The following is a 72089-nucleotide window of genomic DNA, read 5'->3' as shown; positions in this document are numbered from 1 at the left end:
TTAAGAGATATCTTAAAACTTTAAAACTATCTGTTCAATTGCAGTGGGAAAAACTTCTGCAGCTTTGCTATTTCCCCCCCTTGTCTGAGACAGAGTCTCCCCATTTTTACTAATCTTCATTTGAAATTCTGGAATTCTGCTTTCAAAAGCAAAAATGGAGTACATAAAAGAGCACCAGTTCCTCCTGTCTTGCAGGATCAGACTCTTGGCCTTCCCTTGATGATAATTACTTTATTTGTTTTGCCATAATTCTCCATTCATTCTTGCTGTTCACATTTTTCATTTTCTGGGCTATGATGCAGGACTGCTGTTTCAAGGTTCACTTACAGCAGCAGTCAGGAAATCGTGTTCTCTCCACAACACTCAGAGTTTCCAGCTCCCAAAGGTCATCTTTAGGAAAGTCTGTGTGAGGAAGTACAAGAAAAGGCTTGGAAATGATTATCTAAATCCGTGTAACTGGTTCCTGGAGGCCACACAGGAATAGCCATCCCTGCTGGGTGTGAGATGGAGAAGGGAAGAGATCTCCTAGCTCATGACTTTCCGTATTAAGCAAGAAAAGTGTTGTGTCAATTAGCAGAAGTACAAACTGAGCTGGTACTTTTCAAATTACTCATTTTCACCACTCCTAAGGCCCTGATTCAGCAAAGCAACACAGCTGAAATCTCTCCTTCCCAGCAAGTCTCCCCAGCCAGCTACAGCACAGCTCAAACCCATGCCTTCAATTGCTAGCACAATTAAAGAAAATACCCTGATCCCTTTGACTGCTTCTTAAAATATCTTCAAAGGGATTTTTTAATGGAGAATTTCTTGTGGGGAAACACTACATCCAAACAGCAAGGTGTTCTAAGAGTCTCATCTCAGAGGAGTGGCTGTGTTTGCTGCATTATGATCTCAGTAGAGCCTTTGTTGTAATGTTCTAGAAGCCAGGTCCAAACCCCTGATTTGTGTATTAAATCCTTGCTTATAACACAGTGACAGTGTATTTTTTTAGCAGTTTGCCAATGCAGTGATTTGTTACTTGATTGTACAGATAGCTAGTATGAATAGTTAATAAGATTTGAATGCTATATTAGGGGGAAAAAAATCATACAATTTGTAGAACATTGTGGTGGAAAATCTTCTTGTAGTAAGAAACTAACATGGCGTTTATAGTGCTGGATGAGCTAGTCATGTAAAAATGGTAATGGAAACAGAAATCTGCCATTTTTTTATGCTATTTCCTTCCCAGACATTTTGATGCCCCTGTTATCTTAGTCTGCAGTTATTTGTTCAGTAACTACATATTAGTAACCTGTTGAAAAGGTACCTTTATCTTTATGGACTGTTTGGCTTGGATCCAGCATGGAGTAAAAATAGAGCTTTATCTGTTCATACCATCTTATATCAATAGGCTAAAACATAATTTTTTTCTCATCCCCACGCATCTTTAACTATGAAGAATGATAATTAGTCAGAAGAGATCGTGAACAGCACAATGAATAGTTCTTGTGAGTAAACTGTGGAAAAAAAATGCAACCTTAATGAAGCAAAAAGTAAAATCAAAAATGTTGGAATCCTTGAACACCCTTTAAAGAGTTTGTTTTTACAGCTGCAAAGAGGGTGGAAGAATAGATTTATTGAGGGATGTTGGACAAGGGGTAAACAACATGAAAGAGTGTTCACACATTAACATGGTGTGGGTTTCCTCTGGGGGTTCAGGTGTGAAGGTGTGCATCCACACAGCCGTGGTGAATAACCCAGGGCAGTGGTGGCTGAGGTGTCCCCATGGGGAGGTCACAACCCAGAGCTGAGTGAGCTCAGCTGTGCCACTTGTGCTCTTCTCAGGAGCCCATAAAACCTGACCCCTCGCTGCTGCATGTTTGCATTGTTCCTGGCCAAGGGTGTGAGAAGGAGAGAGGTTGTTTACTCAATAGAGTTAAAATCTGTGATTGTTGTTACTGCTTTGTTCAGACAAAATTACAGAGAATTGTTTCCCAGGACTGTGTTAGAGCTGTGTTTGATCACACTGATTGCTGGTGCTTTAACAACCTTTGGTATTAACAATTACTCATAATTGCTGGCACTGTTTGAAAAACTTCTCTTGCCTCACACAATTTGTTGACAAAAGCTGTTCTAGATCTCTTGATCTGAAAAGCTCTCCTCTCTTTTTAAGTTTTTTAAGTAAAATTTCAGATGCATGTAAGCAAAAAGGGACAGTGATTTATTTGATTTTTTTAAACAAAGCTGAAATTCAAGTAAAGCACATTTTATGTACAAAATGAAATGTCTTGATAGAGATGGACCAAGGTTTCTTTCACTGTTTTTCAGATAAAGTGAGTTGACATTATAAAATTGCATCTTCACTTAGACAGAAAAACTGTATCCTGCCCAAGCTTGGCTATTATCTCAATATGATAAGGTTTTCTTGTCATTCTATTCTTTGAGAAACAAGTGTCAGCTCACTTTGACTCACCACTGAGTCACAATACAAGTTCATTTCAAAGACAGCCTGCCCAGAGCCCCAGACACGGAGGCTGTGAGTGAAGCACAGTGACCCCACCATGCTCAGTCAAGCTGTGATTTTACAACAGCAATGACATGCCCGTGTTAGCTGGCAACAGATAATTCCTGAGTATCTGAGCTGTGGCTCTAAGATGTAATTTAAGGTTTGGTTTTTTCTCATAAGCAAAAAATATTAAACAGGGGTGTTGGGTTCTGTGATTTTAAACAGTTTGCTAAAAAACCCCCAACACCTCACAAACACTTGAACTGGCATTTCTCCCTGATTCTGATTAAGAGCTCAAGTGAATCTCTTGAACAGGATTTTCCCAGGTCAAGTCTCAAGTGAATTCCCCATTTATACCTCCTCAGTCTGCCTGACCCGTTGCCATCACCACCTCCACATCAAACTGCCCCACACCCAGCGCAGCCACACTCCTGCTATTGATGGGCTCCGTGTCTTGGGTGCAGGGATACAAAGGGAGCACAACCCCACTGACCCATGACTGTGTTTTCCAGCTCTCCCTCCCTCACCAGCCACTGCCTGGTTTCACTTCTGAGAAATTGGATCAGATAAAAGTTCAATTGTTTTGCACTGAATTGCAGCGAAGCAGTGCTGTCAGTTTAATTAACTCCTAACTCAAAGCCTCTGATGAAGGTGCTTGGGAGCAGACAGTGGAAATAAAACAAATGATGGCAGAGTTGTTCCTATCAGGGCTGAGGTGTTCTTCACAAGGGAACAGAGTACAGAGAACATCTCTGCAGCTCACTGAGCCTGGAACCAGCTCTGTGATCCAGAGAGCACAGAGAACAGGGGCATAAACTGGAAAAGGTCACACATGTTGGGCTGGACCTGGAAGAAATCATTTTAGAGGGAAACTTTGTTCCATACAGAAGATCAGTTTAGGCTGGAACACAACATAAAGCTAATTTTTCAAAGTTTTTAGTGAATTTTGAGAGCAGAGACAGTGTTCTGGCTTCTTCAACCATGTCAGATATAATCTAAACCCACTGAATTCACAGTCACTTACTGACCAAAAACCCATGGGCTGTTTCAGCTCCTGCTTTAGCCTGGGAAGGTGGGGCTGAAGGTGTGAATTTAATTTCTCTGACAATCCCGTCTCTGTCTCAGGCTTTTCATGGCTGATGCAAATCTGAACTATGGGCAGCACGATGTGAGGGTGACTGAGCACTGGTGTGGGTTGTCCAAGGAGGTTTTGGACTCTCCATCCTTGGAAATATTTAAAAGTCTTCGGGACACAGTCTTGGCCACTCATTCTAGGTGACTGCTTGATGACCTCCACAGGTCCCTTCCAGCCTCAGCCATTCTAGAGGCTGGAGCAGCATCCTCTGCAGAACAGGCTCAGAAATCCCTGTTCACTCCTGTACCTGCTCTGTTTGGTCCCCATTCTCTGAAGTGGATGTGGTTTTCGGTGGAAAGTCTAGGAAATAAGTGACTATCATGCTGGCAGGTGGATGGTTTGGGGAAGTACAAATAAATGTTGCTCCAAAGGAACGAAGGAGTCTTATTCTGTTTTTACCTCTCCTCTTTTGCCCTGCAGAGAATCAGTGGGGTGTATCCAGCCCATGGGTCAGCCCTGGGGCTGTCAGAAGAGGGTGAACACTTAGGAATTTGTATTTGATTAATTTTGCATCTTTTCTTCCCTTTGGCCACCTAAAATTCTACTGAGCAGAAGACAGCTTCCCTGGAAGTGAATCATCGTAGCAAACCCTTCTGTGAACAGCTTATGGGCTGCAGTGTATGGTACAGATAATTTACAGCATTTGCTATTCAAGACTGTAATGGTTTCTATTGGGCCTTTCTGTCTTGGGCAATACTATGGTGCCCTTCCTGGAGGGACAGTAAATAAATCAGATGTTTATCATGATGAATCAAACTTATTATGACTTTTAAAAACTTTGTTTTCTGAAAGTATTTGCTGTCTTTGCTTGAAACATATTGTTCGTGCCAACACATTTCCTAAGAAGCCTGCAAAAAAAACCCAAAGACAAAACAGATACAAAGGAGGAAACATATGTTTTAAAATGGGAGATGCATTCTTCTGAAAACATTTGTATGTCTAAGTCTCCAAATATGAGCAATTTTGTATGTCTAAGTCTCCAAATATGAGCAATTTTTTCATTTTATTGAGACAGACTTGCAGCCCAACTAGATTTGACATGAGTAGTAAGAAAGACCCTCTGAAATCTGGCACTACAGGAGAAACAACATGTTTGTATCCAAAACATCCAGAGGGGAATTATGCAAAGAGATTAGTCATCACTGGAGCAAAATCTTAATTTCAAGAGATGATTTATGCTGGGCCACAGCACCAGCTTCTCTTCCTGTGCATGTTCCCTTGTGCAGCAGGAAAAGGCTTTTCCCCCCCTGCAACTGATGCTGGCTGAGGCTTGGCTCTGATCCAAACCATAACAAATATTTGTGCATTTGTGAATTGCAACAGCACAGACCTGACCTGAGGTTGGTCGTGAAGGACCAGCCCAGGCTGGTAACCAGCAGGACATGGAGCCCTGACTGGAGAGCTGGGCTGACCCACCAGCTGTGATTTCAGCTGGCCACATCATAGCAATATCTGCTTTGCTGGGTAGGAGTAAAATAAACACAGCCTGAATTCCTGCATGAACTGAGATGATTCAGGATTGCTCTGTCACAAACCTACTGTGAACTTTCAAGTATTGACTGACAGCACCCATTTCTGGAGCACAATAAAAGCTGTAATTATAAAACAGCTTGTGGTTGTAGAGAAAAGTCTAAAATCATGGTGCAGGGGTGTATGGATAGCTGAGAAATTGAGAAATAATAAGAAAAAATCAAATTAAAGGAACCACAGGCTATGTTAGTTTTAAAATATTCATGACTTTGAAAGAAATTTGGGAATGGACAGATTCTTAAAGCAGAGATTACTGAGTCTGCTAGTTTGCCTTTCTGGCAGTTGGTGTTGACAATAAGCTCACAAAGTGGTTCATAATTTTAGAAAAATAAGTAAAGCATAATTTAGTATGTTCTGTAACTTCTCTTGATTATTTCTGGGCTGGAAAACAAGCCACAAAGGAGTTAATGCAGTTACTACAGAGGCAACCCCACTGTCTGTGCTCTCTGCTTCTGGAACCATTCTCTTGTCCCTTGATGGGACAGAGTTGACTCGTGCTCTATCTGGAAAAGGAGTTTCCCATCTGTGTTGCTCAGTTTAACCCAGGGAATTCCCTTCTGCCTCATGGTGCTGGTGGATGGCAGGTCTGGGGCTTTGTGCTTTCTCTTCCCCCTGCTCTGCCTGACCCAGGGAGCAGCCCGGGATCTGCAGGCATGGATGGCATGGGAGCATCTCTGGCACTCAGAGATGTGAGAGCTTCCCTCAGGGAAGGGCAAAGGAAAACAAAGGGGTGTTTAATATCCTGTGCCATGTGAGGGATGGAAATGATAGCTCATTAAGGACAAGGAAAGGGAAAAAAATTTGCTTTCTAAGTCCCCCTCAGCAGGTTGGAAGGGCTTTCCTGTGGGCGCAGACATGGTGATCCCTTGGCACCATGGGCTCTGTGGAGCAAAGATCTTGTCCCTGCATGCTGGGGGGAACAACACACCAGAGAAAAATGGCTGCAGGAAGAGGAAGAAAGTGACATTAAAAAAAAAAAACAGAAGAAAGGAAAGGAAGCTGGAAGAGGGAGGAATGATGGCAGCACTGCCAGGAGCCAGCAACCCAAAGACATCCATCTTATCTGTGTGAGTAGGAGGGGATCTGATAACACACAAGGTGATTAAAAATGTCTTTGCACTCTGTCCTGTGTCCTCTAATAGGTAAGAGAAACCTGCAACTCCACAGCTGGTGTTTGGGGCTGTCAGCCCAAGGAGCTTTCACTTCCCATTCATTACAACTTAAGTGAGCTGCCAGGGAGCCAGGGAGCACAGAGCTCTGCCACTCATGCTGTGCACTCCTATTTCCTGCTCCATGAGCCACAGAGGAACAAAGCAATGCAAGAGGAGGACATGGGAACCAGGCTGGCTGGGCACCTCATCACAGCTGAGATCCACCCTCCTCCAAGGCAGCTGATGGAAGAGGTTGTGGCTGGGTTGCTCTGCATTGGTACCATTTGGATTTGGAGAATTCAGTTTTGGGCTCGTGTGCTTTGTTGAGTAAAAAAAACAACAAAAAAGCCTTGATTTTTCTGCTGTGCTGTACAAACACTGCTGATGAGAGGTGCAGGGCTGGCAGATGCCTGCAGAGTGAGGGAGAGCTTTCCCGCACGTACTCCAGATGGGACTGGCCACACGCCTTTCTTGCCTGCTTTGCTGCAATTGGCCATTTTGCCTGGTTTTGGAAAACAGCAGGAGATTCCCTTTCCCTGATTAATGAATAATTAGATCTATTTCAGTATTTACAAGAGCCTGCTGAACACTATAATCTCAAGAAAGCCAGGAGAGCCACCTCATGTGGGGTGATGCCAGCAGAGGGAAGCTGCACCACTGAGGGTGGGAGTGAAGAGCCTGACTCAGGCTGTACCAGAGACTTTCTCAGGCTGCTCCAGGGCAGTAAATTGGCCTCTTAAATGTTGTTCTGACTGCTCAAAGCTCAGGCCCAACCTAAGGTCCTCCATTTACAAAAGCATTTTGTTTCTGAACCTGCACTTTATTCAGCCACCATGTCCGGCCCATATGGGCAGTACAGCTCAGCACCTGGTACCTTCTAGAAATCATTTTCCACGCTGCACCTTCCTGCTCCAGGAAGATGCAGTTTCTCGAGAGAAGTGTGCATCTCTTGGATTAGTGCTGCTTTCTTTTGGCCCTGTGCTTGTGAGGTTTTACATTGCAGCACTGGGCCTTTGCTCCCTCCGGTGACACTGAGCCATGCCTGTGCTTACAGGCCTGTTGCTGCAGGGTGACCTGTGGGGTGGCTTTTGAGGAGGTTTTTATTGATTTGTCACTTAGGAGGGAAGTGAGAAGCCATCCCTCTTGCTGGCCGAGGCCTCTCTGTGTCTGTAGCCTCAGCACAGCATCTGCTGCAGTCACATTTTCTGCAGAGAGGTGAAAGTCAAATGTGTTTTTTGAGAGGAGTCTCGGGGTTTGCAGGCCAAATCTCATAGCTCTTTTCAGCAGGCAGTGAAAACAAAATGTGAGCTCGGTAGGTTTGGGATTTATTTTGTTACTTGCCCGTGTCTCTGGGCACAGCAGGACCTCGATCTGCACAGGGGGACCTGACACATCACCTTGAGATATCCAAGGGATCACAGGGCAGTGGAATTCAGTCCTTATGATGTATTTATGGCACCCTGCCAAAGGGGAAAGAGCTTGAGTTAAAGCAAGAGATGTTGTGACTGTATTATTTTTTTCTTGGGAAAAAACTATTTGAAGCAAATTTGTGAAACATTTTCACACAAGAAAGCTGGTCAAAACTTGGAAAAGAAAACAAAGTAATTTAGTTCTTTTTTTTTTTTTTTCCTCCAGTCCAAAATACCTCATTTTTAAATATGTCCGTGATATTTTTATCTTTTTTTTTTTCTGGATCAAACAAACCAAAACTGTTTCAGCTTGAGGCTAAGCAAGAAATCTTTGATTAGCCCCAAATGATGGTATTTTGTTGTTCAGTATTTTATTTTCCCAAGGCCAGCAACACAATCATTTGGCATCAATCAAAAAAAAAAAATGCTTTCAATTCTTTGTTCATTTGTGGTCTGATAGATCCTCCCTGCTTTCCTACCAGTTTGGTCTGTCACGCTGTGGGACCTCCACATTTTCAGGGTTTGTGCCTCCAAGGCTACAACTGCTCTAGAACTAGAGAAGCCAGCTTTTCCAAATGCCTGAGGCACCTCCTTCCTGCCCTGCCTGATTCCAACACCCACTTTGTTCTGACCATGGCTCCCCATGCCCCCTCAACCAGCATGAGGGTATCACACCCCAATCCAATAAGAATATTTCATTTCCCATGGCTGCAGGGTGCAATAATAAAAAAAAAAAAATCACTTCTGAGAAGGAATTTATTCCATTGTTATTTAGAATTATAGTAAAAAAATTAATGATGAAAACAAATACTAATAGCCAGGCAAGGCCAGTGCCAGGGGCTGGCAAAATCACTGCCACTGCCTGGAGCAACAAAAGAGCTGTGACCCAGCTGTTTTGTGTCCTGGTTAGCAGATGTCTCCTGTGCCTGTGGAAAAGCCCTGGAAAGCTCTCACTGCTGCTTCAGAGAGAAGGAGAAAAGGCTGGGGGGCACCAGTGGCTGCCAGAAGTAAGATCCCTCTCAGCCCTCTTGCCTTAGGGGGGTCACAAAATGTTGTGTGAAGCCTTTGAGCTGCTTCCCCTCATGCAGAGTTTTACACTCAGGAGTTTTATCCCCGGCTAACTCCCAAATCTGAGAACAATAAAACAGGGCACACCTCAGACTTACATCTCAGAGCGTTTTGCAAATATATTGGAGGTTTTTAATAATTCCCTTTAACACTGGAGATCTGGTAAAGGAAAGGTTATTTTTCTGACCCAAATGAATCTACCAGGCAAAGCTGACTGCAACATTAGTCTTCATTTATAGATCCATGAGAGCATCTAGGAGTCAATAGCAGTGTCCATATTCCCATCCTATAGATAAGAAATAGGATAGTCCATCAAAGTGTTTCTTTATTTGTACACCAAGCTAAAAGCATTACCTATTTTTGGGTGTTGTTTTCAGGATGGGAGGAAGGGGAAAGAGTTCATTTATAATAAATCCTGCAAATCCTGATGTGGTCAGTGCGGAAGGACCTGGTCAACACTCAAAGGCTGTAACACAAGTGTGTAACCTGGTGCAGGTGTTTGTTTTTTTCTTTGTCCCTCCAGGACACAACAAAATCCCAAGAGATGTCAGACGTGGGCAGGGCAAACAGCTGATCTCTATTTGCATTGTGGGTGTAGCTCTCAGTGGGTGGGTTTTTCAAAATGTGTCTAAAATTGCAAAGGAACACAAGTGCAGAAAGCTCCTGGGAGCTGTGCTAAACCACTTCCCTCAGCTGGATTGACTTAACAAGACCAAATACATGTGAACAGGATGAGGACTCACAGGTTTAAACTGCTGCTCAGGAAATTCAGGTTAAACATTAGGAAAAACTTTCTAACAGTGAGAACAGTTGCATATTAATAGAAATTGCCGTGGGAGGTTGTGTACCCAGTGCCACTGGAGGCTGTTAAGAGCAGGTTAGAAAAACATCTGTCAAGAATGATGTAGGCAGAGTTGGTCCTGGCTTGGGGAAGAATTATGAATTAAATGAAGCCCCAAGTTCCCTTTCAGCCCAATTTTCTCTGCTTCTGCAGTGTTGCATAGTAGTGATTGACAGATAAATTATAATATTACAATTTTTTTTTTCTTTTCTAAAGTATATATTTTGAGTTCTCTCTTTAGTGTAGCACAAATACAGGTTTCAGCCAGGAAAGGCCCATAAGCAAATAAATCTCAGAATTCTTAAACAGGCAAGCAAGAGCAGCACCCTTTTCCCCCCCTCTTTTCTTAAGGTAATGAATTTTCAAAGGGGAAAAAAAAGGAAAATAATGAGGCCCCAAAGAAGATGCATCACCTTGGGAATGATGATTTTTATATTAAGAAAATAAATCTGGAGTGTATCAAAAGTTCATAACTTTGGGGAGAAAAGAGATGGGAGGAAGAGAAGGAAAAGCACAGATATCATTAGAACAAAACCCTAGAAAATGAGAAAATCCTAAACAAATTAAATTATACATCTAACGAGCACAAACAGACATCTTCTTTCAGAAGAGATTTAACCCAATTCTTCAAAGAAACAAAACCCAGCAGTAATTAGTAAGTGCTTTTATCTCTTTTGGATTACAGTATCCAATAAAGCTGAATTCCTAGAGGTGATGTTCCTCCTCCCCAAAATGTGAATCATTAGGAGATGTTGTGCAAGGTTTTTCCTGCCTCAGCCCAATAGGATGCCACCAAAGTCGGACAGCTTGGGCTGTGCTTATTCTGCATATCAAAAAATCAGCTGTGGCCAGACCCCAAATGCAGAAATGAGAAAAAGAAAACTGGGAAACTGGGACTTTTCCTTTGATGTTCTATGAGTTATGAATCAGGCCTTAAAACCCTGCTGGTCTCCAGTGTTTTGACACAATACTAAAGTTTTGTAACTTCTTCAGCAGAGTGAAGCTGGAGGGTAACGAGGGAAGGAAATGTGGTAAGCAATAAAATTTATATTCTGTTTCTTTGCTTGGGTGCAAGAGCCCTGGCCACATAAAGTGAAACCAGGCCCTTGTTTATCAAGTGCACGTTGTGCTGTGGCCCAGACACGTAAATCCTCGTGGCTCCAGAGTGCAGACCTGTATTTCACATCACTTGAAAATGAAAGTCCAACACTCCCAGGCAGAGGAGGATGCAGATCCCTGCCATAACCCCAAGGCCTGGGAAAAGCTCTTATTTGCTCTTTGTGGAAATTTCATGCCAGGACTAACCCACAAGTGACTTCTGCTTGCCACTGAGCAGCTTTTTTTATGACATGAATAAATACACCATAAATCCCTGATGGAAAACTCATCATGTCTCACACAGAGACACGTTCAGGCAGCAAGTATTTCAATGTGTATTTGACTTTTCTTTCTGCCTTTGAAGTTGCCAGAGCACCCCCTAATCCTGTGAGATGGGATGCTGGTGGTCCAGGAGGGATTTGTCCCCAAGCATGGCCATGATTTTACCGTGCAGAGATGAGGGCAGTGAGGGTGGGAAAACCCAGCCAAGGCAAAGTTTGTGCTCTCTGCCAGCCTTTGGAAAAAAAAAAAAATAACAGAAAAATGAATCATCACAGAAATATAGGTCAGGGTGGAAAAACACAACTCAGGAAGGTTTTCAAACCACTTCAGAAAAAATGAAGATCAATTCCTGTGCTACTGCCTTTTGACTTTTTAGCCAGGAGACGCGCAACAGGTAACCCAAAATCTGCATGCTGAGCTGAGTGGATGTTAAGCAATCAGATAAAGAGTGGCAGGCATTGCCAAATTTTTTCTCCAGCCAATTCTTTCAGCCCAAACATTCTCATTACTTTTCTATGGATTTAGACATTTCCCAGTGGGTAGCTTCTCTTCCTTTAGTTCCCATGTTTCAGGAGACAAAGTTAATCTGTCTCAGCAGAGGTGCCCAGGCTCTGCGCTGTCAGCAGGGTTCATATCGGTGCCATTAATCATCTGGTAGTTGCTGTTCTTTCATTTCCTTTTTCTAGCTCGTGTTCTCAGCTGTCCTCCTGTGCTTTGAGGCACAGATCTCTCTGCCTGACCTGCACGGGCAGCAGTGAGAGGCAGCTCCAGGCTCAGCATGGGGAGGGAGACCTGCAGGTCCTGGGGGGTTTAGCTGTGCCTGGAGCTGCTCACAAACTCCTCACCAGGAAATCAGCTCCTGCTCCTCTGGAGCCTCTGCAGCACAGGACGTGGCCAGCAGTGGGATGACATTTTGGAACTGGGACATTGTCCCTTGCCCAAGCTGACAGATGTGTCCCTGTCACTGCTGTGCCCTGTCACAGCCTCCTGCCACCTCCAGCTGAGGAGATCACTGTTCCTGTAAAGCCCAGGAGTATCCTCACCTTTGTAGCTTTTTTTGTTTGCATGAATACATCCTATACAGCTTAAGGTTTGGGGTGTTTTAAATCGTATATACTAGAGTAAGAAGGCACATTTATTTCGCTTACCATGGTCTTGACAAAGTCCCTCTGTATTCTTTACGTACATCTTCCTGTTTATACTTCTATTTTTCCTTATTATTAGAATTAATTCTTGAGCTTAAATGAGATGAAATCATCTTGAACAAGCTTATTATTCTCATTAATATTGAGATAAGTCCTTGTCATTAGTAACAGGTAATTATTTGTAATATTTCCACTTGCTGTTCATACACCATTGTGTGCACAGTTCTTTCCAAACAGGCAAAAACTATTGCTGTTATTTTATTGTGATAAAATTCACAAACTCAGCAGCTGTGATCACTGCCCTCTGCTTAAAGATGAAATAGCATTGGTGTGAAACAATATCTTCCAAGCTAAAATGAAGCATCATGCCACTTGCCAAAGCAAAGGCTTGCATAAGGCTTGCATAAGTGATGAATCCAGGAGTCCTGGAAGTCCTCACTTGATCACTGAGAGTTTGAGAAGATAGAGGAGAGAGAAGGAATGCTTAGTGAAGCATAGGTTTGTCTCCACCAGAACTGCAGATGTGTCACAGCAGGGCTGCACCCACCACAGCCAGCACAGCTGAAGCCCTGGGTCCCCATCCCACCTTTGTTCTGCCAGCACTGCTCCTTTCTCTCCTTCTCTGGCTCTTCTCAGGAGCTTTGGCCCCATCAGGCAGCATCATAGGTGACAGCAACCTCAGAGAGGAGGGATGAGGATGTGCTGGCAACGACTTGAGCAGCAAAATGGGAAACACAACTAAAAACACCCCACAGCACACGTGAAATAATGCTCTTTGTGTGTTGTAGGTGCATCTCTACAGGGAGGCAGCTTCCAGCCAGAGGAGCCCATATACATAAAAGTTCTGGTTTTCACTGTCACTATTTGAGCCATTATTAGGGTTCATTCTGTGCTCTGGGCTGGGCATGGAGGCAGCCAGGACAACCACAGCACCTGGTCCTGCAATTACTGTGTCTGGTATGGAGAGATTGTCTCAAGTGCCTGGGATTTTGAAAATTATTTATTTATATTGCTACTTTATTTAAGCATTGTGGTATCACTCTGATACATTTATCGACCAAAGTAGCACTACTTTTGCAACAGAAAAAAAACCTAGGTCTCATTTAACTTTGTCTGAAAAGTAAAATGGGTAAATCAAGAATGTGTACAGAATAAAGGCCATGAAGGCAAAGGCAGAGGTGTTGAGGTTTAGTGGCAGGATGTGTCTGTCTGTTGTAGCTACTTTAACTATGCTTCAAAATTAAAAAGTAGAGAGCCTAAGAATAGATTTCTAAGAGCCTTTTCTTATTCCTAGGCCAACTTCAGAGAGGCAGGAATTTTGTGCAGACTACAGGCAGTGCCATGTTCCTGGAGGGTCCCAGAGCTCTCTTCTGAGTACAAAACTGATCTCAGAAGTTCAGACCAAGCTGGGTTAAGCCTCCCCAAGTCCAGCACTTCTCTGAACCCAGCTGGAGCCCTGATGAGTGGTCACTTCCTGGGCAATGAGATGCTGAGCAGAGGGAGCAGGTGCTGCCTCTCTTTGCCACACTTTTCTATCATCTGCAGAAGGGGTGACACTGCTGCAGAACAGATAATTCTCAGTGCCTGCTGCTCTCCCCTAATTACCAGGAATATTGCTTTAAGAAGCTACAACTTCCTGGAATGGTGTGAAAAACGAACTGTTTAGAGCATAAATGAGTAATAGGCAATTGCAGGCTGGAGCATCTGTAATCATTTTCAATTTTAAGTACATTTTTGAAGATTGTGGCTCATTATTACCTGGCAGATCATGATGGAGTCCTACATTTCTGGTAGCCTAGATTACAAATGAAAACAAGAATTTTGTCTACAGGGTGTATTGGTAGGCAATTTTTCCCCCAGAATGATCAGTGGCTGACACGTTCTCAGCCAAGATATTTCTGCCTCAGACTTTGGAAGGGAAGAAGCCACATCACCTCTCTGGAGTGGAGAGGAGAGATGAGCCCCACTCCAGCCACAGGCAGATGCCATCATCCTGCACTGCAGTTTCCTGGGAGGAATGTCAGGACATGAACAGTCCTGAGAACTGCACTCCAACTGGCCCAAAATATCTGCAACTGTGTTATGATGCCCATTCTTACTGGGCATCTGCAAATGCCCTACATGTATTACCAGCATGTTGATAGAAACTGTTTTCCTCCCCATTAAAATATTACCAAATGCATTTCCCTATTGTGTGCTCAAGATATTTCTTGTCAGCAAATGGAGTCATCTTCTCCCTGCTCTTGTGGAAGCCTGGAGGGGAAGGGCAGGCCCTGGCCTTGGCAGGGCACAGGGATGTGCATCCCACCCCCCATATCCCCTATGTCCAGGCATTACACACTGCAGTGACCTTTTGGGAAGCAAAGGGAGGGATAGCAGCCCAAGAGCTGGACAAATTAGATGCTTCTAAATAGGATTTATACTTCTGGAGCAGGGAAGGACAGTGTTAAAGGAGTCCCTGCACCATCAGGAACCTGGCCACATGTGTGATTGGCATCTGCACTGCTAATGAGACCATCTCTATTATCATGAGCTCATTACTATTTTTATTGCTATTGTATTTTTCATGCTTCACAAATCATGCAGGGAGCTGATTTTTACTTCTACTTTCTTTTTCTACCTTGGAAACTCTCAGGGCAACCCCAGTGGCTGCATAACACAGGAGAATGAATTAACCCCTGTGGGGAGACTGAGAGGGAGTGGCTGCTCCTTACTGGTCATAGCAGGAGAGGGAGAAGGAGAGAAAAGAGGGAATTGAGTCATGGTTGGAAACTAATTCAGTGAGGAGTTCCCATGCTGTGCTGAAACCCAGTGACAAGACATTTTTATGAATGTATCTGCTATTCAGGAATGTCTGCACAAAATTAGTCTGCTCCCAAGGGAACACTTGGCATATAGATTATGCTCTTTGTCAACATTTTCTTCCAAATATCGATTTGGATCAGATTTTGTTTCCCTGCTATTTTGCAGTATTTTGCTTTAATAATTTTTGGATATGCCAAAACAAAGACATTTTGGCTTTGTTGCAATGTTCAAGTTTCCAGTGTTGCTCAACTGGTCTGATTCATGTCCCTTGAGATGATCCTTTCCTTTTTCAAGTTCCAAACATATGTTCAGTAGGGCAGGCCCCAGAGACAGGTCTTGCTGGCTTCCAATGATTCTGTTGGCTTGCATTGCTTTGGCTTCAGCTCCTCACCATTATCAATTCCAGTTGGCTCCTCAGTAGCCACTGCCTCAGCTCTGACTCTCTGTGAAAGGCCAACACCCTGGAAATCATCCCCTGCTAAGTTTCAGGCTACTTGGCTTCAACAGTGCACCACGAGATGCAACTCAGGATTAAAAGGGGCAACTCTGCCCCTCTGGGAGCTTCCAGAAACCTCTGGAAGTGAAAATGAATCACTGCAAATCATCTGCTGGAGAATCACATTGCTCCACCATATGGCTGCCACTAATAGGGGTAAGCACACCAGTTCCTGATGGAGCAAAGACATCAGGATGCACAGATGTGCAGGGGGTTTAGCTCTCTGGACTCATGCTAAAGGCTGTACTTCCACTGATTCCACTAAGAGAGGACAAACCCTTGGATTTGTGTCACCTTGGATGTCACAGACTGCAGGAATAGGATGGTTTAACCTCACCAGACAGGGAGAGGTATCCAGGTGGGAATGGCCATTGCCAGACTGCATTCCTCATCTACTTATCATACCTTTGTCTTGCCCATCAGCAAGGAAGAAGACTGTGCTTGGATTTCTCTGTTCATGGTGACTCCAGATCCAATTTTTGTCTTACCTATACATTTCAGACAAATTCTCCAGTCATGGGTGAAGTCCAAGAATCGGTCAAGAAAATTAACTTCCACCAAATGACAATAAAAAGAAGTGAACATGTGAGTACATCTGCCTGTTTTTGGAGCTACCAAGATGCATTTTGAATTTCAGGTCTGTTATTTTGTTAGTTTGACGTTGTAGCTCTCTGACAAGCTCCTTCTGTCTCACTCATTTCCTCTGTGTCCTCTGGCTGCTGAGAATCATCACTCTTTCAAGCCCAGGGTTAGGGCTGGCCTGCTTTTAATACTCTGTAGACTTTGGTGGCATCTGGCAGTAGTACTGCCAGCTGTTGCAGAGAAGATAAAGAAGAAAGGAAGACATCAACATGAAAAAAAATAAAACCAGTCAACTGGGTGTGTTCAAAGACTGAGTTTCACAAATTTATGTTGAAGAAAAAACTTCTGTCCTTTCAGATGAAACATCTCCCACCTTGTCTGAATAGCTTGCCAAGAGCAGAGGAGAAAGAAATAATAAATATGTAGAAAGACAGAAAACATACTGCCACTCCTTCAGGAATTTAGTAATTACTTAAGCGAACCTAAAGTCTGTTTTTCTCAGCATCTTAGAAATGTGTCTGTGTTGTTCTTTTGTGACCTTTGTAATGCACTGCATTTTATGTTTAATAACAAGTGGACTGAAATAGGAAAAATTAACATGGATTTTGCTTCTGGCAAGATTATCTACAGAATCTGCCTTTAGCTGGATGTAGCAAGTGTCTTTTCTGCAGGTGTCTGTGGGTGCCTTGGGGTTTGAGACAAACTGCTCTGGGATTTGAGATCCTGCTGCACAAACCAGCAGGAGTCAACTGAGACTGGTCCCTTTCTTAGAACACGGTACAAAGGGAAAGGAAATAGAGGGAAGCAAACTGGGACCCTTTAAATTGGTCCCAAACAACCACATCCCAAGGAAATTCCTCCAAAACAAATTCAAATCATCATCCATCAGTCTCTCCATGGAGCTGCTAGGAGTTTCCTGCCATGACACACGTTCGTCCTTCAGCTCCTTGGCCACAGGAATTCTGCAGTCGTCAACAGATGTGGGTCTTAACTTCACATTTTAGTCCTTCATTACCCTTCCTCTACCTTCTCAATCCACAAGAGCCAGGAAAGCCTTGTGGAATGTGACTAACATTTAAAGCCTGGCTGGGTGTTTCACACGCTTCCTCCTCGCTGTGAGCAGGATTTCAGTCCAATTAAGAATAGACCCCCCTCCCACCAACTTGGTTCCACAACCTAATTCAAGTTTTAACCCTGCAGTGCTGATGCTGTGTATTTTCTGGCTGATTTGGGGGTTTTGTGGTAATGTATTATTTCAAAAAGTATAGATTTAATCTATAGATACAAACTGGGATTACTGAAAAAGGTCACACATGCACCCCCTCAACCCTGCTCATCCTCACAGCCTCTCATTTAATTTCAACATCAGTAAAGCCTGAATTTTAATATTATTTGTTATATTTAGGGCAGATGACCTACCCAGTCAGAATAAGAGATTAGAAATTCATCTTTTAAGGCATTATGCAAAAACATAGAAAAAATTTGACCTTGGCTTAAGTACTCTGAGACCACTTGTGTGTAATTTAAAAATCAGGACAAGAATCTGAGGAGAAGAAAATGAAATAATGCTGGCAAAGATCTTTGGGGTTTAATTTTTTTTTTTTTCCTTGCATGAGAGCTTCTGTTTGCAGAAACCTTGAGACAGTAGCTCGCTCCTTTGTGATTTCAGGTACTTGTACCAAACAAGATTACTCAGGAGCAAGCTGTTGTATGCTGCTAGAAACTTTTCAAATGAATAAGGACACAGACAGTAATTAAAAAGGAGGAAGACCACAAGGCTTAAAGTGACCAATTAGGGATCAATTCCTGTTGTGAAAATTTTTGTCCTTGTTTTATGGTGTGAGTGGAAAAATGAAAAGCATGGGTATAAAAATCAACATTTTCATGAAAAGAAAAAATGAAAGTTCATTGAAAAATCAATAATGTAGTCAGCATGGTATGAAATCCCACTGTTTTAAAATAATACCTAATTTAATTTCATCAATCTTCTAAAATAATTAAGAATGTGAAAATAATCAGTTTTCCTTTCATTGCAGACCTTTTTGTGTGCATTCTGAAAACATTTTTTATCTTGTTTGCTCCCACAGCTTCAGCTTTAAAGGTCATGTTTTATCAAGATATCATTTTGTGATGACTTTTTTATTATTCTCAATGGCACTAACAGCATGCAGTGGCTGATCTTTCTTCAGAAACAGTAAAGGAAGTAAGTGATTTATCCATATAACCTAAAAATAAAGGATATTCCTCTTGCATTTTAATTTAGCACTAATTAGCTGAGAGTTTTTGAATATGTATTTAGAACACAAGGAACAGCTCTGGCCTTCTGTGTTGATTTTGTTACTGAGTTTCAGGAAATTAAACAGCTCAACCTCAGAAAAAGAGGAAAGCTGCATGCAATAAATGCTGGAGCAACTGAAACTGTGATTTTAGAATTCAGTGGTACAGAGAATAACATTGACACATTTCTGAGGAATCAGAGCCCAGATTGCTCCTCGAGAGCTGCACACCTGGAAAGACAACACAGACAGCAAATATAAAAATACTGAAACATTCTGGATTAGGGGAAACAAATCACCCCTTGAGAAGAGGAAGGCAGCACTTCCTCATGCTCTCACAGCTGCCCACGTGCCGTGGATGGAACTGCTGCTGCAGGCAGAGCACAGTTTGCAGTATTTCAAAAGGACATCGGTGTCAGATCTTCTGTGTAAGCAGTGACAGATCTCAGGTTTCTCAGCAGCGCTTTCAGCTGTGAAACTCAACTTTTTCCTTCTTTAAACGGACCTGCAACAGCACTGTCCCTGCCTATATCCAGTTTTTCTCATCTGGTACCCAAAGAATTTGCTATGAGAAGGAGCAAGGCTGAAGAGAGAATCAAGAGGATGGTGTCCTGGGGCACACACACTGGATGTTTGCTGTCCTCTTGCTGAAAACGAGCAAAATTCAGGAGCAAATGCTGTAGAGCACTGGAAAAGTTACCAAAGCACTCGTATGGAAACTGTGTTGTCATCATGGATCCCCTGCCGGGCCCAGGTTTTGCAGCAGGGATGGCAGGACTGAATAGAGACTGTGGAATTCTTGAGTCAGTTCACAGTGCCAGCAAGGGCCCTGTGATTCACAGGGAAAAAAAATACAGCCTGTCTCTATTCAGTTCCCCATGCATAAACCACACAAAACTCCCTGGAGTGACCTCCCATGATTTTGTTTTGTTTTGGAAGATTTCCCCTTGCTTGAGCCTCTATTATGACTGTAGTAATAAATAGTTTCCAGAGCAGTTCATAGATCCAGGTTCTCTGTTCTTAAGATACTTTGACCATTTTACTTTTCTTCAAAGAGTTGTTTCGTCTTTGAGATGAAGCCATTTGCTTCATGTTTTGGAGTATTTCATATCCTGTGTTTCCTCCCCAGAAAAATCTCTTTTTGTAAATGAAACATAGGCCTGGATCAATACCTTTCTCCTTGCTGCAGGGTAGCATAAAAAGTGAAAGATGTTTTTATAATTGTTATGAGGACACAGGGGTTGTTTCATTAATGCAAGGGAAATGTGTTGTTATGTCATCTGATGATATGAGTTGAGCATGAGCTTTCTTTACTAGTGGCAAAATGTCAATATTCCTAAAGCATCTTACAGTCAGCAGTTTCAGAGGGCAGGTTATTTGCAAAATAGCCTCACCACTATAATCCAGTGACACATAAATCTGCTGCTCCCCAACTTCCAGCACTGTCCTTTCCAAATCCAAAGTTAAATGGATTCTATTCCAAGAGCTGAATCGTCACCTAAACTGCAGTGCTTGAAAGATTTGCTCTTGCTGAGGAAATTGGTCTCCTACATATTTCTATTGAATAATTTCCCAAGGACCTATCTTCAGTGCATGGTAATACCATATATTGCAGTGTTGTAGCTTCTGGATAGTCTAATAGACATGTAATCTTATTTTAGCAGAAACCCACATGCTCATAGACTTATACAGAGCAGTAACTGGCTGTACAAATAGTCCCTCTGAAATCAACAGGAATCCTTGTCCAGGTATTGTTTCATACATTAAAGTATATTCACAGCTCATTAGCTCACACCAGTGACTTCAGCAGAGTTACTTCTCAACTTCCATTACAGTAAATCTCAGGCCTTTTTCTGGTGGGCAAAGCATTTTTTACTTTGTGTAATAGGAAAATGCGAAAATTGCACTTGAACAGAGTAACTTTCCAATGCATTTCAACCCTCCTTTGGCCATGTTCATGAAATCCTGGTTGCTCAAAGGACCTTATTCACAGTTACTTAATTCTGCAGTTATTTTTACTTTCAGTGACCCCCTTGGTACACATGGCAATGTTCCTGCTCCTGCAAAGGGAGCTGTGGGCCATTTGCTGTGGATGATTTTGGATAGGAAGGAAAATGGTAAATCATGCCTATTACTTAATAGATCCATGCTAATTTCTTAGGCTGTGCTACCCAATCCACCTCCCTGAGCAAACTGGAAACCAGCAGCAGACATCATTTCCCGTGCTTGCTCCCTCTCCAGCTTCCTTTTGATCTCCCATAATTGCTTTTTCCCTTTCTAAAACTTCTGCAAATTTACGGGTAGAGGGTGCACGTTGCTGCTGAACGAGACTAAAGGAGATATCTCAAAAAGACACAACTGCAGCTTGTCACTGGTCTGGTTTGTGGTGAGGGTGAGAAGTGGGGCAGTGACAAGTGCACCTTGGCAGGTGCCGTGAGGATGTTCCCCTCACACTCAGCACGGGAGCTGGGAATTGGAGTGGCTTTCCCTCAGCATCACTGTTGTGCTGTGCCACACATCTGCCATGCCCAAGTGTTATCTCAGGTTCCCTTGTTGCCATCCCTGGACAATCCACTCCTATCACAAAGGCTTTTCAGCACAGATCTACAAACACTCTGCGGCAAGGCCAGCCCTGTGGCGAGCAAGCACACGTCCCCTGCTGCCTGCCAGGGCTAGCACTGCCTGGGCTGTGATGCCCCAGCATCACCTTGGCCTATCAAGGAGAGCACTTTTCCAGCCGTTTCACCTTGATAAGCGAGGCCAGGGACCTGTCTCACAGTCTCTTTGTAGATGCTCTGTGTGCACTCAGAGCCGGAGTACGCTCCGCTCTCACCCAGATAAAATAGCCCGTGATGAATGCCACAGTGAGAGCAGCGAAGAGAAGAGCTGTGAAGAGGCTTTGGAGGACCTGATCAAATAGCTCTGGAGAGCACTTGAAGCAGCCTGTCAGGAAAACGTGGCCATGCATGTGTTCCAGAGACAGTTCTGAGGGCTCACTGGCCTGTCTGCTGCTCCTTGGAGCAAACTGCTCTCCCCCACCACCAGGGCTCTGCAGGCAAAAGGTGCCAGAGCAGGTCAGGTGCCAAAATCAACCCCTGCTGCCTTTGTTCATGTTGCCAGCTACAGCTAAATAATGAACTGCATTCATTTAGTACAAGCCTGTCTCACCTCCTGTTGGTTTGATGTAATAGATGTACTACAGATAAAATAGGTGCAAATAGTACTTCATTGTGAGCCAGTGGCACGGAGAACTTTACACAATGAAAGCAGTTTTAGCTTTGTGCAGTTTTAGCTTTGTACAGTTTCAAACCCACCTGAGGAAACCGGGTATAAATCTCCCTTTGCTTGCATTGCTATGTGTATTTTACCCTTGTTATTAGGTAAGATCCAGGTTTGTTTTAACTTCCCCTCTTTAATTTATTGGGATTTAGATCCTTATCAAAGCCCCAGAGTGTATCTTATGGAAAGAACTATTAGACTGTTTCTCATTCAGGAAAAGCAGAACACAGTAGGATTTTTGGATTTTAGCAGTCCCAGAAAGTTGACAAAATTGTAACTTTCACCCCCTGTCCTAGTTTAGGTGTCCTGGGGTGACACCCCCCAACATTCAGAAATGTAAACAAATTATTTTCACCATCAACTGCATAGCAAACAATGCCACCATTTTCTGCCACCATTTGTGACACCGAGAAACACAAACATTTCAAGGAGGATATGAAGAAGAGAGAAAGCTTAGGACACAACCTGACTCAATAGTGGCATTGTGGTCTTGCTTAAAGTGTAAACAGAGAGCCTTTTTTGGCTGAGTGCTGGTTCATGGAGGCTTGGTGTTGAAGGTAAAAGTATTGTCTCATATTACCTGATTTCGATTCTAAGAATTAGGATTTTATGTTATTTTCAGATAAACAGAGCTACATCAAAGACACCTGACTATCATCATTCTTTTTCTTCTAAGGGAAACAACAAAGCTTTGTCTACCCCTTAGGGACAAAAAGAAGCTGTGTTATTGAATACCTCACCACATCAGTTTCCTGGTTTGTTTGATGGGATGACTATGATTTACAGGATTTCTTTATGAGACTCAATTAAATATAGAATTTATAATATTCATGCAGTTTCTGTGCCAAATATACATAGTGCTGATACAGCAGGGATCTCAAAATATCAACCACCTGCTTGGAAGGAACAGAATTATGAATACATCTCCTTAAACAATAATTCATCATACTCAGAAACCGAAAGTTAAGCTGCTCTAGAGCCAACACAGCTGCTTTATCAACTTATTTGGGGGATACTGCTGACTTACAGTACTGGGTATCATTCTTGTTTCTCATAGCTAAGATTAAATTCAAGCCTTTAGAACCCTAGGAAGCAACACTGACTGTGGCATGAAGGATCCAAATTTCCAGAGGGGAATCCAGAGCTGTGAATGCCATGCCCACACTTCTCATCCAGTGTGCCAGGAAGGGAACCATTCAGAGATAATATATTCACTGTGCACACCTCACTGAGGATTGTAAAATACCTGCTCTCCTCAAGGATTCTCACCCTTAACGCCCAGCCTCTCCAAAATCTGGTTATGGGGTAGGGATTTTCCCTGGATGAGGTCAGCTGAGGTACCAACTCAACAGAGCCAAAAGGACACTTTTTCCCTAGGGAAAGCTCTTCTACCCACATTAATGAAATTAATTTTAATCCTCATGACTTCATGAGAAGTCTTTGATCTCGCATACTTCAGCTTTATGATTTTTTTTCCCCCCCTAGACAGGCTGGAGCTACAGAAGTGAGACAGACTGAAGACTGAAGAAGTGAGACAGAGCTGAGCTTAGAGGACTTACATACAGTTTAGGGACATACATGTGTGTAGCCAAAATTGAATCACAGGACCTGAGTGGGGTTCTGGAGGATAAAAACCAGCACCACAGCATGATAGTGACTTTAAGTCCATTTTCACAGCATGAATGCAGAATCCTGCTGTGCCCATTCCAGACAGGTGTTAGTCTAATTGGTCTTTTCTAACTTAGATTTTACAGCTTCTCTTAGCAGCTAGGTTCACTGTTTAAATGTCCTTCATTAGGAAGCTTTTCCAAATCTCTGACTTAAAATTTTGCTCTATGTAGAGTCAGGAACCTTTTTTACTCCTTTGTCCTACTGACCAGGACAGTATTTTAGAAGCACCTTCTTAGCAGACTTTTTGAGAATTAGAAGACTATTAGTATGTCTTTTTATCTCAAAGATCTACAGATTCACCACTTTCAGTTTTATCCTTATGAAAAGGAACTTCTTGTAAACTTCTTTATAATGCCTCTTATTCTCCTGGAACCGGGGGTACTTTAGCCCTTTCTGTCCCTTTCTCACCAATTAAATGGATTTCAGGATGAGCACTTCTGAGAAGGGGCATCAAAACCTCTCTTAGTCAGTAACTGGGGTGTCATCCTGCCTAATGAATATTGCTAAAATGTTCAGACATACTGGGATAAAAGCCTCCTGAGGAACCTTAAGTAGTCAGAGTAAGAAGAAGTCAAATACTGCAAATAAAATCTGTTGAGAAATACCACTTTTACCTGTATTACCCATGCTTCAACACAGCTGCTTATAGCAAAAAGAAAAACAGCCCAAAATGCACAGTCCTGCTCATTTTACCTCCAGCAGGTTTGCATTTTTACTCTGTCTCCAGGTCTTCCTTTTGGGAGCACGTTCCTGACCAAGAGGTATTCCAGGCAAGTGATGGATTTGTAGCCCAGCTCTGAAAGACACAGACACCTTTGAGGGCATCATCACTACCTGGCCTTTGAAAATCACTCCAGACCAGATAGACCAGGCCTGTTTATATTAAAGAAAACCTGTGCCACTGTAAAGACTGCAACCACCCTCTTACTTGTCTCTAGGAAATAACCTTTAGGGTTTTAACAAATAAGGAAAAGAAATAGTCTTTTCAACCAGACTGTTACTGCCTGGAGGATCCAAACAGACTGAGGAACAAAATGCACAACAAACTCAGGATGGGATAAGAGCACAGCAAGAAAACTTCAGATTTATTTGAGATTACAAGGAGATTTGCCTATCTCATCCAAAACCATAATTAGCATTTTCATCTCATCTACTGTCTCATTTTACCTTTTGCTCCCAAATAGTGCTGGAGGCTTGGTTCTAGGAGAGCTCTCTGACATCCACAATGTGTGTCTTCCCCATTTGACTGAAGCTCCATTTCAGTGATGCAGAAAATTAATTAGGGCATTTTATTTCCTTCATAACTAGAGCTATATACTGTTTCTAAGGCTGCAAATCTGTTAGCTCTGTGAGCAAATAAACACAAAATTAGGTTCCTTCTCCATGATTTCTGAAGCTGATAGCAACAACAGCCATGAAGGAATCTCTATGCAGAGTCTGCTGTTTTAACCTTGCTGGAAAAAATTCTCTGTACCAATTAGAGAGATTACTTTGCTCCCAGTGATGCAGAGAACTGAATAATCAGGCAAGTATACTAACCAGATGTCACTTTATCAGACAAGAGGAAGAAGTATTCTGTGGTGAATGGAAGACAGTGTGTGGGATGCCCATTGGCTCATACAAAAATTTCCTTTTATTCCCATGATCACTTTTTCTGTAGTCTTCCCCAGCCATTGCTCATGAGCAGCATGAAAAGGTGAAAGGGCTCCTGTTTGTGTATCTGTGGCTCAGCTGGGCCAGTGGCCACATGCCCTGAGGAGGTGATGGCTGGGTACAGGTGGTCCCCACCTCACCTGCTCTGCTCGTGCACCACAGTGAAGCTTTAAAATGTCAGGAGGCAAAAACGTCGATTTGTGTCTTCACCTTCACTCCAAACCTCTACAGGGCTTGTCGTGGCAAAACTGAGAAACCACTGAAGACACAGAAAGAAATAAAGCCACAAAAGGAATTTGCAATAACAGCAACCAGGTATCACCCCAGTGCTCAGATGTTTTTATTCAACAAGCCTTTGGAAATATTAGTCATATTCAGGTTTGCAGAAGTCATATATTTCACTGGATTAAAACCTTTGTGACATTAGGACTCCACGAGTGAAAAATAGTTCTTTCCACCCATATCTAAAAATATATGTTTGAAGCTCAAGTTGATTTAATGTGAATTCATGCTCAACTGTGCATGTGATGTTTGGATATAAACAACATTTTCACATTGCACAGTATCACCCTACTGCTGTTGTATCTTTAATCAGACTTAGTTATGTATCTTTGAGGTATTTTCTTCCTGGGGTTGATTAGATAACTTAAAATGCCTGCACTAAAAGTCACTGTCTTTAAATTGGGCTAAAGACATCACAGTGATGTATAGTCCAGTTAAATGACTTTGACTGAGCTAACTTGCTATAAAATGGCATCTTTTATTCCAAAATAGGCCAAAAGGTTTTCCACCATGTACTGCTGGTGAGGTTAAAACAACCAGACCCCAGACCCATCACCTGCTCACCTGGGAATCCCCTCTGTGATCTCAGCAGGCAATTCAAGGTAGAGCACAAAGGGAAAAGTCATCCTACTCAGAAATCAAACATGAAGCCCCTTTCTGCTCAACTCCAAACATGTGCTGAATGCTCCCCAATCACTTTAGCTGTGAGTTTGTCCTTGGCTGCTTCAAGGCAAGGGAGCGAATCTCAGCGCATTTGAATCACAGCAGCTGCGATGACGAGTGATGAGCACTTATTCCAGCAGGAAGTCTTACCCAGAATCTTTCCTAACTGTAAGATCCCTCTTACTGCTAAACAGGATATTCCATGCCACATTATGCTAATGTAGTGGCACGTTTCCAGCAAGCACAGTTTGTCAAGCAGCACCACAGCAATGACCACGATCCCCTAACTCAGCCACCCAATGCATCCAATAATTGTTACTGCATTTTGAAATCCTCCATAGGTGCTCCTCCTTTGTGGCCACAGAACTAACAGAGCTGCTAAATTCCATGAGTAAGAACTGCATTCTTAGAAAGGTGAAATACCACTTGTCTGGGGACAGCTCAATCTATGGAGGGCTCATTGTGGTGTGAATATTGCCCTGCATCATAAAATGCTTTTAAATAACAAAAGGTTAGGGAGGTCAAGTAGACATTTTTTTCACTGCATCTTTATATTCTTTTTGTTAAAAATATAAAACACTCCCAAGCTCAAAACAAACTGTATAAAGCCAAATGCCATATTGAGGCAATGGAGGATTGAGCAAAGCAGTATTTTTAAAAACTAAGAAGGACAGGTTTTATGTAGGGGTGGAAGCCCCCTGTCCAGTAGGAAGGTTCTTGGACTCCAAATTACTCTGCATTTCCAGCACCCATTTCCATGCTCCCAGCCCCAGCTCTCAGCTCCCCTGCCCACTAACATCTCCTCTCCTTGATTTGTGCAAAGGCAGATTAAGCAGAGGGGTAAGAGTTGGGAGAAAACACTTCTGTGCAGCAAACACAGCCTGCGGCCACCGCTCCCCCAGCACCGGGTGACAATTATTTCTGTGTAATAGGCAGTCACCCCCTGACCCTCTGCTTCAGCATGCAACGCTTCCCCTGTCAAGTGCTAATCCCTTTGTTAGCTACTCAGCTGCACATTCATTTAGGAGGGCTAATGATTTACACTGTTCCTTCTCTGCAGGATTTCGATGGACATGTAATTAGAGGTGAATGGAGCCTTCAGAGGTACAGCAACCACGCAAGCCAGCGGCAAAGTCAAAGTGTTTGTCTAATTTTGCAATCGGCTGTTTCAGTGAATGAAACCATGTGGGTAAAGAAAAATAAAAAAAAAGAGAGAAGAAAAGAAAAAAAAAAGAAAAAATAATCAGCCTTTAAATTATAATAATAAAAAAAGTTGGTTGCATGGCACACACAAAGCTCTGAGATTTAAAAGAACGTATTTCAAAATATTTTTGGTCGGGGTGCCAGAGAGCATGTTGGAAGATAAATGCCAGCAAGGAATCTGTTCTTCTTGTACAGAGGGAAAAAAAAATCTAAAGGTGAAAAGCTGTGTTTTAAAGTGCTCAAGATGCTTAATCATTAGCAGAATAAGTGTGAGAGCTGGAAAGCTATAGAAAAATACATGAAGGTGAACCAAAGAACTTTTTGTGTGCCATGACACTGGTGTAAAAATTTGAGTGTTTTTTTATGTAAGTCATCCACATCTGCAAAACCTCAGGAAACATCCTGCAGCTCTTCCACCAGGTGAGTACGGCCCTTTGAAGTCCAAGGGATTTTTGCATATGTATTAATATCACTGGATGAAGTGGAAAAGGATAAGAGGGAGCCATAGTCTTGGTAGATTTTAGATGAAATAAAACCTCTCAGCTCTGATTTCTGGACAAACCACAGAGAGGGTCCCAATTTGCTGCAAGCCATCGCTCCCTCTCCATCACACAGGGGTTTGTGGATGATCCCAGCAAGAAGGGCTGGCTGCCTGCTGGCCATTTTGATCACTTTTGGCACTGTGACACATCATCCCCAGGTCTGGTGGTGCTGGCTGAGGGCACACAAAGCAATGGGCAGCACAGAAGTACAGATTCCAGCCACCAGGAGATACCTTCCCTCTGCCTCCCTGTCTGGTGCTCCCTGTTATTTTCTCACACCTCCTGAGCTTCAGATTGTTTTCTGCTTCTCATAACTTTTTGCAGGATTTGGGTTTTTTTTTATATTACTATTTTTTTATAAACTCTTGCTGTGTTTTTGGTCTCCTCATCATGGGTTCCCCTGCACACTGCATGGCCACCCTGTTATTGAGGCTGCTGCACCATCTCCCTGCCATTGGCCATTTGTCCATTTTGGAGCAGGGAATCTCCATTCTCCACATAGATTACAAGCAATGCATCCCTGGATGAAATAGTGTTTGCATTAAATAACACCCACTCCTATCCTCTCAGTTACACAATAGCCAAAGTGGTATTTTTATGAATTAAAGACACCTTCACCAGTGCTCTGAATTCAGAAGCATAATTTCATTAAAAATGAAAAAAACAGAGTAATAATTAATAATTCTTTTAATTCAGTCTGGGCTTATGAGCTAATATCTCGCACAGAGTTGTCTAATACAATTATAAACATAATTTCATGCTTAATGAAATATAAATGATGCAATTGAATGGTGCACTCCAAAGATATCTCCCTATCAATCAACTGTCTTCCCAACACTTCCATTTTTCCCGTGTGCTTTAGGTATTTTGTTTGAAATGTGGCTCTTGTTTTGACTTGATTTGCAGACAGCAGGCAGCAGGTATTTCATCCTGTCCCTAAGGATGTCAGCCTGATGGTGAGGTGTCATCACAATTTAAACTGGGTGTCTTTTTGCTGGTATGGGGCCGTTTTATCTCCTGAGATCTGGATTCAGAGCACTGCCTCTTGAGTGAGCACAGCACAGCCTGTCCTCACCCCTGCAGCAGCAAAGCCCCACAACAAGAAAACACATCCCTGAACGGCTCTGCTTTCACTGCAGCCTGCTTCCCACCACACCAGCAGAGACAGGATGATTTGCTGCTGACAACATCAAAAGATGGCTGTGGGCAGCTGATGAGGATGTTTGATTTTCTGAGTGATCTGGGATCTGCTAATAATCAAACACATGAACACATACTTCTTGCTATTTTTTTGAATTATCATCTTTATCGCTGATATAATTATTCACTTTTTGAATTACAGCAGTAATTTCTCTCCCACTTTGACCAGCTGGCTCATAACACCCACTGATGGCATCATGGAAAACCTGGTGTACAGCTGCATGACTTGCAGCCACAAACAGGTAAAACTTTTTAACACTTGCTCACTAATTTCTTGTGTTTGTACTCCAAGAGCCTCATGATGCCCATCCTCACTGTGTGCCTACACAGGGAGAGGGAGAAAGAAAATGAATCTCTTTGTATCAGAGGTGATCCTGACAGAAGGACAGGGGTGAGGGCAAAATCAACCAAATTCCAAACAGCAATTCTTGCTGTGGTTTGGGTCTGTGCAGTAAATATCTGTTTTATCTTGCTGGGGCTTAGATACAATTGAATCAAATTTTGTTGGAATAGTAGCCCAGACATGCTGAAAGCTTCACACGACTCAAAACCAAGCAGTTTTGCTTGGTTCAGGTTTAATTATGAATGGTTCACTCAGCCCTGGTAATGACTCACATTCACTAACTAGCCTGTATATGAGATGTGACAAAAGTGTAGTTCAGATACACAAAGCATAATTATTTAATGATGAAGTAAAGTTGATTAGGAAGCCTTTAAGCTATTACACTCTTAGCAGGGTATTTTGCAGTCACTGAATAAATGAACATAATTTAATTCTTAAAAGCTGCATAGCTCCTGCTGCTTTAGAAAATGATATGTAGCTAACACGATAGGTTTTTCCCATTATAGAATTCTATATGCTACAACAAACAGCATACAGAATGCAATGCAATGCCACTAAGAATATGGAAAACTATTCTTAGTGACTATCCAGGCTAAAAATGATAGAATTCACATATCCACTAACAATCATGAACCTGACAAATCAAGCTTGTAAGCCTGTGGTGTGATCTGAAAACCTAACAAGCTTCCAAGAAGAATCTCCATTTTAAAAATATATTCTTTCTTCCTGGATTCTTTTATTATTTTTTTTTTCATGATATGTGTAAGACTGAACAGCCTGAGAACAGCTGTGCCACTGAAGGGATATATTTATATATTATGTAGCTGTGTTCCAATTATGAAATTGATCCATGGATAAAAATCCCTCAAGGGTGGCTATTAATGAGATTGTCTGCTCTGAGTGCATCCAGTAATAAGATTAGGTATGCATTTATCCTGAGCAGAGATAAACCGAAGACAAGTTCGTGCCAAGATAAGACAGTTTTGAAAGGCAATTAAACATGGGACATAATGTGTGTGCATATGTCTGTGGGAGGCTGCAGGATGGAAAGTTGGTTTTCATCTGCAGAAGTGCTCCTGAGTGTAACAGGTAGGGAGAAATAGGCTTTTCTCAGGAGTGAGATTAAACGCCATCTCAAAAATCAAAATATTTGAATCTTGAATTTACAAATCAGTATTATAAAATGTGCACCCTGGCCTTTTTTGGTTTTTTCTCCACTTATGAGAGGCTTGTAAACACCCTTGACAATTACCAGCTGCTCAGTGAGACAAGAGTCAACCAGCACTCTCGGAGTTCGGGGAATACAACACTTAACAGCACCCAGGCACAGCCTTGCACGCTGCCTAATGCAGGCAAATCACAGGGATGCCCTGAGATAAATGATCCCAAGCATTTCCTACAGGATGATAGTACCTCTGCCACAGCTGTGGCACCATGGGACACAAAACCTTGCACCAGGAATCAGCCTGGGCCAGTTTGGGTAGCGCTGGAGCAGCAGCCAGAGCAGCTCAGGGCTCAGCATGTGCAGAAATGCACACAAAGCCAATGGCTGTCACCTCCTCACAGCCAGGACCTTCCTGTCCCCACTTCATGACCATTGGAACTGGTTGGTTCCAATCACATCCATCACACTCCTGCAGAATAGCTGAAATACCTCCTAAAATTTTCCCCTATTTTTACAACACTGGGAGAGGTTTTTCCTTCTCAAGCAGCCTCTGCTGCTGCTCAGGACGTGGTTTGGCTTCAGCACCTTCACTAACAGGGTGCAAGAAGCCAGAAGCCCCCTGGAAGCACAATCCTGCCTTGCAGGTGAACAACACAAGCTCAAATCCAATTTTGTGTTACTGGAATTCTTAAATAGGCCTTAAAATGCTGCCTGTGCTTTCTACCCTTCATAATTGTGACCCAGAGCCAAGCTCTCAGTGCAGGTGGAACTCCTGGGTACCGCTCTGGACATCACCAGGCACCAGGTCAAAATGTGAAGGAGGAGGAAAACTACAACTCAGTTTCTGGAGTAGTCTCTGGGGAAATAATGGACAAAAACTGGAGCACAAAGGGGAGGGATGAAGGCATGATTTGTGCTCCCTCCTTTTTTTGCCTTTTGTCAAGGTCACTCTGCCAGCATGAAGAGCAGCCTGGAGGCTTCTGCAAACCACATCCACTAAAGAAATCTTTAAACAGAAAGGTATAAGGAGATGGGCAAGTCCTTCCAATAATGAACATCAGCACCTCTCAGGACATTTTGGAAGAATTCTTAGTAATAATAATAATAATAATAATAATATGTAATAACAGAGCATCTTAAAATCCCATACTCAGAAATATTGGCATCTCAATGATTTGTGAATGCAAAGGAAATTCCCATCCTCATACTTTAAAACACAAAAGCCTCCTGTTTAACTGTCAAATACCCATTTTTCACAAACTAAATTACTTAAGAATTTGGATGTTTGACACTTCAGCTAGGTGTATTTGAAAGGAATAAACAGATTTCCGCTATCTATTCACAGACCTCAAAGTAATGATTACAAGGTTTTAAAATATCCACTAAATGGGTATTCTATTAAGTGGTGACTACACAGAGTACATGCAGAAAATGTGTGTGACTGCTCTTGAATACAGCTGTGTACTGTAATGAGCCTTCACTTAAAAAGTGCAAAAAAAGTGTGTAGGTATTATTATATTTAGCAATTTTCCCCTTGTAGTAGTTCATTCACAGGTAATTATTTGCTTAACTTATTTAAATTGGCACAGAATCAAGTTCTTATCTGCCACAGAAAGCTGCTGGATTCCCACCTCTCTCAGGTAAAACACCAGGATCCTTTCACACCTCATCTCATTTGACAGAACTACAAGGTCAAGCAAAGCCACCCTATCATTTTTTTACTCAAAAATAATTCATAGAGGTGCCTTTTGGTTAAAAAACATATTAAAAAGCACCAGAGAAAATCAGTAATTTAGTAAGAAATATTGGATTGAGTAGCTGCTGTCTGTTCCCTGCCAGGACAGCTGATTCTTCCAAAGCCTGTCCTTTGTGTCACATATGGTCACACAGTGCTGAGCACTGACATTCATTCTCCTAACAGATACTTTGAATCATCCACTTTGTTTTGCCTCTTAGGTTCCCTCCTTCAGAATTCTAAAAAATCAACTCTCTTCCAAATTAGCATCAAAGATTTACTGGTTTGGTTCAAGATCTCTGAGCTCTTTTTGAAAACTCTGCTAATTTTGCTTTTCTCTGTCCTTCCTTCACTGCCCCCTCCTGTAATCAGGATCTCAAAGTGTGCTTTCTGATGAGGATTAAGCCATGACCCATGCATGATTGCAGGAAATAAGCCTTTAAAGTATGCCTAAGTGCTCTGCTTGTTTGAAGCTACTGATCCTTAAAATAGATGTCTGTAAAAATGGGTAATTCCAAATGTTTCTGCAGATATTGTTCCAGCATGTGTAACGAGGAGACACATCAAGCCAAGTTATATCAGTTATGCTCCATTATATCATGAACTGAGACAAAGGAATCAAAATATACAGTAATACTTCAAATGAAAATCCTACTCTTGTACAGATTCTTTCCCTAGTTATCACTTGCAAAGCATCAAAATATTCCACTTGATTTTGGGGGTTTATTTTAGCTGTTCATCAAAAATCTTTTCAGAGTAAAAAGTATTTCATGTACTGTGAGAAAGGATGAAGGATAATATTCTGTGTTAATATTCTCAATATCTTTCATGATTTGAAACTCTAGAGAGTCTGATGTTCATTCTTGTATGGACCACCTCTTCCTTCTACCCACCTTATTTTCTTGCTCACCATCCTTTTTTGTTCTTTCCTTATCTTTTCCAGAGAAGAGTGGGGTTTGTGAGCTGGTTCACCACAGACTGATGCAGTGGTAAGTAAGAAATGCCATTATTTTCTTCTCCAGCAGTTCCCACATTATTCCCATCACTGTTTCTCTGATTGGTCACCTCTCAACTTTGAATGGCTTTTACAAGAACTGTACACAAGGACTCAGAGATTTTTCTGTAGTTTTTATAACAAAGCTGTGTGGACTAATAAATCAGCTGGAGTCAGCACAGGCAGCTGGGACAGAGCTGTTTTTTCTCTCCAATGGCTCAGTGCACAGAGCACTTCTGGGAAGCTCCAGAAATCTGGGAGAATAGAGCAAGACCAGGACTTCACCAGGAAATTCCATTTGCTGTTTTTTGTGATCTTTCTGCTCAGAAAAGCAGAAATTGTGTGAAAAGAAGAAAGAATAGACCTTCCTTTCCTTCCTTTCCTTTCTCTCTCTTTCTCTCCTTCTCCCTTTCTTTCTCTCATTCTTTCTTTCTCTCCTTCTCTCTCTTTCTTTCTTTCTCTCCTTCTCTCTCTTTCTTTCTTTCCTTTTGATCCTTTGGGAATCTTAGGTATAAAGTGCCATCATTGGAAGCTCAGTGTAACAAGCTGCCTTAGAAATCCCAGCGTATTGTCTGGCATATTTAAATCTCTGACACTCACTATGTTTAGTGGCAAAGCTCTTTAAGTATTGTGTATATTGATAGAAGTAGAATACTGTTGCTCCCCTTCTCATCAGTCTCTCAAGGTACTTAGTACATAATTTTGGCCTATTAAATGTTACTTTAATCTTAACCAAGTCAAGATAAGGTCAGATATTTCACCTTCACTGCAGTTCTCAGCCCTCTTATGCCTGTGTGCACAGAAACCTGTGAGAAAAACACTTCCATCATTTCCACAGCAGTGATCAAAGAAATTCACAAATGCAATGGACTTCAAAGAAAAGGGCAATGGCCCAGACCTAGCTCTGAGGCAGTGTGCACAAAATTGGTGAGATCTGAACTAAATTGCTTAAAAACAGCATCCAGTTTGCAGCACTGGCTATGTAAGAGAGCCCAGGCTCGAGGTCTGTGGGTATGGGCTGCTCACTGGGCTGGCAGAGACCTCTCTGGACAGGGAAGCTTCAGCAGGAGGGAACTTTAAACACTCTGTGAGCTGCAAAGCTTTGACTTCTCATGCATGGGAATTGGGAGTCAATGGGAGAAACAAACAAAAAAAAAAAATACAGTCCAAAGAAGAGAAAGAGAGAGAAAGAGATGCCATTCAGTGCATCACTATCCCACGGTGATGGGTGGAAAACCAAGGAACTATAACCCCTGGGGCTTATTCTGAGCCTGTAAAATCCCCTCCTCACCTTCACCAAGAACATTTATATTCCTGCCAGTGCTACAGGGGGAGGCAATATGGATATTAACTGCTCTATGGGAAACTGGGAAGGCAGTCCATGCTTTCCCACCCTTCCTCAGCCTCTGCCAAGTTCAGAACTAGCAGCCACACCATGGATGGGAGAGGAATGGGGCTCTGCTGCTGCCTGGCTTGTGTTTGACATTGTCTACCAAGGAGGGATGGTCATAGCCTCAGAAAGCTGCAGTTAGATTCTGCTGTGGGCCAAGGCCAGCCCCTCCAGCAGCAGTTCAAATGCTCTAAGCTCTTTATTTACCAGGGTGTGCTTTTTAAATCCACCTTACTAATGTGCATCACTGCTGCCAAAGGCAATTTTCTGTAGGAGCTTGGGGAAGAGGGGAGAAAACGATGCATTTCCCTACCCCCGCTCCTGCCCCGAGCCAGGAGTGGAAAGCTGGGAGGTGAAAACTCAAGGGTTTCATTTAACAGAGTTAAAGCCTCCATTTCTGCACACTGTGCTGCCTGCACAATCATAGAGAAATATATCTTGATTAAATTTTTGATGAGCTTTCGGCTGCTCTAAATAATTAACCAGGACCTCTCTCATTTGAACACGGGTGCAACTTTTCATGTTTCAAACACTTCCCGCCTTAGTCACGAGGGAATCACTTGAGTTATTCAGGTCACATGATATATTTATTTATTTTCAACATCACTAGTCAAAACAAATTTTGAACCTTTATGCAGGAAGGGGAGAAAGCAGCTTCCTTTTGATCTCACTCCAGGTAAATCCCCAGGAGAAGGATGTGTCTTGTTTCCAGTAGCTGGATAATAGAGATTGATAGGTTAATCAGTTCCAATACCATTTACAGAGCAACAGTGTGCACTCAAATCCTGAGTTTTGACATTCCCCAAGTCCAGGATGTTCCAAAGATGTTGGAATGCAGGATATCACAGCAGTTTTTGAAAGACACATGCATTAATAAGGATACTTCTGTATCCCCTCATGGCAAGCAGAGGAGACTGATCCTACTTTTGACAGGCTGCTTGTATGACATGCTAACTACTGAAGTCAGTCCTGCTCCACCACCATGTAACAGCATGGAAAATGAGGGCTTAAAACACCCCTTCTGTCCCTTCATTAAGTGTCACAAGGAGCTCGAATGTTGTTTTATACAGAAACCAGCCTATCTTGTGAGTATATAAAGTGGCATTAAGTGTATTAAATATTGGATTCAGTCCCCTAATGAGGGACTTTGATCTCCTATCATAAGACTCAGATGTGAAAATTGGACTCTAAAAGCAGATTAGTAAAAAAGCTCCTTCCTAACCATTCCATTCTAGTGGTGCTCAGTAAGTCACAGACTGAGCCTTGAATTCATGTAAAAAACCTGCAATATGAAATTAGCTGTGTCCACTCTGCAAGTGCAGTGGTCTGCAAAAGGGGGAGGAAGGGGCATGGAGGTCAGCCAGTGAAAATTTGGTTTCAACTCATTTTCCAGCATACCTGCCTGTGAGCTTCAATATCCCCTTCCCAAAAATGGGATCCTCTTCACCCTGTCTCAGAGACATCACAGGAAAACAAACATATCTAAAATTGCAGAGGGCTTCAAAATACCATAGACAAGGAAGCAGTCTGCACTGTCAGCTGAATTTCTAACAATTATCTACCCAGGGCTTTCAAACCTGTCAATAAATTCAGGATTAATGATCTCAGCATGTGCCATTTTGTAGCTCATTACTTTAGGCACAAAGCTGGCAAGCTTGTTTAGTCCTACATGACTTTCTTTCCTTCCTATGGATGGTCACTGCAAAAATCCAAGCCAGTTATTTCCCAGGAGCAGGTTGCTGTTGTTTAGCTGTTACTGTAACCCAGTTCCTATATATTCTGCTTTCACTAATTTGTCCCCTTTTGCAGGGAAAACTGTCATAACTGCTCATTTTAAAATGCAGACTGCCTGAAAAAGGGTCTCCTGAGAAGTGACAGGTTTGGAGAAGTACTTTGTGTGCAGGAGAGCATCTTAAATTGAAAGCTCTCATGTTTCTGCAATGAGACCAGCAGAGCTGCATGCTATTAAAATGTGAGTCTTGCAGGATTTTCCTCAAGAAATGTCCTTTGGTGCTGGTCATGTCTTCAAACAGTTTCTGCAAATCGTAAGCATAGGTCAAAATTCACTTATTTTTCATTTGATGGTATTGTTGTCAGTGCTTTTATTTGCCCAAAAGCATCAACCAAAATGAAGAAGATCAAAAGCAACAGAGCTGAGTATAAAGTGCTGTGGTTCCAGTGTCTCAACAGTTTCTTTGCTCCAGCTGGGCATCCAGACATTAAAAGTTAACTCAGAATCATCATCTTACAACAGAGGCAGTGTAAGATTTTCTTCTTTTACAAGAGCATTGCACAAACAAATCATGTTTGTGAGCCATTCCTGTGGCACATGAGGCAGGGAGGAGTGCTAATTGCAAAATTAGATAAAGAGATGCTTTTCTTCTCCAGCAGTTGCTGCTGATCCCGGCTGTGTCCAGCTCAGTCAGGTGGCCACACATCCAGCACTGAGGACAGGAATTTGGCCTCAGGCCTACACACTTGCTTTTCATCTTTGGGTGACCCCAGCTGGTCACAAAGAGCATCTGAGACTCCTCCAAGGTTCCCACCTTCCTCATCAAGATGCACTAAATATATTTGGAAACCTGGCCTTTAACCTGCCTGTGCTGCAGTTCTTGCTGCTCTTTGTCTCTTCTCTGCCTGGTGCAGTGTGAGTGCAATCCCTCCACAGCAGCTGCTGTCCCCCCAGCTCAGTGCTCATGGCAGGACCTCCACTGTCATTTAGGAGCCTCTTTACTCTCAATAACAAAGCCCCCATTATCTCAGCATCTGCCTGGCAGTGCTGGTTTAGTGGTTGGACTCCATAATCTTAAAGGTTTTTCCCAAACTAAATGATTCCCTGATCTTATTCTGTCTTTTTTTCAGCTTAATTTTTATATATCTACATATGTTAGGTCAGCTACTATTTCTGTGGGCTAATGCATTGTCATATGTTCTATTTTAGTAGCACCTGAGTGTGATTTATTAAAATGACAGACCACACTATGGTCTTCAATGCAGGGCTAATTTGTTCCTACTTTTTAATGCAGTTTCTCACATAATTTTCAGCATTCAGGAGAATAAGTATTTATTTTAATCACCGTGCACTGCATATGTAATTTTTTTCCTAGGTGAAATTTCTTTTTAATAGAAGCTGGGTCATGAGAGAGCAATTAAATAAGTTATGTGCATGTTACAGAATAATTTAAAATCAGCTTTAGGTCAATCTTTTTTAATTATCTATTTTATCAACTGTTTTTGACTAGCAATTTAAATAATTGTGTTTGCCTAATACCTGGAAGTGTAATTGCTTTTAGATGGCCTTTATTCTGATCTCAGCATCAGCTCATACTGCGCATGTTTGCATCTGTCTGCATGGTGACAGATTTGTAGTGGCAGCTTGTATAACTTATTTATAAAATGACAAATTATTTTAGGATTTCTTGAAGTTCACAGACTGGAAATATAGAGAGACACCTGCTTGCTGCAGAAAGCTGAAGAGGATCTGCTAAGTTGAAGAGAAACTGCATGAACTGGTGAAGAAACCTTTGCAAATGTGACAAAACCCCACTGGCCACTCTCATGCTGCTCCAGGTTGCAGGCAGGGCTTCATTGACATCATTTTTTAGCAACAAAGTCCCTGCTGCTGAAGTCAGATTTGACCAGGAAGATTCCCAAAGCCTCTCCTGGAGTTCCTAAAGAGAAAGAGCCTTCTCCTGGGGCTGGTTCAGAGCAGGAGCCAAGGGGAAGCGCTTTGAGTAGCATCTAGCAAAGCCCAATGCACAAGTGTCCTTCTGTGTCCTGCAAGGACAAAAACCTTGCTGTCCTTCACTTTGGGCTCTCTCAAGCAAAGACTGCAGCAAGTGGCCCAGGGCTGTTTCCATCCCAGCCTAAACTCACCTGGGTTGTCACTGTAAATGCAGTGGGATGTCCCTGAAGCCACCTCACAACACAAAAGGATGAGTTCACCAACAGGAGGCTTCGCTGGTGTGGAGTCTGACATGTCCAGGTAGAAAGAATAATGAGAGCCTCTGGCAGAAGTTAGCCCCAGGTAGAAATTCCCAGCAGAAGGAGGAGAATAAACAGGTGAATTGCCTCTCAGGAGCCCTAAGTGGGCAGAGCAGTACTGCAGACACAGATTGAACTGCACAGTCAGGCACTGAGCACACAGAGCCCACTGAGCGGCCCCGCAGCACCAGCAGCCATCAGGGGCTGTGTACTGGGAGAACAGACAGTGGAAATAACCCACTACACCTCAGCTGACAGGAGTTCTGCATTTAAAAATAAGTTACCACATGCACCTGAATGAAGCCTACCCAGGCACAGCCTTCTAACAGATAAACCACTATGCACCTTCCTGGGATGGCCATTCCCACAGCCACTTACATACGTAATAAAGATACTTATCAGCATCACTCAGAAAAGAAAATATTTGTTTAAATTTAGCATCCTGAAATCCCACTCACAGAAACATCCATTTATCAGCTACTTAATGGCCTCTTGCTTGACGGGCAATTTCTTTTCTAATCTGATGAATGGTTTCATATTGTCCAGGTCAGGTTTTGGTTTCATTAAGCAGCCCTGTGTACGTCAGGATTTCTGGCCCATAATATTCTGAACTGTATTCAGCCAGCAGTGAACATCAATGTTTAAGCTCGGTGCCAGCTCTGCTTTCTGTTCAGCCTGCTGGGTACAGCCTGCAGGGTACATGGCAAATGACCACTTTGGTATCAGGCCAAGTCTGGCCTGGACAGGAATGTTTAAAGCTTCAATGCTCATAATAAAGCAACATAGCAGCTTATCAATTACTATGAAATTAGTTTCAGAATTGCTGCTGGATGCAAATGTACACATCAGTAACATTTATTTTCCTACCAAGAAAGACTTCATTTTGTTTTTGAGAGTGACTAAGGTATTGGCATAGTGCTCTGTGTTTTTCAAATTGTCTGTATTTGAAAAATGAACTATCCCTCAAGGTAAATTAAATGAACCTTTTTCTTTGTTCTTTCAATCCTTCTGCTGGAAGCCTAGTGCTGTTCAGCTGGAACTGTGTGTAAGCCAGAGATAGACAGGTTGCTCCTTTGAGCATTGACTTCCCAAAAAGCATATAGACAAAATAATAGTAGCAGGAATAAAACTGAACAATTCAGTCTACCTTCATTGTCAGAAGAAGTGCAGGAACTTGCTGTGGACATGAGGGGATAGGGCTTGGTCAGACCACGTGAGGATGCACAGGAGGTCACACAATTTCAGAAACAAAAAGAGAGAAGGAGATAAGTGAACTGGCAGAAAGGATAGTGGCAGGAAGACACAGAGCCTAGAGGCCATTCCCACACCTGCTATAACCCCTCAGAAAACTTCTGTCTCCATTTTAGACCCTTTTTTCCTGCTTGCAGCATCAATTTCACTGAACATACCAGTGTTTCTGAGTAGTTTGTTTTTCTTAGAATTTGCAAATACTGTGGAGTGTTTCTCCATCAACTCCATACCTTCCTGCTGGCTTTATTTGTCTCAATAATGAGTGTCCAGCACAGAGTGTGTGCAGTTTCCCCCCAGCCCAGACCCAGAAGTGTTGGAGTGGACTCACCCTCGCATCCTTGTGCTCAGCCCTGGAACAGAAAGGCTGCTGCCATCACTTCTCTGCAGACACTCACCTTGTCCTCTGCTCCCAAAGGTTCTGCTTCTTTGGTCACATTTTCTACCTGCAAACACATTTTCTGCTTGCTCCCTTTAGCATCCTCTTTTTCTGAGTGTGAGCACATGCCTGTGCACACTTCTGTGCTTTTTGCATGTATTTTTCCATGTGACTGAACGTTTGTATTTCGCTCGCGATTGTTCCCTTCCTGCTGTGCTGAAAAGCTGTAAACATTCCAATTTCTTCTGGCACACAGAAGCAGCTATGATTACATCCGTGCAAGTTCAGTGATAACAGCTGACACTTCCATTTCTGATCACAACTTCTGTGGGCAGCCTGCCTCTCACTCTCTGGTTGGTAAGGAAAAATAAGGGTTCTTCACAAAAGATAAAACTGTGTCAGCTTGTGCTCACCTAGGGAGATGCTGAGCTCTGAGGCAGGTGAGCTTAATGCTAGGATTGAAGTCACACAGTGTTAAGCTGAAAGTTGCAAACACATTTTTAGGTATATTAGGATCAGGTAGTTACGAGACTCTTAAATTCCAAAAGTTCTGCTTATGTAGTAAAATGATATAGTTAAACTGAAAATAGATTGAAGTGGCATAAAAAAAGTATATATTTATGTGAAAAAATACATTTCCTGTAATTACCCTTTGTCTTCACATAGCTGCTCACAGCACTTAGTCCTGAAATGGTGCAAATCTAAGGAGCACCAAAGACTTACGATTTCTTCAGCTGGATGAATATTACAGTTACCTCTGTTTTCTTATCAAAAGCAGCACTGTGATTAGAGAGAGGTAATCTGTGTTTTACATATGAATGCATTGCAGTATGCATTAATCTAACCCCAGCTTCTTTAAAAAAAAAAAAAGCAGTTGAAAGAAACCAGAAACCCATATCAGAACTCAGAAACTGATAAAGAAAATTTAACACCTGAATTGGACTGGGAGGGTGTACTGTGACACTGAAACTGCAAAAGGAATGGATGGATAGATTAAAGGAGATAACACAGATGATGGAGATTTCAAAGCCAACAGTTCCTCTGACATTGAAAAGGATTTCCCCTCACACAGGCAGTTGCACTGCCAGGACTGCAAAAGGGAAGCTGTTCCCTGCCTACTCTTCATTTCAACAGTGCTTAATTTAGCTTAACTTCAGCCACTGGGCCTGAAACTGTCTCAGGCACTTGAGAGGGAATGTAAGATCAAGCATAGATTTTCATATCTATTTACTTTAGAGTTTATTGCATAATATCATTAAAATCCATGACTGAAATCAGGCTTTACTGGCTGAGAACACTCACAATTTGTCAAGTGCCCAGCGTGACATCAAAAGGCAGGGGAGTGACATCTCCATCAGCAGGGAACTCACACCTTGGCTGCAGGGTCTGAGGTCAGCATGAAACAGAGATTATGACAGAGACATCCCAGACAGCCTGCTCAGGCCTGGGCTAACAGGAGGGCTGGGGTGGCAGTAGCTCTGTCTCACCCCAGCTCCTTTCCTCTGCAAGTGCACACAGAGGCAACAGAACCTCTGTCCCTGCAGGCAGAGATGTGGATCCAGGAGCCAGCAAGGAATGGACCAGAACCAGCAGGTTACTGAGCCAGCACAGTGCCATGAGCTGCTTTTGACACAGAGCTCCCCTGTGGCTTTTAAAAGCTCTTGCCCCACCAGTTTCCAGTGGAGCCCCAGTTTCCAGAGCTGTCTGCTGGGGCTGGTCTCTGGGTTTTGCTCCAGCAGACACACTGCAGCCTGTCCTTCCTGCAGGACCTCGGGTCATGCCAAAAGCTGCACTGTGCCACTGTGGCATGCCCCAAAACTCCTGGAGGAGTAACAGCCCAGCCAGCACTACCATTATTTTTAGCAAACAATATTTTTTTGGCAAACTGAGTTGGTTTGAATAGAATGGAGCTCAGTAATCAGTCCTGTTCTACCACTGTGCTGCTCAGAATCATGTACTCCATCTCCACAGAATTACAACAAATAGCTATCACCCCTTCTTGGGAATTCAATATCCAAGCACAAATAACTCGTTTGAGATGAAATTTTTATCTTTTTTTTAGCTGTATCAGAATGCACTGGCACTCTTTAATCGTTTGCTGATTGAATTTAGTGCTTGGCTTTTAAAATAAGGGCATGCTCAAGTTCTTAAATTCCAGGAGCACAAACAGCAAGCCAAGTGCTTGCAAAGCAGCTTTGCTGACTGCACCTGCTGGGGTTTGCTGCGATGCATCACTCCTGGGGAGCGTGTGCAGGAACAAAAACACCCAAGTACTGGGGAAAATTCTGTCTGCATCATCACAGCTTTTCAGATTTTTGTAATTTTATTTTTATGAGTATGAAAACACGTTTATAGTATGTTTGCAAACACGTGTGGGTAATTTTCACATGCTGCCTTTGAAGAGGCATGAAGGAGGCTAACATGGAAGGGCTGAACAACACCTGGTGGTTTCATACAAGGTGCTGAAGGTGATGTTTCTTGCATAACAAATTGCCTGTAAGAAACTGAATGAGGCCCTGAGATGGTTTTGAGGCTTTAAATGAAACAAGGTTAAAACCATGCAGTATTAGCTTTGTCCCATTAAGAGTGTTTTCCATCTCTGCATCCACTTATAATTATTTTCTTTTTCACAAAAACAGCTTTGAACAACAGCCATGCTCTAGGAGTGTAGACAGTATAAATAATATTTTTTTAATTCTCTATATAAATAAAAAAATAGGCAAGATTAGTTTTTACTTCCATCTAAAACTTACCTGGCTGTCCTTCAATTATTTTACAGGACATGAAGAATGAAAAAATTGCCACCTTTCTGAACTTGGAGGAATGCAGAATGGGTGCACAACTTTGTGAAGCACAGAAGGATCTGGGCTCAGGTGATCTTCCCATCTCTGCCATAGAGCTGCAAAATAATGAACAGTTCAAGGGGCTCAGAATCTGTGGTGAGATTAAAGGCCAGGAGCACAGCATACAGCTTGTAAAAGAGAAAGAACACACAAAGCTGCTTCCTATCACCTGTTGGATCTGGTAGTTTTACAGCCCTGTTTTCTGCACCATTTTGGCTCACAAGAACAATTTAACAATTTATTCTGCATCTGATATCCAAACCTGGAGATCCTATAAGCAGCTTCTCTGATTGTTTCAGAAGGAGCAGATTTCCATCACTGGAGGGCTGGATACCCTGGGCATCCATCATTACATCATTCCAAGAGGCTGGAACTTAAAAATTGAGACGCCAGGAATTTTCAGTCTTGAACAACACCCAACAGACTCCTCTGTTTGAAACTTTAATCCCACCATTAGGCACAAAAGTCTATTCAAATAATGTGGATTTGGACATTAAACCTTTTGCCAGTTTAAATTATCCTTATAAATCACATGAAGAGTTACTCTCTGAGAGTACACCAGCCTTAATGTAGCACCTCATCCTCTGCAGGCACCTCTTGCACAGGTTTGTTCCATGCTACTCAATTAGCAATCTGTGAAATATCTTTCCCTGACAATATATAAAACACCAATATAAAGAATACAAACTATCTCACTTGTCTGTGTTCTCAGTGTCTGGAGTTGTGCTGATTTATTCTGGAGGCAATGCTCCTTGTGGAGTGAGAGCATGGGTACAGGGTGTGGCATGGCTGGATGACCCCAGGCTGCAGAAGCATGGGGGTGTTCAAGTATATTTTGGGGTTTTTTCCCCACTAAGGTATTCTCTTTTCTAGGCCAGACTAGTGGGTGACAGCTTTATGCAGACACGAGTTAATTGCCAATTTGGATACTTACAGTCACAGATATGTTTTTTTCTATGTTGTTTAGTCCAAATAAAGCAAATCTAAAGGAAGAAGGGAAGGCAGGAATATCCAGTTGTGATGGGAAGCAGAGTTTGCTGCCCTGTTACTGCCCCAGGCACGGCTGGAACAGATTCACTCGTGCCACACTCCCCGGTCACCACCTTCCCATCCTGCCAGCCCTTGCTGTCAGACATTCCAGCAAATGGCCAGGAGTGACCCCCAGGGCCGAGTGACCCTGGGCACTGCTCAGGGTGACTTTGGCCACTGCCACCAGGACTCAGAGCTGCCCCAGAGCTCACAGCTTGGCAGGGAGTGCTGGCTCCAGCTTCTGCCACCCACAGCCCGACACTGCTGCCAGCTGCCAGGCACCAGGCGCTCTCTGCTGCAGAAGCTAATCTCTTTATAGCAGCATTTGTACATAAATTAATGAAAGATCAGAATATAAAGATGTTCATTTTTGATTAGTTGCCCATTTACAGGAAATTCAGTTAAAACTGTTTAGTTTTATCATCTCTAGACAAAATAAGCATGACAGGATATTTTAGCCTCTGGATTATGTAGATAACACACAGAAATGTCATTTACATTTTCATTCTTTTCACAGAGCAACAAACCCATGCTTGCAAGCAAATTAAAATTCAGAACTTAATTGGATTTTTATATTCTCTTTAAACAGGTAATATTGTTTTTCTTCTTTTTATTATTGTATCTGAACACTGGATTTCATTTTGAGAGTGTGCCACTGAAGGTGAGAGGCCCTCTGTGCTAAATGGTTCATTTAACACCATTAAAATCTACGTTTCTCCAACACGTTTGAGGATTTAGGTTGTTGAATGCCAGCATTTCAGTATTGTTAAACAACAGAAAGAAAGGCTATGCAAAATTACTTTCTTGGGTGTATTCATATATATATGTATGTGTGTATCTACAGCCACACAAACACATACATTATTTACCTGCTTACATGTGCACAAGTTCACTAACACACATGTTTATATTTATATGTATATCTATGCATGCAAATGCAGACAGAATGTTCCAATAATTTATCTCTGCACACTCACAGTTTACCATAACTTGACAAGCGATTTGAGAAAAAAAAAACAACAAAATACTTATTTTTTTTTAGTATTTCTCAAAACTTACTATGAAGTAAAAACAAGGGATATAGTTCATTATTTCCATTTTTCCCCCCTTCTTTCTGCTTATCATAAGCTTTACCAAGGTGGCACTTTCTCATCCTGTGTATATGACCATCTCTGATGGTGACATTAAAGCCCAGGTCTGCCATACCCCACTGAGGGGAAAGTCATATTGAAGAGTAAGAAATATATGTGAAAAAACTTCATATTTTCATTGAAGAAGATACTGAGAATGTGGCAGGAAAGATCATTTTTAATGGTGAGCAGAGGGAAAAGTCACCTTGATGAGGTCACCTCCAGGCTTTGTGGCCACTGCTTGCTCTCAGTGCTGGAGAGGAGCGACACAGCGCCAGCAAAGCTGTGCTTTAGATCTCATCACTCAGCTCTGTGGCACTGGAATGGAAGGCTTCACTCCAGACAAGTCATTTGCTCTCAGGAAATATCTGAAACAATGAAAATGTTAAAAGATGAGAACATTTCTTGGCCAGCAGTTCTGGCTGCTCCCCTGAGAGCTCTTGGCATGGTGGGAATGAGGGAGGCCATTCCTGTTGTGCCCCAGGCAACGTTGTCCTGCTTTACCCCAGGGTGACAAAAGACTTCTTGCAAGCATACATCTTCCCACTCATGTAATGAACACTTCATGACCCTGGAGATCCCGCTGAAGTGGAAGCATGATTCAAAAATCCTCAGTGCTAAAAAAACAGGCTCACACTAATCCCAGCCCTTCCTTTGCTCCAGTTACTTCTGGTCAGCGAGTCAAACATCACACCCACACCTGAAACCCTCAGCACTGCAGATCTGTGGTGGGGTGAGGCAGGAGCAGAAAGGCATTGCTAACTGAGGGCCTAATTATAAAACTGCCAGTACCTCTGGGAAATAACTGACCGCAAATGTCAGCTCATCAGCAGGGTCAGAGCGTTCTTGCTGAAGTATGAAATTCTCGGCATTAAAACTCTGCACTTCACATTGTATCATTTTCAAGTGCATGACTTAAAACTGATCATGCCAGACTTCTTCCCATATCTTTTGTGTTTTCCCTTCTGAAACTGGTGATGGCAGTTTTAACACCTGCCACGAGCACATAGGTGTGTAAATTAAAAATGTGCTTTGCCTCCTCTGCCTTGACTTTCCTCACAGATTATTTCTGCACTTGCATCCACCTGAGGCAGAACCTCCACACATTCAGTGAAACAAATGTATGCATAAATATGCAACAAATCCCTTGCATCATTTGAAGATTTGCCCCTCATTTTCTAAGTTGTGTTTTTTACAGGTTGCAACGTGAGTAAGGACTTGGAACTTCTTTTCAAAAAATAAATCTTTTCCACACAAACAGACACCTAAGTAATAAAGAAGTAATCAAGCAATAAAAGCCCCAGTTTGGTGCTACTTCTTCAGGATTTTTCCTGGTTAGTTCTCTGCATTCCTTGGGAATTCAGAATCAAACATATGGGTCTGTCAGAAAGCCATTTTTTCCTTATTTCTGCTCAGAGTAAAAAAATTATTAAATGAACATATAACAAGAAAATCTCCTCCCACCAGGATATCAAGTTCAGCTTTGTAGTCATCAAAGCTTTGTCTAATTCAAATTACTTTGGCATAACTGTCAAAATTTGCTCTTCCCTGCTGATTCATCTCAGATGTGTCACATTTTTCCCTCCTGATTAGCCAGAGATGGGCCTGGCCAGCCTCACTCACACGTGGCTCCAGCACAGACCTGTGCAAGGTGGGGCAGAGCCATGAACTGCTCTCCCATCCTTCTTGCCAGCCTCACACTCTGCTGAAACATCCAGAGAACGTGGACATGAAAGAGGCCCACAGAAAGTCACAGAGAAAGTAATATTTCATTTTGAAAGAGTTTTCTAAGCATTTTTCCCCCCTCTCCCTCTCCCCCTTTTTTTTTTTTTCTTTTAATTAAGAACATTTCTGGTTTAGTAATAAGTCAAAGTTCTCTCTAAAGCACAACCTCTTATGAAGCTAAAAACTAAAACACAGTTGGCAAGAGAATTTTTCATTTGTATCTCCAATGTGCCAGTTGGAAATCCCCAGTGATAATGCTGATCCATGTCATGATCAAAAACCCCAAAACCAGTGAGGGGTTTTGGGATTCAAAGGTCTGTTGAAATTAAATAGAAACTACAGATGTACTTCTCTTGCATTTGTAGTTTCCCTCATGCCTTTTTTTTAAAAAAAATAAAGACTTTCTGAGTATACCCAGTATGTGTGTCTCTGGCTGTGGTGTAAGCAGCTAAAACCAGCTCATCTTCTTCTGTGCAAGTGACTGGAGTGACCTGCACAATGCTCAGCACCACGAAACTACAAAATTCTATTAAAAAAAGGGATACTCATCAGCTTTTGACCAGGCACTTTAGCTAATTGTGTTAATAAGACTAAGTGAAATTCAAGTGCTCTCCAAAAGGAAGAGACATTTATCAGTAACCCTCTGTAGGGCTGGAGGATGGAATTATTTCTGTTTTCCAGGTGACAGGGAGGGCTGCTAAGAGATTTACCCAAAGTCACACCAAAGTCTGTGGCTCTGACCAGCCCCTCCTTGCCTTGCAGGGTTGGGGCAGCTCCTAACCCCAGTGCACAGGTAAATGTGGGGTCTGTAAGGAGCCAGTGGATGTCAATCCTGCAGGGAGCTCTTACTGATCACTAAAATCCAACTCCCAGAAAATTCATGGAGGTGCAGAGCTGTGCAGAAAGCAGCTCGTCAGCAGCACCAGCAGAGAGGAGAATTCACTGTGAGACTGCAGAGTTAAACACTTCCAAATGTCAAGGCAGGATGACAACCCACAGGAAGAGTTGTCTTTGCAGAGTTAGGACATTTCATGGAGAACACATCCCACGCAGTTATCCTGGTGGTGTGGCTGCTCCTCCCTGGCACAGCCAAGGCAGGGCCTGGGCTCTGACAGATTTTACACCAGAGGACCTGGGGTGATCCCCATGGGGATGCAGGTGTGGGTTCTGGACTCTCACACAGCATCTCTTAACCCCTGGGTGCACCTGCTCTGGAATAAACTTCTGCAAGACTCACATACATGCATTGAAAAGAATCACGTGTTCTGAAGTCATCAGCAATTCTTGGGAGAAAAAAAACCCACATCTTTTCCTGATTTTAGAAAACTTTGTGTTGTGGAAATGGTTTTCCTCTTGAACATCTAATATTGACACTTATGGGAAAAGCAGCAGGAAAAGGATGTCAAGAAATATTTCAAATCATGGGTCATAATCACTGGGAAACAGGAAGCTGGTGCTGTCCTCTTCACTAAAAGGAAAACAGAGGGAGAAAGTTCCTTACTTTCCTTCACTAGCTACAGACTAATTCTATTTTATTAAATTATACTTTAAAACAGACGTCAATGGAGTGATCATAAATCTAACTCCATGAAGACAGACAGTTGAGTAAGGCTGCTTTAAAATCACTGAGATTTCTTGTATGCCCGTGTATTAAAGGACTTCATTCAGCTGTGTGATTTTATAGTTTTAAGGTTTTTGCAGCAAGGAGTTTATGGCCTTCATATTAGCCCTAGACAAGCCCAGCAGAGGTCAACACAGCTATATATTCTGGAGTTCCCCAAATATACATATTTTGCATATTTCTGCTTCCCTCCCACCCCATGTCCCGCAAACCAGAACATTCTACACGATACTCGTAACAATCTCAACACCTCTGGCTCTAAACCCCTCAGAAATACTCTGCAGGAGACACCAATGTTCCTTGCACTCACAGAAATGTGGCCAGGGACACTAATGAGCCATTAAAATGTGCCACCTGCCCATTGCTGGTGCAGGGAGCTGTCAGAGGCGCGGCGTGCTGTGACTCTGCTCTTGCTTGCAGAGATCCGTGTGACGCCTCGAGATTGAACCCACTTTAAAACCTTCTGCCTGGTGAATGGATTAATTTGTAGCAAGATCTAAAAGCCATGGATTTTCCATACCTTATCTCCAGTCTAAAATATAAGCTCAATATCTCTAATGCTTCAGAGACAGGGAAGGAAGGAGGGACGTGCCCTGTCCGGGGTTTGTGTGCGCTCCTCCTGCCGATCTCATTTGTTGTTTCACCACCTCACCACCCCATGCAGCATCTGGCAGCTCACTGCAGGGACATCATCCTAATCACAGTTATCCTGTCCATCTTGATTTGGACCATACATTGTCCCCTTGTGCCCCCTCAAACATAGGTCAGCTGCTGCTGCTCAGGTCAGATCGAATTTTGAAGGAGCACAGAAGGTCACCAGCAGCTTACAGCAAATCTCCTGCTGATTCTGTGCCAAAAAATCTCCTGCTCCTCCCCAGAAGAAGCCCAGCTCTCTGGTATGTTTGCCAGCTTCTACCTCTTTTCTTAAACTGGATCTCAATAAAGTAGGCACATATCCAACTGCTTAGGAACCGAGTGCATTTTCTGTTGGACCAACTCTAAAGGCTTGGTCAGGAAGCAGTGAATGAGCCCAAAATTAAGCTATGAAACACACTGTAGCCACATATTACAACACAGGAATTGACAGGTAACAATAAATACACTCAAAAGTCTTATAACAATAAATATAGCCTAAAGGGGAAGAAAGAATTTCTTTTATTTTTTTCCTTTTTTTCTGGTCTCTGGACTTCTGAGACATAGCCTTGCTTTGAAAATGTTGGTTTAGAATTCATTAAGAAACAAGAGCCAACAGCATGAAAATTTCTCCTCTTTCTTCTTGAAAACCCAATCACAAGTACCACATGATTTTAAGGCACAAGAGATTTTGATTTTTCCAGTAATTCTGCTATCTGGTTGTGTTGCTTTAATTAGCTATCAGCAGCACTTAATTTATTTCTAGTGTATTGTTGCCAGATTTTTACATATCTCTCCCAACCTGTGAAAAAAATCTCAGAAATAGACCTACAAAAATTAATCTTCCTGTTCCCTGTGCAGGGATATTAAAATGGTAATTGCATTCTTTATACCTCTAAAACCTGGTTCTACTTCTAGATACTTATCTGAAAGCCCAATGAAATTGTGTGATAGCAATTGTTGATGCTACTTACACATCACTGGAAGTTATTGAGATCTGATAGTAATCATGATATTGTAAAATCTTCACACAGTGAGGCCATAGTTCATCAGTGCCTTTCATTTTTATACTGCAGGGTGATTGCCTGGACAAATAAACTCCACTTATTAATTCTTAGCACCATATTACCTTGATTTATTATAGCACAAGAATGTAATATCAAATGTACTCTACTCAGCTAGTAACACAGTAATTTCTTAAAACCCCATACCTTAAACACAAACTGCTTCCCCACAGGCATGTGGGTCATGTGGTCAGATCCCACTTTACTCCTGAATTTGTGGGGATTCACTTCCCACAGAAATCCCTTCTGCTCAAAAGTCCCCAGACTGCCAGGACTGCAGTTGGTTGGACACCCCTTGGGAAGATCAGAGCCACTTGGAAACTCTGATTTCAGCCTTTTCTCAGAGGTTTCTCAGAGGAACTCTCTGATGTGGGGTCTGGCAAAACCAGTGCTTGGGTGTGTCAGCCCCACACACCAAATGCTCCTCCAGCAGGAAGGGTGGTGGGGTTTTGCTCTTTGATACCAAGTTATCTGAAGATTTTTCCACAGGCCTGTGCCAAGAAAAGCTAAGCAACAATTACCAACAGTTTAGCTGGAGGCACCTTCCTTCCTTGTGACCCAGAGGGGCTCTCCAGGAAATGGAGATCTTTGGGAAATTCAGTATTTTTATTCCAGGGAAAGGGGTATCAAAAAAGAAAGAAGTGAATAGGTTATGCTCTTAAAAACTCCTCTAATATTTGTATTTATTTCAGTATTGTTTGGCAACTTCTCACAATAAGCAGTTCCAAATGGCCTAAAGTAATTCCAAAAGAAACCCTATTAAGAGACCCTGATGAAGGAAACTATTAAAATTGTATATACAGTTTGCTCTGATGAATCTCCCTACTTCACTTTTGCAGCAAATAATATAGTTCCACGTTGTTCTTTCCTTTCACCAGAAGTGTGAATTATAGTCCTATAAATTCACCCTTACTGTCAATTAAATTGAATAAACATTGTGTGAGTGAATTAGGAAGAGATACAAAGCAATTTAATACCAGGGTTAGTTATGGAGAAGACTTTTTAATGAACATAAATTGATATAATTAAAATAAATTTGCTTTTGTGTTCCTGAAGTAGATGCCCTGCAAAACAAACACTGGGCCAAAGCTACCATCTTCACTCAGATTAAATGGGAGCTTCTTGCTCTCTGGGATTTCAGAGATTTCTAAGGCAGGAAGATGCAGCTTATTTTGTTAAAAGAATGCAACAGAGGAGATAATATTTCAGCTTTTTTAAAAATTTAGTTTTTCTCCCTAGCATCACCTTCTTTTTACAGAAGGAAATGTGTAAATAAAAAAGCCTTTCAGCATTATTCTTTATAGTCTGGCAGTAACCAGTCGGTCACTTCTCCATATTCTCATTTTTGCAAGTTGTGATGCAGTCATATGTCAAGACCACATTTAAAATCAATGTGCAAGATGAGAAAAGCATTTTTATTGCTGCAAAATCTCTCTCTTCCTCTTTCTCTGTGTCCTTGGAATTACAGCAATAGGCTCACCATCATTTTTTGACTGTGTAAGGATAGGAGAGATGAATCACGTGGAGCAAGCTCCTACCTGACAGCACACCATGCTTTTCCTCACCTTCTTCTGGGCTTGCCTACATTCCCAAGCTGAAGCCCCATTGTCTTTGTCAGACATATTCTCCAAATCAGCTTCCATTTCAGGAGTTCTCCCTCACATGGCAAAATTATTTTGGCTGGAAATAGAGAGAGGATTTTTTGTGTGCACAACAGCATCATTGACAATTAGTGCCTTTGGCATCCCCTCTACAGAGAGAGGAATTTCAGCCTGTGGATAAATAGAGAGCTTAGGTTTCCAGGGCTGTCAGCCCTTAACAAACAATAAACGCATGCACCAGTGTAGAAGGGAATATAAATCAGAACAGCAACTTGAAGGTTCTTTCTTAATAACACAATGCATGTTTATCTCCGAGAAAAGAAGGCCCAGCAGCTAGCAAACACCACAAAATTCCCACACAACATGGCATTGTCTATGGCTCTCAGAAAGGTAAAACATGCTTGAATAGATGTTAGTGTTCTTAACACCAGAGGCCTGCATGCTTAGAGAAAGGCAATCACAGCACACTATTTCTCCCGAGGCGCTACAAACTATTGTTCCTTATAATTGCAAGCATAAGATTTAAAAACCTTTTCATTGCCTTGATGAGTTGGTTTGCAAACTGGCAGCATACCAGCCACTGGCTTAGGCTGCATGACACCATATGGACAGTCCTTAAATCCCAAAGCACACGTCTCTCCACCCTCAGAGGATGATGCCTTTGGTAAAGGCAGATCGCTGGGAAGCCTGATTCCATGATTTACAGAATGCTTTTAGGGTGAGGCAGTTCTGCTCCTTTCAGGGAATAAATTTTTCCCTCCTCTCCCCCCTCCCTTTCTCTCCTCTGATTTTTCAAGGTTATTATCTCAATGCTTTTTCCTTGGTACCAATTCCTCTGAACCTGAGTTCACAATGACTCACAGCAGGGAGGCACAGAGAGAGCTACCACCTGAAGCTTTCTCCCTGGAAGAGCTTCACAATGCTGCCTATTATGTAGCAACTTGAAATGCTGGCTTAATGGCATACATCTCTTAAACATCCCTTTCTCTCATTTGTTCACCCCAGGCATGGAGATGGATCTCCACTCTCCCTGTCCCACCCTGCCCACTGGAGAGGGGTGTGAAGGTGTGGAGGGCTGCCAGTCTCTGGACTGCAGCTGTGACTCCCAGCACTGGTGTTTGCAGGGTTGAACTGCTGGGCTGCACACCTCAGGTCAGCCCAGTGTTCACCCACCAGTGAAAGCCCTTAGAAAAAACCATCTTAGTCAGGTGTTACATTTGGGGATGTTTTCCTCAGTTATACCATCCCACAGCCCCCAAATACAGAGGTGCAATGCAGTGGAGAAGACACTACAGAGACTTTGGCTGTGTTGCAGTGTGGATTAAAAGCTTCCCTTCTGAAGCTTGGTAGAGGGGTAGAAACGAGCCCTCCTTAGCAGAAGATCCCTCCTTGCATTCCCACATGGGAGAGCACAGACACTAAGCATAAACAACCATAAAATACTGGAAGGAAATCCACCCCCCTCAGTCTCATCAGTGACAAGACCACTGCAGACCACCATCCTGCCTCCATGCAGGCTGTAGCCCTGCGAGCTTGAGCACAGAGCAGGCTGACAAGAAGATACAGAGACATTACACGGGACTGGCAAGTCCTCAAACTAACCCACCAGTCATTTAAATCTATCTATTGTTCCTTCTAAATTTCTCTCTTCCAAAACACACGGCAGGTGAAATCCAATACCATGCACTGACTCACAAATAGCTATTCATTTCAAGAAATCTTTCACCTGAACCGTTTGTTAGAAGCTTCTAAGGAAAACACTGGGTAATAGAAAGTGTAGGTGAAATGACAAGTTGAACCGATTGCACACAATAAACAAAGCACCTGGGGCTGCAGCGTGCCACAGCTTTGTTTGGATGAACAGGATAATGATGTAAGCCTAGCAGTGGTCCAAGATTACAGGCTACCACTCAGTTCTCCTATTAAATTCACCATGTGATGCTGAGCCTTCACTCTCAGCTTCTTTTTCCCTTGACATGTTTGCACCTGTGTTATTTGCAAGAGAAGGACCTCAAAAGAAGGTCTGTCTTCCTCCACAGATTCTCTGTCTCTGTTCTGGCCCTAGCACCATAATCCCTTGATGGCATATCTGGTAGTTCTTTTAACATATATACAGCTGTTACAAATGGCAGTTGTAAGAATAGAAATCATTTTGCCCTGTACAATCTCGTGGCCAGTATAACACACTTCGTTGCAGATCAGACATTAGTCACATTAAGTCCAAGATCACAATGGTGACATTCAGCCCCTGTGATGACTAGACACAAGGTACTGGTTGACTGCTTAGAGCAAAAATTGTTGTTTACATGGTACTGTAGAGATGGCAGCGCTGCACTATTAAAAACATATTAAATTAATTGAATTCAAGCAACCAGCCACAAGAACAGAAATGAGAACAGTATGGAGCTGCCTTTACAGTTAGCATTATAAGACAAATCCTCCTCATGAAGTGCAGCACACACACAGATGGGGCAGGTCCTTCTCTGGATTTCTCTCTACCCTTTATGGGAGGAGACAAGTGGAAGTGTAGAAAATGGGGATCTTTCCTACACTCACCCACTTCAGCAACCTAAGAATAGCCCAGCTTAGTTTCACCACTTTCCAGCCTGGATTGCTCCCCTCAGGGATAAATGCCTGCAGAATGTGTCAGCTGGTAGCATCTTTCCAGACTGACAGGGGAAAGGTGAGCTGCTCCAGCAACACCACACATCCAGGAGCTCTGAGACACGTGAGGCCTTGGGGCACATGAATGAAGCCCACAAAGGGTGCAGCAGTTTGGCAAAACTCCAAGTCAAACCACCATATTTAAAAACCTATGCAAAAAAAAAAACCAAAAAACAAGCAAACAATTGCCCAGTGGAGAAAGGCAAGGTCTTATTGTGGAACTTTCTCCTTCGTGCCACAGATTATCTTTTCCTTCAGTATGATGTGATCACATGACAGTATGAAGTGAAGCTCTTTGCTAAACTGCAGAAATTTCAAGCCTGGCTGCATGGCAGAGTAGAGGAACACGTGCCCTGGCACAGCACTACCAGCAGCCTGTTGGCAACAGGCAGCTGGGTTAGGCATAAACCAAATTAACAGAGGGTGGAGAATGAATATACTGCCTTCCCCCAGGGCACCTTTAAAAGGCTTCAGAGCACAAGGGATGAGCACAGCCAGCAGCTGCTGAACTGTGCCCTGTCCTGGGCCAGGTGCAGGGATATCCCCCAGTCCCAGCCCTCAGATCTCTTGGCACTGCTCTGGTACCCTGTCCTGCTGCTGTGCAGAAGGAGAAAGGTTCATTAGGAATTCCTGCCTTCCCTCTGTCAGACTCTTCTTGAAACTACCACAGCCCTGAGCAGGCCTGACACTGCTCACGTCTCTTCCGCTCAGCATAATCCCTCAGCTAATTGCAGTATGGGAGAGGCACCTCTTCCCAGGCATGAGGCAGTGCTTGGAACATGAATATTTCATAAATGAATACAGACTTTTCAAAAATTATTAACACATTTCTGCAATCCACGTTCAAGGATTGCTGTAAACTAAGGCAGAGCTGTGCTTTCAGGGTCTTACTTTCCACTCTCAGACTGATCCTGACAGTATTTAAAACATGCAGCTACAGGCTTATTATGCAGCATTAATACAACAGATCTCAAGGATATTTATCGACTGCTGCTGCTAAGAGGCATTTGGAAATGTTTCCTTGACTCCCATTAGATCCTACACTAAGGTAACATTTCCTGGGAGTTTATTTGTATTTCAGAGAAGAACACACTGACCATGTTCACCCTTTCCAATATTTCTTTCAGACACAAGGGATTATTTACCCATGCTTGCATGCAAATATCTCATCTAATTCATTTCATTCTTTTAAAATGCTGGTTAAATAAAGCTTTTCAGTGAAACAGAGTCTGTTTCAATTTATCTTAGTTGAAACTGGGACTATAAATCTCTTCAGTTTCCTTTATTGATCTTAGACAAAATTACAAATATAAATTACAGCTGCTGCAAATTAAATGTTCTAATGACTGTGTTTGAAAGCAAATGCAATGGCGTCAATAACACATTAGATAAGACACTGTGAGAATAGCACAGAGCTACCATTCCCTGCTGAAAGCAAAAGGATTTCTGTGGAAACTCACAGTCAGGGGCTCCCTTCTCCCACAGCCATGCTGTCCTATCTCTTGATTAATTTGTAAAATTAGCTACACCAAATCTACAGGACTTGCAGGTAGTTTGATGCAGCCATCAAGGAAACTCATCAACTGGTATGATAGACACCATCATTTCAGAGCCAACAGCCCAAAGAGGAATGTTCCTGAAAGTCTTTCTTATAGAAAAATGTCAGGCTTTGGCTGAAATTGTATTGGGACCCAGAATGTTTGTACTCAGGACCAAGACAAGAATCCAATACTGGCTTGTGGTGCTGAATCACTGCATTCAAAGAGGCAACACATATTCTACACAGCCCATGCTGCAGGAGATAAACATATCTCCAGCTCAGCTGTCCCACCAGCTCCCTTCACTCTTTATCTCACTGAAAGCACTGGGCACAAGGTCATGCTTTACAAGGGCAAATATCAAGTGATGCTGCTCCAGGTGTGATATATTTCTCATGAAGAAGTTCCTATTTCACAAAGCAGCATAATCATCAGTTTTCTACACCGCTGACATTTAGACCCTTAAGCACAAAGATATCTGTTTACCAGGTCATGAAATTGCAAGTATAATATCAGTGGCTGTGCTGTGCTTGACAAAACTGTAAAACATTTCATTTTGCTGCCTAGTGAGCTTTCAAAAGCCCCGACACTGGAGAGGAGACAACATTTGTGTTACCATCAAAGTATTTCAAAACACCTACTTTTCTGTCTGTGATCTGTGGACATGCATTTTTCCTTCTGCCACTCCTTTCTTATACAGCCAGCACTGCAAATATCCAAGAAAACTGATTCCTTTTATGCTTTCTTAAGTTTTATGTGGTCACAAAGCCTCTCTGAATAAGTATAACCACGTGTAGTCAAGGTATTAACATTCCTACAAATTTTGTGAAATAGGCACCTTGGTAAGCAGACGAACGAGCTCTCCACTTATCCAGAGATAAATGCAGGACACTGGCTCTGGAAATCCTGTTGTCTTTGCAGCTCACAGAACTAATTGCTTCTAAGCAGAATTCAGCTGGTTTGATAGACACCATTGATTCAGGGCCTCACAGCCATTAGAAGTGTTGCTACTGAAAGTCCTGCTGTAAATGTACCATAAACGACCGAAACTGCCTTGGCTGTGAAACCACAAAGACTTTGCACTCTGGACCAAGCAGGAATTCAATACTGGCATGAACTGCTGGTCAGAAGGGCAGGTCTGACAGATCCCCCCAGCCTGTGAGCTGTTCCACAGATGGAACTTCTCCTCTGTGCTTAAAACAGGCAATAGACCCTGATTTTGTTTTCCCTCATCGTGTAACCTAACAAACAAAAAAACCAGCTGGAGCAGCAATCTTTGTCTACTCTTTGTTCTCTGGTGTCAGCCAAGCTGCTGCTGAGCAGAAATCCCCACAGATACCTGGTGTCACTGGCACATCTGCATTTTTGGAGGAAGGAGTTGAATTTTCTTTTTTTTCTTAAACTAAAAGCATGCAGAAAAATTTCCAAATCATTGCAATGATTCAGGAACCACCTTCTGTTTTAGTGATGAAATTAGTGGACATCCCAATCATGTTCTAAACTTCCTGTCTTGGCTGGTAGACCTGCATCTCCAGGAGGAAAGCACAGGAGCTCCTCTGGAGGGCATCAATGGCCTCTGATCCAGGGAGAGCATTTATGTAAATTAGAATTACCCTCTGACATTACTGTTTGTTCTTTGCTGAATACCAGTTTGTGGAATTTCATTCATGATTTACATTGACCTTTAGCTGCACTTGATATTTTCTTATATCAAAACTTGACACTTCATAAAGAAAAACTCAAGAAAACATCAACCAGCAGGGTAAACATGCACAGGAAGGGCAGATCTCATAGTGAACTGATAAAAATCATCCCCTTGCTGACAGCCTGGAGAGATCCTCCCAACTTCAACCTCAAGCTGCCCAAAGCAGGATCTTCTGCCTTAACCACCATTTATGCTTATTCTGCTCAGAATCCTCAGGCCTTTTGGGTAATAGTGCTGTACATACCTGCCTTTGGGGAGATTTTTCTCCTCTCCATTAACAGGAGTGAGCCCAAGCTACTCTGCATGTATGCATCCATGCATGTACAAATTTCAGTATCTTCCACAGGAACATTCTGCAAAAATCGTTTGCTGGATACCAAAGTTCAGCTGAGAGAATTATCAAGATCCAGCAGTAAATGCTGTAATCTCAGTGTTAAATGGCAAGGAGACAATTACACAGATGAGGTTAAATACCTTTCACAATCCCTACAAGCTGTAAGGCTTGAGATGTTTGCCCTTAGAACTGTAACTCGGTAGCACAGGGTCTGGGTAACAGTGAACCAGAGTGGAAACACTCTGGGATCCCTGGCCCCTCACCTCCTGTTATTTGCAGAGGATAAAAGCACATCCTTTTTGTTCAAGGCTCACATGGAGTTTTGCCCACAAAAGAAACATAGAAATTTCTCTGATTGTATTTGAATATTTCAGAGAGGTGACCAGACTGTGGAAGTTTAATTACCTTAAGCCATGAGAGGGCAGAGAATTGAGGACAGTGACAAAGACAACGAAAAGGAGAAAAATGAACTTTTTTCCAGGACAACAGAATGATACTATTTATGAACCTGCAAGAGAATTAGAGCTGAAATAATTAGACAGAAAAAAAGATTTTAATTAATGATGGTAATTCTTACGAAAGGAACCAGATTGCCAGCCCTGGAAACTGCCAGTTCATTTTATCCACAATGTCCATACAATCTCAATGAGACCATTTCAGAGATCCCCAGCACAGGATATTATCCTGAGCTGAGAAGTTCAGTTTCTGATTGCTCATAAATCTTGTCTTTTGCTGCAGTTGAACATTGCAACATGAATAGCTGTTCACTAAATCAATCCCACAGTAGAAGCAGATCTTTAACATGGGCCAACTGATCTCTAACAGCTCAAACCAGATTATAGCAGTGATCAAGCATTACAAAACCTACTGAAATAAATGTAAAGCCACTTGGGTTCAAATGGCTGCTGCATCAGGGTCTCAGCTTGAGGAATTCACAGCAAATTGATCACCAGCTTCCTCCAATACCTTAGTAACCCTTAAAAAAACCCAGACCGCTGGACCAAAGGGGGGAAAAGGGACCTTTCATTCAGATCATGCCATTTCAGTTAACTTCTGATCATTCTGTTTAGATACAGCAGTCCCTTCATCCCAGTCCTGATGAGTGTCATGGCTGTGGGAGACAGCAGACATCACAGTTTGCAAAGAGCAGCAGCTGAAGGATTTATTTCCAAACTGGAAGGTGAGGAGGAAGTTGGGGTTTTTCAGTAGCTGATAATAAAATCCTGGAGTAATGAAACATTAGCAGAAGCCTTTCACCATCTACCTTTGCATCCTGTTCTCCATGCTTTTGCAGCTGGGTGGAGAATTCCACCTCCCAGAAGTGCTGAGCAGACAAACAGATTTAGAGTTCAAGTTCACTGGTAAAAGGAACTAGCCTGGCTTGTACCTGAAATTTGATTTCTAGTCCCAACTGGCTTAGCAACACAGCTACCTTAAGCTAAACACCTTGCTGTGGTTCTCATAACATCCTGTGGCAAAGACAGCAATGATTTTTGCTATTTGAGCCTAATATGAAATAGATTAAGTCACATGTATCAAATTCACTTTAACATGAGTATTTCTATTACCTGGGTCAGAGAGTCTGTGCAGTCTCTCTTCAAAACCTGCTGTTATTAATTCAGCAATTACAGCTTTATGGTGGCAGGAAATCCTTGGTGTTTGAGCTGGGACTGGAAAGCTGTAATTCCGAATGGGACATGACATGAATTACTGGATTGCTGTAATTTTTTAGCTTTTCATGCATTTTCACTGCATATATTAAAAATACAGCAAGTAATTCACTTTTAATTATGCAAATTCAAAGACAGTAAGACAAGAGATGGATGAGTTTTTAAATGCCTGCTCTGCCTGGCCACCTGGGGTTAGCAGAGAAAATCCACCAGCTAATCAGGTAACCTAGCCCACCGTGCTCCTGCTTGCCTGAATTTACAAAAAATTACCTCTTCTTAGTATTCTGCACCATCACAAGAGCACAGGAAATAAATTGCCAAACAGAGGGAAAGCCTGGCAAAGGCAAACCTTCTCAACATGCCTTTCCCCTTCCCTTAGGTGTTTAAGGACAGCTGATACACAGCTGCCCTCACATCTGACATCCCATAAAACCTCAGAGGCTTTCAGGCTTTCAGCAAGCTTTCTAATTTGGCCATTCTCATCCTCAGCCACCATTTCTCAATGAAAGGGAAATTTTGCCCAATACAGGTATTAAAAAGAACTTTTAACTAGAATATTCAAACCAAGGCCATAGTGTGCCTCAGCTTCCACATTCTGCAGCTCTATCCTTGGTTTCTTTTCTGTTTCTTAGCAAAATCTCTGTCTGCAGCCAGCTTTTATGTGCATGAGTCCATACACAGGTCTGTGAGTCTGTTACACTGGTCTCAAAGACGTTGCTAAATTGTAAGATAGCAAGTGCAAGTAATGATGTCTTGTTAAAAGTCTAGTAGCTGTATCTAATAGCTAAAGTGTTCAGGGTGGTAATTACAGAGGCGAGAGACTGCTGAACATGTGTAAAAAAGGAATAATTGGAGTAGCAGTAATGCAAAAGCGTCTCCAAGCCTAGAGCAATTGTTATTTTGCCCTCCTACTGATGTGCTACTTATCGAGGATACAGTGGTTAGAAACCAGCTCCCTTTAATGAATGCTAAGTTCAGGTGTTTTCCATCCAGAAACCCCAAGGCTTCTCATCCAGTACATGCACAGTTTAGGATGCAAAGGTAAAATTACTCAAGCACCTTATTGCCTTGCCCTGAAAGATTACATCTGCCTCTTTTCCCTGGGAGCCTGGGAGAACTTTCCTGCAAGCACATTAGCAATGCAAATCTCCAGCAACCTACTGAAAACAGGGTGCTAAAGAAGGTGCTCACAAGACACCGCTGTGCTGAGTTCTTCACATTAATATTTACAAACCAGGTGGAAACTTTTCATTTTCTGTAATCTCTTCATCCTGCTTTCCCCACCCAGAGATCTCACTGCTAGTTTCAGTATTGCTTCTTCAAAGGTGATTTCTTGCAGCTCCTTCGGCAGCTATTCCATGTGCTGAATTCTTTCAGTACTTGCCTGGGTGCCTATTACGTGGAGTTTCAAAAGCAGAAATCTTCCTGAAGGGGAGTGGGTGGTTCAAGTGTTATTTTTTCTGTCATGTCCTTGGCATTGCTATTACAAATCTCACTCAGATATGGTATCTGCCCTGCAGCCCTGGAATTCAGCCTTATTCTCCAGCTTTTTGAAACTCGTCGCTCCATTTTGGCATAGCTGCTGATCACAGCCTTTATAAATCTGCACAACTGAGCATTACCTTCACCTTCACTTCTGTAGAAACCTTAGTCATGCATTAGTCACTCGCGCTCTCAGCCACTGCTACTACTTTTAAAATTGTGTTAAACTCCTGCACTTCACAGAGCGAAGCAGGAATTAGCTCACTTACCTGTTTATCTGCTCCACTTTGACAAAGCTGTGTTCTGTGGGGCAGTGAAGTCACCATTTCAGCCATTTACCAGCACTTATCCCCAGCCTGTTCCCTGATTGCAAAGCCATGGGGGCATTTCTCCCTCGGCCTGATCATGGAGCACTTCTGGCTAATGTGACACAAGCTCTGAACACTCAGTGTCTTTATGAACTCACCATCAAAGCAGCCTCAGTCCAGGGAGCTGGAGATCTGAAACTCTGCAGTGGAAAAAGCAGTTCTTGCTCTCTGTGAGCAGCAGAGTTTGAACTCCCCTGCCTCCCAGCCCTGCCAAAGGGAAACCTGATTATTGTTTATAATCAGGAGGAAATGAAGACCACAAAATGGGACAAAGTGTCATTGAGGATTTATTTTAAACTACAGAACAAAGCAGAAACAATATCTTGGCTTGATGGAGATTAAAGACTTGTGTGGATTCTCCCATTCTCGTCTGATCTCACCATCATGTCCTCATGGTGGTTCTCATAACTTTTAATTTTAATTCTGCAATACACGTCTGCTGCCAGTTCTACAAACCAAAGACTGCACAGAGATCAGCTTGTAATGAGAGTCAGTTTAACCCCACTTACTTTCTTCATGTCAGTGGTATCATGGAGATCACTTATAAACTTGTATGTTAAGTAAAGCAGTTAATTGTGCTGCTGTACTGGGTTTAGACATAAAAGGCAGAAGTAATAACAGGTTTAAAGAAAAGGCTTAGAATAGGAGTCCTGTATGCAGAAAAAGGGTTAGTGTGAGTTAATGTTGGCTTGTAAATAGAAAGCACGGCTAATATTTGGTTAAAAGATAAGATTAGAGTGTTTGCTATTGATTTGAATGACATACCTACGATAGATAGAAAATAAGCATTTTGATGAAAGGAAGTGACAGAAACACCAAGGCTGACCCTTTGTGTAAAGTAAGGGTCTCCTGAGCAAATATGGCTCTCAGACTGGAAATATCCATTTCTGTGCCTGTCCCAAAGGGATTCTCACACAGTTCATAGAGACCAAACTGGCGCTTCAGGATGCATTTCATCTCTGACAGGAGAAGTGCTTGGCTCCAGCGAGGGTATCTGCACCCAAACACTCAGCTGGGGGATGTGGGATGGCCCCAAGTGCCTGGACATGGAGCCAGGGTTTGACTGAAACCGAAGCATCCAGGTCAACAGAAGTACTGGAGGAATTTATTTATTTAAAAGTGCAGGTAGCAGTTTTGCAGAGAGCTGGAGGGGTCTCCCGTTCATTTCTGGGGAGAAAACAACAACAAAACACACCAAAAAACCACCCAAACAAGCAACAAAAACAAAGCAAAAAACATTGTGAACCTGTTTTCATCTTTAGGCACCTGAATACCTTTCCTCAATACCTGCTTAGAGCAAGAAGGAACGTGGGTTGGGAGGCAAAGATTAGAGACTTTCAACTCACAATTCATTTCTCAGCAATCATGGTCTTTCCCTTACCCAGGACAGACTGTAAAATGACTGTATTGTCCTAAAACACTAAACCAAGGAGACAGAAAGGTAAGTAAATGCTTTCTACATGTCTGTTGCCATTTCATTAAAAACCCATCAAAAAATTAAAGGTAATCATAGGTACAAAACCATTTTTTTAAAAATTATTTTTGTTTGTTTTAGTTTTAATGGTCTAAGACATTGTTTAAACAGCAGAGATATTATAGATTTACTTAGCTGACTTCTTTCTGAGTGCACCAGGACCTTGATCCTTCCTACAGTGAATGCTACAGAAATCAGCATTAGACACAAGTTACTGTGAAACCAAAGTGTATTTGTGCAGCAATAAAAAAGAAAGAATTGGGACAATAATGAGCAACCAAATAGTAACACATTTAAGGGTGCTGCTTTGCAGGAGGCAAGTGACTGTTCTGAACTCTGAAGTGCCAATGTAATGAATCACAAGAGCCCACTGAAATGAGAGCAAACATATAAATTCTTCTTATTTCAATATGTACAAATAGCAAAGCAATTTGGGGCTGTTAACCTCCACAGCTTGAGGACAATATGTTCATCATTATTGTATAGCACTTCCCTCTTCAGAAATTCTCTGTTGATTGGTTTTGGTGTTCCACTGATGCATAATGTATACCTGAAAGGATGCTCAGTATCAGACAATGCTGAACAGCTCATAAAAAAGTGGACAAATTTAAAAAGAAATAACTAGAAAAGGAAGCAAACTGTTACAATTCATTATTGCTGACAATGCAGATTATGAAAACACTATAAAAATACTTTGATTTTTGCTTCTGCATGGATTTCATGGCTCCTCCTTTTCTAAAGAGCTTAACATTTTTGAGTTTTTCTCCTTCATCTGCACTCCAGTTTCACCTCTACATCCCCTAGCTCCACCTGAAGTGCATGTATTTCCAGCTTCTCTGCTCTGTTCTGAGTCATAACCGAGCCTTCTGTCAAAGACACCCAGCTGCCAGCAACTAAATTTGACTGGAAACTCATTTGAAGAGCAGGTGCAGGTGGCCAGTGTGTGTTTGGTGAGGTTGGCTGGGCACACACCACTCCAGGTGACCACAGTGACCACTGCCCTGCCCTCTCCCCTGGGCAAGCCAAGTCATCTTTACTCAGGACTGGGAAAATACCGTGGCCAAAGCAAATTTTTCCTACACATCCCTGAAGGATGAGAGGCTGCAGCATCTTCCTGCTGCCACCCCGGGGGGAAGGTCATCTGTGCAGGCAGGCAAAGTGCAAAGAGCACTTCAGTGCCATCCTTGTAGAATTTTGCACCATAAATAAGCCATACATCAGAAAATCCCCTTCTCCTTGCACCTCTGAGTGCCCATGAGTTGCAGCCACGTTTTGCTCTCAGGACTGTGATTCTGAGCCTCACTTGTGCAGGATTCACCCCACAGCATTCCCCACAAGAGGCATATTCCATGAGCCAAGGTAAAAGCTCAGGCCCTGGACAGAGCAGAACAAAGGGCAAGAACATTCCTCCTAGAAATGCTTTTTTGGTTTACTGAAAGTTTGGGGAAACAAATATATTATAATCTGGGTATGGAAGTGTAAATAGTAAAAAATACCTTTCATTTTGGACCTGTTAATAGTCAATGGAGAGGCAGGAAACACAGAAAATGCCCAGAACTTTTCACCAGACAATTGAGCCCTTTAGGAGATACCACAACACACAAACAGCCACTTGTTTAATTAGAGGAGGAGAAAATACCATAAAGCTTAAGCAGCATTTTGCTCAGGAAATCACATCTTTCCCCATTTTCCAGCTGACACATTGCATTGCAAGTCTGTCACAGCACATTACCTCGGTGATGTGATGTAATGCAACATTGCTGATGCAACCCAATCTGATGTGTCTAATGTGATACATCAGGTACAATATTTGGGAAGATTCTTCTGAAAACAGCATCCACAGAAGAGTATCTTTGCCAATTAAAAGAGCCTTTCCAAAGAGTTGTATCACTTGCAGATAATTGCTTTTTCACAGGTAATTAGCAAATACAATTAGTTGTGGGAAAGGTTTGCTTTTCAGCAACATACACACACACAAAGAATGGGAAAACAGATGATCGTAGCTGACATGTTCCAGGGCAGCAGGACCTGAGAAGGAACTATTTACAGGGCTAGATTGTGCTACCAATAGGCTGATATTTTTTTCTCCCCCATTGACAAGTGAGAATTGAGGGTTTGGAGTTCTGTGCTTAAAGAATTTCATTTAGGGACCCAAACTGGAGTTGTGCTCTGAGGGAAAATGACAGTCAAGTCACCCATTTGTCCAGAGATGCATCAAAATTCACAAAAAAAGGAAATATCTATCAACTTTATGAACTCTTCAGTTTATAAATAAACTGGCAGTTTAGTTTGCTAATGTCTGCAGAAGATAAATATCACCAAAAGTGAAATCAAACAAAGCTACATCTCTCAGCAGACATTGGGGGACACTGTGCATTCAGAGAGATTTATTCCAACGAAAGCACTGGGCACTGCAGGCGAATTCCACAGCACCTGAAATCCTCCACTTGCTTCCAAACCCAGCTGCAGCTGTGGAAAACTGCTGGATGCTCACATGCAGAAGAGACACAGTCCATGGCCCAGACTTCAAACAGTGCACCAGAGTGAGGATGTTTGTGAGCAGAGGCTGCAGCTGCTGGAAAGGTGCTGGGTGAACCCACACTGAGAACCTGGCAGCAGAAGCAGCTTGTGGGCAAACCCACCTCTCTGCTGGGTCCATGACAGGGTAGGTGAGAGCTAAAATACACACAGGCTTTCAAAACTGATTTAAAGCAGAGCCAGCACCAGCTCTAAATGCTTTCTTTCCATTTAGCACCTTCTCCTGCCACTCAGGGCTCCAGGTGCCTTGGGAGTGTGACCTGCTGTGGCCAGGGAGAGCAGCAGGGACTGGCACTCAGACACAGCACCAGGCCATTTCACTCTCTGCTTGGGCTGATTTTTCAAGTGTAAAATGTAATTCAAATCTCCATAAAAAGCTATTTGCTCCCTAGTCTCAGGATTCTTACACCCAGTTTCAACCGTGAAATCCAATTGGGGGCAAAAAAAAAAACAAAAAAAAGCTTTATGCTCAAAGTCTGAAAATCCTGCAAGAACTTTCCAGTCTCAGGCTCAGCTGTATCTAAAGAGGCATCTGAGCAGTTGTGTTTCTCTTCTCTGAAGGTGTGGAGAGTGCCTTGGCTCCAAAGAGCCACACTTTCAAAGCCCAGCACAAGCCCCTTGAAATTCCAGATATTTATTGGATATTTCTACATCCATGGAGCTCTTCTAACAAAAGGATCAAAGACAAGCTTTCAGAATTTTGAAAATATGACCCAAAATGCACATGGCAAGTGTACAAATTCCTCTCTGAAATGTTGAGTCCATGCAGCCCCTCAGGGCTTCTTCTCAGCCCTGGCCATTGATGGTATCACAAGCCCCCGTTTACAGCTGCCAGTCCAAAAGATAGATTACTATTATTATTATTATTATTATTATTATTATTATTATTATTATTATTATTATTCCATAGGAGCAAAAATATTTCTCAGCCTTCCTAATCCACCAGTGCTTTCCTTGCTGATTCAGATTAGCTGATAGCATGGGTCCTGAAAGATTTATTGCATTATTTAGACTTTCTTTTTCACTGTTTAATTTTCTCTCCTTGTGCCTGTGAAGGTTTTTTTTTCTCTTTTATGGAGGCTTGTATTTAAAATTATCTTAAATCACTGAAGGATTAGCAATGAGCAAAGAGACTTCCAAAGGCTTGAACTTTGGTCTCCCTTCAGGATAAAAAGCTGGATCTATATCTAAATTTTCCAAGTTACTTGAATGTGAAAATTTATCAAAATAATTTAGAACACAGATTGCAATTTCTGACACCAGTTTCTAGTGAGCTATTTCAGGATCAGCCTTTCTCATGTTCTAATATTTTCTAAACTAGGAACTGTAAGTGGAGTAAAAATACAATAATTTCTGAGTATTCTAATCCAGAAGTAGGTAAAACATTCCATTTTCACAATTTCTAGCCCATCAGATAATATCTTTTATGAGAAACCATGCAATGACAATTTGTATTTCCTCCTCTGTCTTACTGCATTGCCACAAGTCCCACAGGTATAGGATTAGATTAAAAAAATCATCTTTTATTAAATAAAAATTAAGACTTTAACTCTCAGAATTATGATGTAAAGCTTGAAAATGTAATCTCTGTATATTCTGAAGCTTCAGAAATGAGACTTGTTATCTACTTTATCATTTGCTACGTTTCATCTTCTCTAAAAGATGTTAGGTATTTTTGGAGGCTTGAAATCATTCTGAAGGGCCAAGAGTGATTTATGTGTTACACCTGTGAATTGCTCCATGCACCCACCACACTGCTATGCATCACCTGTCAGCTCATGTACCAACCATTTTATCAATGCTCCAGGCAGGACTGAAAAGAGCTTTTCCCAACCAAAACCTCCCTTTGGATTTCTCAAATTTTCTCTTCTGGTATCTGATATTATCAAGTGTGACAGCATGCTGCTGATGAAAAAAAAAATCCACCTCACTTTTAAATCTTTCAGCTGTCCCTTGTATCAATCATTTTTTTGCTTTGTTAAATTCAGGCCACGTGTGTGTGTCAGTGAAATCAGCTGCTCCATGTGGAGAGCACGGTGTGGCTGCATTTAATTCTCTAAAGAGCAAAGTTCACCTGATATTCTGCATATTCTGCTTTCTGTTGGGAGAAACGATGCCATGGCCACCTGCCTTCTAATTAAGATTATTGTGTCTGAGAGAGCAGGAAACCTCATCTATATCTATTCACTATCACAGCTGGGGCTGGGGAAGGGGGAAAGAAAATCTCTTTGTTACTCAGGGTCTTGGTTTAGCAGGAGTTCACTGACATGGGAGTCAGTTATCTGCTTCAATATCAGGTAACAGCACCACCTTCTGCCAACAAGTTACCATCTCTTTAGCAAATTATTAGGTCCATTTCCTCACTGTGATTTCAGTAGCTTTCTCAAATGTTTCTGATGCAGACAGCAAACTTTAGACCAAAATCCTTAAGGCTATTTCAAAACACATCAAGCTGTCCAGAAGAAAGATGAAATTATTGAAATTTTCTTACAAAAATACAATAAAACTAAAAGTTCTAAAGCTAAAAATGGTCTGGTTCAGCAAAACACTTAAATACACACTTAACTGCACAACACTTAAATAAATCCTCAAACATTTTTTGCTGAAGAAGGGCTTGAAGTACCATTGCAAGATTACCAGCCCTGCTCCTGAACGCTTCCATGGCATTTCCAACAAGATTTGGGAGGCCAGGCGGGACCACAGCACCTGGCTTAGCCTGAAAATTGCACTTGGTTCCTATTTTAGCTTTCATCCTGTGCCAAAGAGGGATTGACAGAAGCAACAGGAGAGAAAAATGGAGCTCCTGAGAAGAGAGGCATGAAAGGAACAGGTCTGTGCTGCCCAGGTGGGAGTTCAGCTTTCCCCCCTGTAGTCCTGGAGGGGCAGGGGAGAAGGTCCCAGGCTGCAGGGGAGCCCCTGTGTCCCAGATCTGCTCCTGTGGCACACACCAGGAGTGTCTGCTCAAAGAGCTGCTGCCAGCAGCCTGCAGGTCCACACACAGCAAGAGGGAGCTGTGACAAGGGCATGGGCAAATAGGACAAGAGAGAATGGCTTTAAGCTGAAGGAGGGAGTATTTAGATAGGTATTAGGAGGAAATTCCTTCTGTAAGGGTGATAGGGCAAAGAAAGGCTGGATGGGCAGTGGGTAATGCTGAAGAAAGGCTGCAGAGTGACTTGTCTCAAACCCAGCAGTTGTTCCCTCAAGCCCTCCTGACCAGGGAGCAAAAACAGCAGCAATTCATCTTCCTGACTCTTCATTTTCTCTGATTTCACTTTCCATGCCTGGAATGGCAAACACACCTGACCATGCTGGTGATGGAGAATTCAACCTTGGGGAACAAATTCTGCTGAGAAGCCTTGGACAAACTCTGCTTTCTGACACTGCAGCAGTTCCTAATGCTACAACCACCCAGTGTAAAACGTGTCTTCTCAACCACTTTCATTGAAATAATCAACCCTTCCCAGTGCTATCAGAGGAAACACAGGAAAGAATTAGCAGCAGGCAGACTCCTGCACCTGCCAGCCATGCAGATGAGTGTGCTGAGATGGGAAGCACTGCATTAAGCAAAGTAACATCTGCCATGTGCTGCTCTCGCATCCGCTCTCCCAGGGGAAAAGCCAGAGTAGAGAGGGTTTGGTTATGGACTTTGATCATCTAGGGTTGTTTATCACATGAGCTGGAAAGTTTTTTCCCATGAATTCTTGCATGATATTTGTAACTGCTCACTGCACAGGCAGATTTCGTTTGGAAATGCAAACGAGGCCTGTCAGCAGGGAGAAGGCTGGTGCTGGGAAATACAGCACATTTCCAGGAAAACTGCTGTAGCTGCTCCTTAAAGCCAATTCTTAGTTTCTAATAATGCTGAGGGCATTTTTAATTGGATTCTGGTGTTTTCCCTAACATTCAGCAGCAGCAAGGCCCAAACACTTTGTGGCACTAAGCTGGGTGACAGAGCTGGGAAATGAGACTTAAGTGCACAATGAGGGCATCAGTTCCTGGGGAGGCAATTGAACAGCCTCTGTGCCTTCAGAGAAAACTCACTTCCCTTCTGCTCCATGTTTTACATATTGTTTTCCATGTTCCCTCTCAAGCCCCAAGCCTCTGTGAGTTATAAACTAGGATGCTGAGGGGGTTCCACATCTGGTGTGAAACTATTGGCACTTCCACCCAGCGAGGACATGTGGAGTTGAGTAGATGCACACCAGTCCCCAGAGGAGGTGCTCCTACGTCTCCTGCAAGATATCCCCATGTTATTTTCAGGGAAAATACTCCAAACTGTGTGCAGAAAGTCAATGTGGTCTTTCAATAGCAGAAAACCTGACAGAGGGGAAGCAACCTCTTAACTTCAGATGCATAAAATCCATTTAATATGGCTTAATGTCTCCATTCGTGTTCTCTTTGTACTTTGCAGTCAATGATTGCCCTGCCTTCAGATTAAGTTAAAGGTTTAATTTTTAGACTTCTAAGCTTCAGAGGGGTGAATCTTACACAATGTGTAATGTAGTTACCCTTAAGAGTGGTACTGTGATTTGAGTGGAGGAAACATCCTGTTTCCTGGCTAGATGTTCCCTCAGTGTGGGAAGCACACCTAGCTGCCACTGGAGCCAAGGGATCTGGGAGAGATCGTGTCACCACACACGGAGACAAAGAATAAAGCACTGATGAGCCAATCAATAACCCAGTAATTAGGGCTGCTTGGCAGGTTGGGGGTGTTTTGGTACTTTACTTGTAGGTTGTTTTGGTTTTTTTCTTTCCTATGGATTTGAAAGAAGTTTGCTTATCTAAGTTTTAGAACCATTTAAATGAATCCCAGTTCTGTTCAAATCAATGCAAGTCTTGGTGAGACAGCTGCAATTTTATGTGCATGTGTTTTAGTAAATTAGAGGGTTTAGCCTTAAGGATTCACTTTAGTGTAATCTACTAAAAAGATAAGTAGAGCCAGATGTAGTGCCTTATAAACTGCTGGACAGTTGCAACTGGAATGACAGCCTTGAAAGCAACTTTATAGCATAGGCAGCAGGTTTTCTGGCTCCAAAAAAAGTAGTATTTTACATAAATTGTTGTAAATATTTTATATTTACAATTCAAGATGGAAGGGTGCAAGTAGGTTAGAAAAAAAAACAACTGTGTAATTGGTAACGGTATTATCTTGTTCTGTTGGTGTATATCCATGGAGAAATACAAGCTGTATTACAAACCATTTAACTAAATTAAATTCTAGTTAGCATCTGGGATCCCATCAATAAGAGTCTATATTTCTGAGGAGCCACAGACTGGTGGCAGTAATAGACACATAAAGATTTTAATAGGTAAGTAAATTTGTTTTGCATTTCTCCTGCTACCAGAACACACTTTAGCAGAGTAATTAGTGGTTAGATATCTGACTATAATTAAGAAAATTCTCTAATCATTAAAAATTCTCAAGAAAGAACATTCATCCCATCAGTAATGTTTTCTTATTCTTAGGCACATTCCATTCAGCACCAGAAATAGTTGTCACCTGGTTCCTTGCTCCACATAAATCTTTAATAAGATATTTTCTTCACAATTAGAAAGTGATTTTCAGGGTCACCATCAATTTGTGATCATTTCATATGTCTTTAGACACTCAGGTTGAAAAAAATAAAAGGAATAAAAATCAATGCAGTTCAGTTATAAATCCCCAAGAGCTGGGCTATGTCATAGTGGCTTTATCTGCTAGTCCCAACTCCTTATTTATAAATCTCCAGGCTCTCCTGAGTCCTCATGAGGGCTGTGCATAGAATAAGTGACTACAATAAATCCTGAGAGATGAGTATTTCCCTCACCTAACCAGGTTCTTTATGCCCAGGTGTTTTATGCTGGGGTAACCACAAGTGTCACTGTCTCTAAACTCCATTCCACACAGGCACACTCTCCCAGGGCAGAGCTCAGCAAGGTGCTGAGCACATGGACCTGAGGCTTGTTGGTGTCTGCTCATCTCTCATGGATGAGGAGCTGCTGGAGCTTTCAGCACGCCCAAAACTGAGCCCAGATCTCCTGATATCAAACCTCCTGCCCTATATATGCAAACCTATTTACTTCTGGCCTGCAGTTTTCCACTTCTGAGCAGCTTGGGGACCAATTCTCAAGTCAGTGGAAGTTTAAGATGAACATGGACTGGTGACACTGCAATTGTATTTTGGAAACTACCAAGAAAATAAATCTGGTAGTGTTTGACATTTCAATTCCAATGGTTGTGCCTGCAGCTTTCTCATTGCTAGTAGGTCTGAATCTTCCCAAATGCTAACTTGCCAAGTTCAACAAGAAATCTGTAAAAATATTAGGCCTATTTCTTTCTGATTATAAATAATCACTGGCAATAACCATTTTTCAGGGTGGAAGAAAGGATTGCAAAGTCACTGTAAAGATACAGAGCAAAGTTGATTCCTCCTCCACAGAGCATCCAGCACCAGTGAGCAGGTGATGGGGACAGACTGGAGAGAAGAGGAAAATAAAAAAACCAAATTGCAGCACTGAATCCAGGAAATGTGCAGGCTACAAGAGATTAATTTTGTCAATAAGGCATGGAGCTGTAATTTGGAACACCCTGGAAAGAAGAGATTTCAATTGAAAAAAACACACCTTTGCTGCTCATAGCCAGATGGTGAGAGCTAC

General features: G+C 42.4%; 2 long non-coding RNA genes across 3 annotated transcripts; one reads left to right on the top strand and one right to left on the bottom strand.

The window, feature by feature from the left end:
* The first annotated feature begins 28329 nt into the window (after positions 1 to 28329).
* On the top strand, positions 28330 to 42891 carry LOC107211423. The gene is made up of 3 exons (XR_004499484.1): positions 28330 to 29038; positions 32983 to 33028; positions 42814 to 42891. It is a non-coding gene; the product is annotated as an uncharacterized LOC107211423 (long non-coding RNA).
* On the bottom strand, positions 34936 to 45399 carry LOC107211422. Of its 2 annotated transcripts, XR_004499483.1 has the most exons (5): positions 45242 to 45399; positions 42788 to 42933; positions 40054 to 40101; positions 39555 to 39606; positions 34936 to 38395 (listed from the first exon to the last, which is right to left on the bottom strand). It is a non-coding gene; the product is annotated as an uncharacterized LOC107211422 (long non-coding RNA). The 2 variants fall into 2 exon arrangements; XR_004499482.1 differs by having other exon boundaries at positions 39555 to 40101.
* Positions 45400 to 72089: the final 26690 nt, after the last annotated feature.

Source organism: Parus major, chromosome 14, assembly GCF_001522545.3.
Source record: "Parus major isolate Abel chromosome 14, Parus_major1.1, whole genome shotgun sequence".
NCBI classification, from domain to species: Eukaryota; Metazoa; Chordata; class Aves; order Passeriformes; family Paridae; genus Parus; species Parus major.
This window is presented reverse-complemented; position numbering and strand designations above follow the sequence as displayed.